The following is a 63,067-nucleotide window of genomic DNA, read 5'->3' as shown; positions in this document are numbered from 1 at the left end:
ATTAATGAAATACAAAGGTTCCATCTCACAAAACATAATGGAATGTAAAAACGTTGACGCTCAATATCTCTGAACTGCCCTAAACGGAGATAGAACCTTATCATTCTAAACGGAGATAGAACCTTATTATTCTAAACGGAGATAGTACCTTATCATTCTAAACGGAGATAGAACCTTATCATTCTAAGCTCACGACTAGACTACTACGTCACACAGTGAGGAATACTCTTTAAGAGTTTATATTTTCACTGATGATGTCTTTCCTCTAATATAAATGACTTATTCCCTGGTGGCTAATTGTATAATTAGCTTGTTGATGTCATGAGTTCAGTATATTCCCAGCTGCGCTTCTTAGGACATTATTAAGCTAGTGCAGCTGCTCCATCTCTCAACTCCAAGCATTATTATAACCCTGTGGCACAATGTCTAATTTCCCTTTTATTTTTCCACAATATTCCCTTCTGTTGTTGAGTCCGGGGATTAAGAGAGAGAAGAGGGGTGTGTGTGTGTGTGTGTGTGTGTGTGTGTGTGTGTGTGTGTGTGTGTGTGTGTGTGTGTGTGTGTGTGCGTGCGTGCGTGTGTGCGTGCGTGCGTGCTCACGCATGAGTACATCAAGTACTCCTGTGTACTCAAGGTTCTCCTTAAACTAAACCACATCTAACAAAGCAGGATTTGAGGGAGAAGACAGAGGTACTATCATAAGGCACCATAATATTGCACTCATGGTGAATACCGGTAGTATGTCTGTCTGAGAGTGTTACCAAAAATGTCAACAAATTAAAACTTTTCAGTTAGCTTGATTTATTTAGAAAAAGCCTGTGAGTTGCTATGGGAAATCTAGCCTATTCCAAAGGGGGCTAATGTAAGTATTTGCAAATAACTGTAAATAGTATCTAAAACGCCTAACATAAGGCTTGGCATCACAGACATGCTTGTCACCATTATATGCTCGCGGGGTGCGCAGTGAATCTCCTCTGGCAACTCAGGGCTGATTATCATGATATTGGGCTCAAAATAACTTGTTGCCTTTTATTGGGTTTCACAGAGACATGTACACAACAGGACATAACAACAACTAGTATCCGTGGGGGAGGTTATTGTCCCATGTCAGAGTAGAAAACTAGTTTTGCACTTTGTTATGCAGTACATTGTCCATAAACAATAACAGAGAATGTTCTTTCTCTTTTTTTCTTTCTTTTTTTTTAAACAAACTAACAAACAAAAAACTAAAACACAAAGAAAAAGCAAAGAAAAACTAAACAAAACAAAATTATGTCACATATCAGAAATAAACAGAAAAGAAAATGACACAACAAATGCCATAATACATGGGGGGATCACCCCCATCGGAGACAACATCCAAGTCTTACAGTCCTAAACACAGCGGCAGCACAAATACCAACACAATCCCAGTCTTGTGTACTTTCCTGAGTGTAATCCACCAAACCTTTTTGCCTTTTCTGATGGCCAGTAACATGGAACAAATTGGGAAACCTATTCTGTGTAGGGGTCGAACTAGAGCAAGCTATAATTACTATGCAAGTTATTGTAGAGTGGAGGGTCTCCAGTTGGTTTTTTGGCCTTCCCTGCTTTCCCTTTCCTTGTGGGTTGCAGGCCAGTGATTGTCTTGTTATGTTCATTGTGTTTTTCCTGAGTGTCCAATCCATCTCTGTTTCCTTCTCTTGATCAGACTGCTGATGCATTAAGCCTACAACAACCTCTTTTTTGTTTTTTCTTCTTCTACAGGTCAAGGTCGGTTATTTTATTTGGACAACATATCCTCAGTATGTAACATAGGCAGTGGTTGATGAATACCTGTAGTTTATTGATATGGGGTTGTGTGGTTTTCCAGGTTTCACAGCTATAGACTAGAGCATATGAAAGCTGGGATGAGAGCCATATACTATACGATATAGGCTGTGGCGCAGGAGGTAGAGTCGCTGTCTAATGATCGCAAGGTAGGCAGATCAGCGGTTTGAGCCCCGGGTGGCCACATGTCGAAGTGTCCTTGGGCAAGACACTGAACCCCAAAAAGGCCACATGTCGAAGTGTCCTTGGGCAAGACACTGAACCCCAAAATTGCTCCCAGTGAGCGAGCCAGCGTATGGGCAGAGATCTGTGCCACTAGAATCTGAATCTGAATTACTGACTTTGAATTTGAATTACTGACTTTGAATTTGAATTGCTCAATTTGAATGATTTTTTTTACTTTGAATCACATAATTTGAATTTGTATTCAATTCAGTTATTCAAGTTAAACAATACAAATTCAAATTATGTGATTCAAAGTCATTTTTTTTATTCAACGTCATTTTTTTTATTCAAATTGAGCAGTTCAAATTCAAAGTCAGTAATTCAGATTCAGATTCTAGTGGCACATATCTCTGGCCATAATCCGGGTCTTTAAGGAAGAGCAATCGAGCGCTGATTGATCTAACTCCTTTTCGGCCAATCAGCACCTTTCATTAACGTACCCAAGGCACTCCCGCCAGTAAAGCTGAGTGGATAGCTCTTTATCGTGGAGGGAAGTACACAGCAAAGTTAATGTGGATAGCTATCATGGAGGGAAGGACACCAAACACAGTAAATATCAACTGGTTACCATGTATTTTACCGGCCTTTTGACTGTTATAACGTTACACAAGTGGTAGTACCACCGTAGCTGTTGGCTAGATCTGATTAAAATCATGTTAGAACTGTAATGGCAGCTAGTTGGCTAATGCGTGAGCTTACTAGAGCTAGCGGCATGTATTGTGGATTTCACCACATTTAATGCTCTATTATGCACTATCCATTTTAACTTTTTAAATCATAATACTGTTTTTTACTATTTTGTAGAATGTATGTGACATATGTGTGTTTTTAATGTGGAAACTGTATTCATGAACTGCACAAAGCCTGTCAAAGGACAATGTCTGTCACTGTGTGACAGACAATAAAGCAATCTTGAATCTTGAATCTTGAATCTTATTGTTATAACGTTACTTTTGACAGGGAGAAAACCAGAGAGAAAGACAAATACTAGATTCGGCAAGGCACCTCCTTAATTTGATAACGGACATACCTTCCCCTGGCCCTGCGGGTCCCAGTGCCCAACAAGAAACTGCCCCAGAGACTCACAGGTTTTGGCTAGTTTCAGAACACAAACCCAATTAAACAAATTCATATGAATGTTGACTACTCGGCATCAAATGATAATTTTTTAACATGTTATTTTCGCAGACAGGGAAGGAGTCAGGACAGAGGCAGAGGTAGTCAGGAGAGAGGGAGAGATAATAATAATAATAATAATAATAATAATAATAATAATACATTTATTTTATAAGGCGCCTTTCATGGCACTCAAGGTCGCCGTACAACAACAAATTTAAAAACAGTTACAAAATTCAAAATACATAGAAATATACAGTATAAAACATAGCCAGCAGCAGAGCAGCACGGGAACAGTAAATCAACAGGGATACGCCTGCGTAAACAGGTGGGTTTTGAGGTGGGTTTTGAAAGAGGAGATTGAATCAATGTTCCTGATGTCGGGGGGGAGGGAGTTCCAGAGGCGAGGGGCGGAGCGGCTGAAGGCTCTAAACCCCATGGTGGACAGACGGGCTGGGGGGACGGTCAGGTTGATGGAGGAGGCAGACCTGAGGGACCGGGTGGGAATGTTGATGTGGAGGAGGTCGGACAGGTATGGAGGGTGACCCAGTGTATGGATGACCCAGTGTCCACACTGAAATGACCAGGTCCTTACTGTTTTGGTTGATTTGTCAGCCTGCAACTCGTTGTCTCTTACATTCACAGATGTCTGCTAATGAGACAAAACTGTACAAATATACAAATAAAACATTCTCATCACAGGTCTTTTCCAATTCCTGCCATGTTTGGAGTGAAAGGAAAGCGACGGTGCCTCAGAGGGCCTTCCAACCACTGCACACCAGTCAGAGAGTTGCAAATAACATTTTACCTTTTACCAAAAATTGTGGACAGAGGCAGCAGAGAGAGAAGGTGTGTGTGTGTGTGTGTGTGTGTGTGTGTGTGTGTGTGTGTGTGTGTGTGTGTGTGTGTGTGTGTGTGTGTGCGTGCGTACGTGTGTGTGTTTGCGTGCTTATATCATTTGTCTTTTGTTTGGATGGTATTTACATGTAGACGTCAGAGATACACGTATTGATGGACATTAATGGGCATGGGCTTAGCGCCCAGCAAAGTTAAGACATGATTGCAAACTAGCATTCAATTAAAGTCTCCCTTATACGTTCATTGTAGAAAAATAATTGTACCCCCCGGCCTGATAGAAGCAATAACAAAGACAGAAATGTTATGTGATTTCCATGGGCACTTGAAGGATTTATTTGGATAGTTTCTGTCTCTGCCCAGGTGGACTGCAGTGGGCAGGACTGGGTCATGTAGGGATGGGGGGTAATGGTGGGTAGATATGGTGTCAGACAGTAAGGATGCTGCTATTGGAGGTGGACAGTTTGAGCTCCTCCAGGGGGTTCTGCAGGGTATCTCGCGGGGCAGCATACTCCAGCACATTGGGCAGTCCGTGCACCACACAGCAGCTAACGGCACTGCGGAAGATGCCCATGTCATGGGCGTCACACCACTCATCTGTCTTCTCATCGTAGCACTCCGCATTGAAGGTGGTGGTGAAGCCATTGAAGCCGCCCACCACAAACAGAAGATCATCCACCACCTCGATGCCAAAGTTGCTCCGTGGGTTGAACATGGTGGGAACTGCGCGCCAGGTGTTGGTCTGGGGATTGTAGCACTCTGCGTTTCGCAGACGGTTGGCTCCATCAAAGCCGCCCACCTAAGAGAGGATAGGAGAAATGTGGGTCAATAACAGTATATCAGAACTTGAGCATAGATTTATTGTGTATTTTTATGTAGGTCTCACCGCATAGACCTGCTCCCCATAGGCGATGACCCCCACCCCACTGCGTCGGCTTGTCATGGGGGCGATCAGAGTCCATTGGTTGGTCTCAGGGTTGAAGCACTCTGCTGTGAACAGGCACTCATTCCCATTGAAACCACCACATATGTATACCTAGAATTAAGGCAACTCGTAAATTCATCCATCCTGGCTTTTTAATAGATTAATTGTACAATAGTTATCAAGTTGTGTTCCAGGTACAGTTAGTCTTACCTATTCCTCTGTTCCACTTACCTTTCCAAAAAGTGTGGTGGCACTGGCATCACTTCTCTGCTCATGCATGGGTGAGATGAGTGTCCACTGGTTGGTCTCAGGCTCATAGCGCTCAGCAGTGTTGACTCGCACATAGCCATCAAAGCCGCCCATGGCGTAGATGCAGCCACCCAGCACAGCCACACTGACGTAGCAGCGCCGTGAGTGCATGGGTGCCACTTGGTGCCAAGTGTGTGTGACTGGGTTGAACTTGCGCACACTGTTGAAGTAGTCAACGCTGTCAAAGCCTCCCACGCAGTACACAAAGCCATTGAGGTAGGCAGCACCGTGGTAGGCCCGTGCGCTCTCCTCCTCTCGAGTCACATTGACCCATCGGTCAGCCCGTGCATCATACGCCTCAATGCCATTGGTGGGGCTGCCACCACTCCAACCACCGATGGCCAGTAAGATGGCATAGGGCAGGCGAGGGCGGGTCAGAGGGTTGCCGAAGTCAGAGCTGGAGGGCCCATTCATGGTCAGGTCAAACATGGCCTTCAGTGCGTCGATGATGATGGGCCTGCAGTCAGCATTGGCTCTCACCAGTGGATTATTCTTCACATTGTCCATGAAGTAGTCCACTGTCATCAAGGCCATGCGTACCTAAGCAAACAGACACAGACAGATATGGACACAGAATGCAGTCGGCAGCCGCGATACTCCTTTATGAAATGCATCAAACATTTACGTGTTACGTGTGTTGTCCAACTCTCAGTCACCTTAGGCAACAGCACCGAGATCTGGGCTTCGCGGTCTTGAGGAGAATGGCCAATCCAGCGCAGGATGGCCTCAAACACTACATCTTCCTGCTTCACGTTCAGGTCGTCCTTCTCAATGATGTCACGAAACTGCCACGGCGAGAGTTCCAGGAACTCCTCGGAGCTACGCGCCATCTCCTTAAAGTGATGCAGGATGAAGTGAGAGGACATGCGCCTGAGCTCATGGCAGGAGTAGAAGTCTGCAAACGTACAGATCCCAATGCAGTTCTCCGGGCACAGCTGGGCCTCTAGGTAGTCACTGCAGGCTCGCACAACGCCCATGACAGAGAACTGGTCTGCAGCCACCAGAAGCTGCTGCGCATTCTCGTCAGTGACAGGCACAGAGCGTGTGTAGGCATACTCAATAATGAGACGCATCATGTCCGGTGACACACCAGGAATGTCGTACACCTGCTTTTCTAAGTTGTTCAGGCCACTTGTGAAGAGAGCTCTGTGGGTCAGGGTTTAGAGAGGAGGGATATGATGGTCAGGACTCATCCATATACTGTACCAACGTTTCTCAATACTCTTTTCAATATAGTACAGCAATATAATAAACACCCTCTGCAATTATATGACAATATAAAGAGGGGTACACAAATATTATGAATCAATAGTTGTATCTTTTATAGAATGTATCATTGCTGCCACAAAGAACAATGTGTAAGCTCTTGTAGGATCTGGCTATTTTCTTCTGATTATCCTTTGGATCCATGCCAAGTGAATCCCTGCCATCCATCATGGCTACCCCCCCAAGTTAAGACACTCACCGGAAATATGGACTGCAGCCGCAAAGGATATTCTTGTGTGCGTTGAATTCGATGCCATTGACTTTAATCACCACGTCACAGAATTTTCCTTCCAGTCGTAGCTCATTAAATATTGTACAGGCCATGGAACTCATTTTTCTCTCCATGTTGCATCTCTGAAATGTAGAGGTGGACCCCTCTTCCAGTTCATTCATTCTTGTGTTGAATATCTTTAATAGGCCTATCCACTTTTTGGGCAAGAGGTGGCACACTGCAACTATTCTTCTGAGCAATGAATGTGAACCTTCATTCCCCTTACAAGTGGTAACCATGTTCTAGAATTGTGCATTATTACATCACAGTGAGTGATACAAAATTAGAATGTCTCAGATACCATTTTCATAATAAGCTGACACCATCATTTTTTCTTGTTTTTGTTTTGTCTTTTGTTGTTATAACTATTTCTCTCTACACATGTTCGAAATAAATGCTTTCATTCATTCATTCATTCATTCATTCATTCATCCTCTATCAAATGATGTAAGTGTATTGTCCTTGTTTTTCAATGAAGGACTACAATACACGTTAAATGGGGTGGCCGACCAGAAACCACAAAGATCAAAATGTTCTGAGCCTTGACTGTCTTACACTAATGTTAGCTAGCCATATTCTAGCTGGACACATTATTATATTTAGACACATAGAAAGACAAACTAAAACACTAGAACAGTCACATGAACAACTACAGGACAGTCTTGTCAGATACGGTAGCTAATCAGTTTCGTGTTTGTAGATATGTCGTGTTGCCATCTGTCAGTGGGTATCGTCATAACAAGGCAGTCCTCACCCTGCAATTACTAATTATGTGCGTGCGTATAATGTGTGGGTGCGTGTGCGTACGTGTGTGTGTGTGAGAGACTTGAATAACTGAATTGAAAAACTAAATCAAGTTAAACAATACAAATTCAAATTATGAATGAATGAATGAATGAATGGACTTTATTGTCATTGCTACAGTACAGGTACCAAACAACGAAATTTAGGAGGGGTGGCTCCCCTGGTGTTAGGAAAGGGAAAAAAAAAGAAAGAAAAAAAAACTTTTAGAAAAAGAATAAAATCACAAGAAGGTAAGGAGCTGGTTTACATAAATAAAGGCTATGTACACAATCCACTGTACTATACTGCACAGATAGTCAACTAGGGTTGCCATATTGCACAAAAGTATTTTTTCACGTTATTTAAAGTGTCACAGTTTGCAGGCTTGAAATGTACATGTTTGTGCCTCAGCACTAGCTGCCATACAATCCGTCCAGACTGTCCTGGGCCCAGAACTTAGGCCTTTGCTGTGTTCAGGGCCTTGACGGCCCTGTGGTAGAAGCAGTTCTTCAGTCTGTTTGTCTTAGCGGCCGGGGTCCTGTACCTCCTTTTCGAGGGCAGCCTGATAAAGTGTACGTGCCCAGGGTGGGTCGGGTCCCTGGAGATCTTGGAGGCCTTCCTGAGACAGCGTGTGTTGTACAGCTCTTCCAGAGAGGGGAGGGGGGCGCCGGTGATCTTCTGTGCTGTTCTCACGACTCTCTGTAGCGCGTTTCTCTCCGCTGTTGTGCAGCTGTAGAACCAGTTGCAGATGCCGTAGGTGAGGATGCTCTCCACTGCGCCGCGGTAGAAGGCCACCAGTATCTCCTGCTTGTTGTGTTCTTTCCTGAGGCATCTCAGGGTGTATAGCCGCTGTTGTGCCCTCTTGATGGTGCCTTTTGTGTTGTCCTTCCAGGCCAGGTCCTCCCGCATGTGATGTCCCAGGAATCGGAGGGTTGAGACTCTCTCCACGCTCTCTCCGTCGATGAGCAGGGGCTGGATCTCTGACTTTTTCCTCCTGAAGTCTACGATGAATTCCTGGGTCTTTGACTTGTTTAGCAGCAGATTGTTAACCTTGCACAGCTTGCTCAGTTGCTCTACCTCATCCCTGTACGCCGCCTCGTCCCCCCCCGAGATACATCCCACCACGGTGGTGTCGTCTGCAAACTTTACGATGTAGTTGCTGGGGTGGACGGGGGTGAAGTCGTGGGTGTAGAGGTTGTAGAGGATGGGGCTTAGCACGCAGCCCTGGGGGGACCCAGTGCTGAGGCTGAGGGCTGTGGAGGTGTGGGGGCCCACCCGCACCCTCTGGGGGCGGTCGGTCAGGAAGTCCTTGATCCACGCACATATAGAGTGTGATAGACCCAGGTCTAGTAGTTTGGTCACTAGCCTGTCTGGAAGGATGGTGTTGAAGGCGGTGATTCAAAGTAAAAAAAAAAAAATCAACGTCATTTTTTAAATTCAAATTGAGCAATTCAAATTCAAAGTCAGTAATTCAGATTCAGATTCTAGTGGCACATATCTCTGCCCATACCAGCGCCTTGCATGTGTGTGTGTGAATGGGTGAATGAGAGGCCGTTGTAAAGCGCTTTGGAGCAGCAAAAAAGGTGCTATATACAGTATATCTCAAAAGTGAGTACACCCTTTTGGCACAATTTAGACATGTTCACTATGGGGTGTACTCACTTTTGTTGCCAGCTGTTTAGACATTAACAGCTGTGTACTGAGTAATTTTCAAAGGACAATAAATCTATACTGTTATTCAAGCAGCACACTGACTACTTTAAGTTATATCAACGTTTCAGTAGGATAATGTTGTCCCCTGAAAGGATATAACAGAATATTTGCAAAAATCTAAAGGGTGTACTCACTTTTGAGATATACTGTAAGTGCAGTCCATTTACCATATGGGGTGTTCTGAAGGCATGTGGCTTCCAAGGTAGTCAAAGTAAGTCAGGCCCGTTTTCAAGTTAGTTTGATTTCTATAGTTTCCATGATTTCATTTGAAGCCTTGAAGTTGTCTGCTGTATTATTGTAGTCATCTGTTTTCTGTTGCATTTGTCTGTGAGTTTCAGATTCAGCTGAAGAAGACGATAAATGACTTGGAAATCTGTAATTTTCCCGTATACTCATTTCTATTTCAACATGTTGGCTAAAGTTAAGGCAATTCATTGTGCATTGAACTCCACCGTGATTCCCTCTTTCCTCTTCTCTTATCTTATTTTGTCTAGTTAGCTTAGTTAAATGTCAATTTACAATGAGCCTCAGGGTAGATGTTCCTTGAACATAATGATGGTTTGAAATGGCATATTACTTCCTCCGTCTTTTTGAAAGCTAATTTACCTGCCATGCCATGCAGAGAGATTGGAAAAAACATTAGAAAAAGCGTTTTTATGTTTCAGCTTCAGTTTACTCAATTAGCATTTAGTGAAACCTTTTCCCCTCCATTGTCAGGCTGTTATTGAGTGTGAACACATCATTTCTTGCAGGTAAGGAGTCACATATCTCCACTGCACTGATACATTTTTCGTGGCATTGATTCCACAAGATGTTGGAAACATTCCTTTGAGATTCTGGTCAATGATGAAACAATTGCATCATGCAATTCCTGCACCAGATTCTTTCAGGTGCACTTTCAAGCTGTGAATCTCCCGTTCTACCACATCCCAAAGGTGTTCTATTGGGTTTATATCCCCATAATTTCTGAAATAAGGACAAATTACCCAACAGAAAGTATATACAATTTTGAAAAAAGAAATGTTGATCTTTAAAATATAAATATAAATAATTACATTTTCTATTGGACAACGCCAAATAGTTCCTTTACTTTATACCAACTGTATGTTGCCATGATGCACCTGATTGCTAGTTCAATAAAGATTCAATATTGGGTAAATCAGGAAGTTTAACCAAGAAACTATGTGCAATTCTTCTTCTAATATACCACCGCCCCTCCTGGTGCCCCCACGATTGAAAAACGTCCCGCTTAAGTGCCCTTTTGAGTGGCAAAAAAGGCCCTTTTGAGTGGTGAAAATGAGAGGATGTGCCCTATCGGTGCCCCTCCAATGGTCTAAACATGACCATGTGCACTGATGGGGTCCCATGTTGTGCAGTAGGTGCCCTTTTTTTCTTTTCGCCCCTGCCCTTCAAACAGTCTGAGTCCGCCACTGTGTAGCAGGCTATACATTCCAGTTTTGATTCACAGGAATGATCATTGTTATGATGAATTTACTTATTTTGTTACGTAGAGATGAGGGTGAAAAAGTGGAGTGCAAGGGGTGATGTCATAATATGGTGCAAAGCGAAGATCTAGGAGTGTAACCTATCCTTATGCATTTGGGAATTCTATTGAGAAATCAAATGCAAAGCTGTAATACCAACACAGACATTTTAGTGAGGTTGTAACAACCATATTTAACCTACTGGGTTATTGAATAGACCTGACATGGTGTAAATTGATCAGGGTGGATTAAAACCATGTTGAAACTGTAGGCTTGGCCCTGGATTACTCCCTGTCGATGTTGATTTAGAACTAGCAGCATGGACGCCAGGCCTTAATCCTCCGGCAGACACACATGTGGAGACCTATATAAAAGCCCTGGCCTGACCAATACTCAGACATCAGCCTCAGTGCCAAGGAACCTCTCCAAAGCATCTCCACAACCATCTAGAACCTTTTACTACCAGAGCCAAAGGAGCCACCCAGAGTAGCATCACTTCTCTCTCCACCATGAAGACAGCTGACCACAGCCCTCTCTCTCTCACCCTCCTCCTGCTGCTCCTACTGGGCCTCTCCCAGGCCAACCCTCTCCTGGAGGATCATGGAAGTGAAGAAGACGGAAGTGGAGAAGAGTACCAGATGGACGACGACCCTGAGGCCGAAGTTATCGACATCACCACCAGAATTCTGACCACTAACAATGGCTCCAGTGAGTTGCTATGGGAGGGAGACATGCTAGCGCCAAAGACCAGAAACGCTATGGTCTGCTATAACAGCAACTGCCTGTGGAGGAAAGCCAGAAGCGGCAAGGTTGAAGTGCCCTACACAGTGGGCAGCGAATTCTCTCAACGCCAAAGGCAGATGATCGAGAGAGCCATGAAGTCCTTCCATGGCAGAACCTGCGTTCGTTTCGTGCCCTACACAAACCAGCGCGACTACATCAGTGTCAAGAGCAGAAGCGGCTGCTACTCTTCTCTCGGCAGAGTCGGAGGCGGGCAGGTTCTCTCCATCAGCAAAGGCGGCTGCCTTCACCACGGTATCATCCAGCACGAGATCATCCACGCTCTGGGCTTCCAGCACGAGCAGACCAGGAGCGACCGCGACCAGTACGTCAGGATCAACTGGGAGTACATCCCCACCCACGTGGCCTATAACTTCCAGAAACAACGGAGCAACAACCTGAACACCCCCTACGACTACTCCTCCATCATGCACTATGGAAGAACAGCCTTCACTACGCAGCGGGGAAGGGACACCATCACCCCCATCCCCAACGCAAACGTGAGGATCGGCCAGAGGCAGGACATGTCAGAAATCGACGTCCAGAGGATCAACAAATTCTACAGCTGCTAAGTCAGAGGAAAATAGTCTGGAGAAGCTGAATACGAAGTATCCGGTTCAGCAGAATCACCAGCACACTAGTAGATGAAGATGTAGTGTTTAGGAATGTTGGGTTGTGGAATGTTGCTGACTGACTTACGTTAGGGAAATGTATTGAAACATAAAAATAAAAGCAGTGGAATTTTTCTTTTTTTAATATGATCTCCTTTTTTCTCTCTTCTGATTAATACCTTATATCATATTTCTTTTTTTTTCTTTTTTTAAATTGAGTTTTTTCTGCAGACATGGTAAAGCAAGTACATCAAATGCAGGACAAGACAAAGCATTTGTGACAGAAAGAAACAAAGAAAAAGAACCACCCACCCTCCCATAGCCCCATTATAGGTCAAGGTCACAAACAAATGAAGTAGAATAAAGGCAACGAGACACTGTATTGTAGTGGGTATATCCTGAGATGGGGATAGGCTGAACAAAGCAGGGGGTTAGGGTCCATATTCATGTTGAAGGCCTTAGATCAAAAGTAAGTCAGACCCGGGGATGTCCTGAACATAATGATGTATATAGTCAGCTGGAAATTGCTAAAAGGGTAATTCACATATCGATAATTCTACCGTTGGTATCACGGTACAGCGATTCTGCGATAATCGATACATTGTAAGACAATTCATCAACGATACATCACAATATCTGCGTTAACTGAATAAAAAAGACCACTATAAAGGCAAAAAGCAGGAATTATAATGTTTTTTATTCATTCACTTTGTTGTCGCTGGTTGTGAACAATGAAACAAACAATAAGTTAGACCTAGCCTACATCTTTCTTACTCTTAACGTATGTCTCTAACACACACACACACACACACACACACACACACGCACTCACACACACACACACACACACACACACACACACACACACATACAGACACACACACACACACACACACACACACACACACACACACACACACACACACTGACTGCAACTTGTCCATGTGTGCCTGCCATCATTCATACAAAATAAAGTGCCAAAAGGCTTAACTGCCCAGAAAGCAGGAGTTCAAATTGTTTAAATGAAGGACTATCAAACCATTGATAATAATATTATTATGGCTTGATAATACACGTGGTGATATGTCAGCCTGTCAGGTGAGCAAAGTCAAACTCTCGGAGCTGAACGTGAGTTGCCTTCGGGATTACGACGGTAGCAAAATAGGCTTGTTTGAGTTTAAGATTGAACCCGACTAGAATTAAGGCGAAAACAGGCAAGTGTGTCTCAAATTGGACAACAAAGTCAAATTCTGACAAAACATGGCAGTGAGAACATGATGGCTATTGAAATAATCCTCAATAAAACATAATATTAATTATCTATGAATAATCACCACCGTATTTTCTTTATTCAGGTGTCAATAAAAAAAAAAATCGGTGATGAAAAGTCAAGTGCCTCCCACAATTAGGTTGCTGGAGGGTATTCCATCAACGTCGCTAAAGGGAAAATCCTGGCTTATTTTTGATAACTTCTCGCGAGACTTATCAGAATATGCCTGGATATTTCTAAGAACTCTCGCGAGACTTATCAGACTAAACCTGGATTTTCCTTTAGCGATGTTGATGGAATACCCCCCTGCTCTCTGCAACCTGTCAGAAGTCACTGCGGAGCTGAACAGGAGCAACTCGCTCTAAAAATCTGCGTCAGACTCGATATCGCGAGAAATCCCATAAATCTCGCGATATCACGTTATCCCCATGTATTGAAAAGCGCTGATCGGAGACTCCTCAACATGTATTATTTCAAACATGGCCATACTATCTAAACGGTAGCTAGAGAAAAGAGTGTGCTACACTAACTCTCTCGGACTGTAGATACAAGGTAACCAAATGACATGTAATCATTTTTGAATTGACAGTTAGAAGTATGCACCATTATACATGTGCGTTGCATGACTGATTGTCTATTTAATTCAATTTGTTTATGTGACAGTCAACGACAATGAGACAGAGTGTCAGCTATCTAGTTAGCCCCATCTGACTATGATTATATGTGGATGTTAGCTATAGATACACAATTTACATATAGAAATATACGTAACGTAGTCACACGTGGGGATAGTTATGTTTGCCATCATGCATGTCAACATGACATTGACAGTGATTGCAGAATGAACTAGACGCATGTCCGTATGGTGGTAGCTAAGCTCGTCAAACTTGCACACTATATCTGTCCATTGCACATCAAACGTTATATGCTTAGCCCACATTTGTGACTAGACATACTCCTTTTTATTTAACATTTAAATGTTGTAGAAGTCTAGTCACATATTGGTAACTAATGCACAGCCAAGTTGTTGCAACATTGTGTCAAACGAGGCTTGTTCGCTTGGATGACACTAGCTCAGGGTTGCCAGATGGGATTGACAATTTCCAGCCTAACCACAATCAAAAACCCTCCCAAATTCACCCTCCCAAAAATGCCCAAAACCTAGATTGTCACAAAACAACGTTATACATCTCCGTTAATAAGTCTGAGAGCATCCTCTTTGTTCAACAATTCTATAAATGCAGTCTGCTATCACTAACCAATGGGTAGAGCTTGGACTAGCTCTCACTCTCTCTGCCCTAGCAATATTGTAACACTCCCCAAGTAGCTAGCGCCACCCTGTGGTTAACCTACACATTACTCTTAGGTTACTACACCCCCTCCCCTATCAATAACTCTTAAAAGTAAAGTAACAGTCATTCTAAACCTACAATGCCACGGCCAGTCAACCAAGGAACAAACAACAACAACAGAAAAAACTGTTCAGGAGCACCGTTTGATGCTAAAACCTTGCCATTTAACCCCGCTGCCTCCAATTTGGATGTCAATACCCTCAAATTAAAGCTGAAATGTTGATGTTTATAAATGACCCCTCCACTCCTGGATGTCTTGTCCTGTGTTCTGCTGCTGTATGTCAGTGTTGTTTCATGCTGACCAATGGCGTGAGGGGACAACGATGGCCGCCCGCATCCCCCTGGTTCTCTTGGCCTGCGGCTCCTTCAATCCCATCACTAACCAGCACATGCGACTGTTTGAGTTGGCCAGGGACCATCTACACTGCACAGGTCAGACGTCATCAGATTCTCTTAATACAGATACTGTAATTGTCAATCACTTTTAGCTTGCATTTGAGACAGTGGAAGCTATGCTTTTCAACACCACATGTTTCTATCTGTGCTAGCTAAATACTCAAGATTTGAGAAGCACATCTATAAAAGTATGGTGTCATGTTCACAGGGCTTAAAGTTCTCCGGCACGGTGCCGGATTTCCGGCGCGGGGGAATTTTGAGCAATAAAATCAAATCAAATCACATGCTATTTCTTTACATCGTAATTTAAAGAGTCATCTTCAGCAAAGAGACAGTTCCGCCTACCAATGGTGAATTGGTTCTGTAACACTATTTATCGTTGTTTTTGCATTAATTTCACATTTAGGCAAGATCGCCTTAGGCAAGATATCAGCTGACACCTGTTACAGGGTAAACGTTAGATTAGATTAAACTTTATTGTCATCGCAGAGTACAAGTACAATACAACGAAATGCAGTTTAGCATGAGCATATAAGCTGTATTATGGTGCGGTCACTCACCAGAGAGCTCTATTATCTTTGGCCCATGTTGTATAAAACAGTTCTCTTATTTCCCTATTGATACAGGTGTAACAACATTGCATTCAATGCCATGACTTGATCATGTAACCAGAGCCCATTCATGTTAATGAGGTGATGCAACATGGCAGGAAGTCCTCCTTGTACATTATTTCTCGTACACCAATCAAGTCTTCAGTCCCAGGTGACTAAAATGAAAGAAATAACAAACAAACTTCAAAGTCAATGAAGAAAGAAAAGATTAAGCCTGGGTGTTTCCCCAGATTGCAGTGAAGAGTTCTGTCATTCAATCATTTATCTGTATCAGGTAGTGGGCGATCAAGGGATCAAGACCCCCGCCAACCAGTTTTCTTCTTCTTTCAGGTCTGTACCAGGTGGTGGGCGGGATTGTGTCTCCAGTGAGTGACGGATATGGCAAGCAGGGCCTGGCGTTGGCCAAGCACCGTATCGCCATGGCAAAACTGGCACTTCAGAGCACAGACTGGGTCTCCGTTGACCAATGGGAGAGCCAACAGCCCGACTGGACCGAGACGGTGGTCACCATGAGGTGCGGCCCTACACTTCTCACTGCCATATTTTTGTTTTGTTTTGTTGTTATTTTTTCTGAGTGGGGCAGTCCCACTCATATTTTCATTTTTATTGTGACAGATACAGTAGAGATTATGACTGTAAGGATGGGTGAGAGAGCGACTTATTCCAAAGCGACTTACAATCAATACATTTGACTAAGCAAGTGATCATCAGTTCACCAGTTGCAGCAGGAAGAGTCATCTAGCTCAGGCCCGGGGGCCATTGGCAGTCTCTGTGATAGGGATAATAGATAATATATTTAGACACTGGAGAAACAGAGAAGCAGTAGAAGTCTTATGGGACACAGTATAGGGGAAAAGTAGAATGGTCTGGTGTTTCTGAAAGATACAAATCAAACAAAACACAAAACACAAAATCTTCTGCGTCTCCTGAAGACACCCACATTCCCTTCTACTGTGTCCCTAAAAACTTCTATTGCCCCCCTCGTACTGTTTCTCTGTTTCTCTTCTTCTAAAAAAAAGTTTAGAAGAAGGTGATAGGAGAAGGTTTTTCCTTCTATCAATGGCCCCGGGCCTGAGCTGGATTACTCTTCCTGCTACGACTGGTGGATTGATGATTCACTTGCTTAGTATTCAAATGTATTGATTGTAAGTCGCTTTGGAATAAGGCGTCTGCTAAATGCTAGAAATGTAAAAATGTAAATGATTGCATCACGCAATTCCTGTAGTAGATTTTTCTCTTCAGGTGCACTTTCAAGCTGTGGATCTTCTGTTCTATCACATCCCAAATGTGTTCGATTGGATTCAGATCCGGTGGCACTGGCAAGGCCACGGAAGAACACTGAACTCATTGTTATGTTTGTGAAACCAATTTGAGACAACCTTTGGTCTGTGATAGGGATGCACCCATAGACGGATTATGAAAAAAATGGGCGGTTAGTGTTAGGGATGTCCCGATCCGATACTGATATCGGATATCGACCCGATATTGGTCCTGAATGCTGGATCGGGGATCGCACCAGAAAAGAAAAGGCTCCGATCCGATCCTACTGTCATCCGCAGTCAAACTTATGTGTATAAGCGATGGGGGAATGAAAACAGTGAACAGAAACGCGTGTCGCAGAAATGCTTCACGCGAGTCGCAGAAATGCTTCACGCGAGTCCTATATGCGCTTAAAATGCGCATAGCGCTGTGTGCTTCCGGTTTCATTACAAAGAGGTTAACCCTATATGTGCCTGACGTCTAACAACATTCAAATGACTCTAACTTCATATTTTTTCGGATTTCAATGTATGACACATCATTTGAAAGCTTATGATCCGTAGTTCCAATCCACAACACGTCGCATTTGTTGCTTTAATAAAGGCTGGCAGTCTTTAATTTAACTGTTGTTGGTGTGGACTATATACTGGGGAGGTATTTGTTATTATTCAGGGGTCAAAAAATGTATACAAATATCGGATCGGTATCGGTATCGCCGATACCCGAAGCCCAGGTATCGGTATCGGTAGTGAAAAAGTGGGATCGGGACATCCCTAGTTAGTGTAGTAGACCACACTTGCATTTGCTGACACTCTCTGATAAAACATTTCTATACTTTAGGTACTGATCCCTCTTGTGTTACAACTCTGTCCTTGTTCCCCCTGCTCACATAAATCCACTGATAAGAGGCCGGCGCTCTGAGCTGCGTTTTGCACAAGAAGGGAGCTGATTAGAACCATGAAGTGGGCTCTTGTCTATGGAGCAGGGCCTGTGGGAACCTATGGGGATCACCTAACTTGAACACCCCCCGAATACATCTTCTAGAATATCTTTAAGAGGCTTTACTCAAACAGTGAATTCATTCATGGTTTTCCTTGCTTTTACTCGTGTTTTGTCTATTGCTCTCTCCCTTCGCTTCGGCTGGCGGGCAGGTACCATTATAGTCGGATCCTGAAGCAGTACCAACAGAGCACAGAGAAGGACTCACTTCCCTCCACATGTAAGAACCTGCCTTCACATCTTTGTTCACCGTGGCTCATTTCCATTCCAGCTGTTAGACCCTTGCCCTGACCCCTTCTCCTTCAGAGTTTACACACATATTGATGTCTAACCCCCCCCTTCATTGCCCAGCATTTCAAGTAATCAAAGAGTCTAACACGTGCATGTTTGCTTGTTCAAATCACAAACTCAAATCTTTTTTGCGCCCTTTTCCTCCTTGTCTTCAGGCTCGTCTCCTCCTCAGCTGAAGCTGTTATGTGGCGCTGACTTCCTGAACACTTTCAAGGTCCCGGGCCTGTGGCAAGACGCGGACGTGGAGGAGGTAGCAGGCCGCTTCGGCCTGGTCTGTGTGAGTCGGGGGGCGCTGCAGCCCGAAGACACCGTGCACGAGTCGGACACACTCTCGCGTCACCGCCGGAACATCTTCCTGGTGCGCGAGTGGGTCCGCAACGAGACTAGTGCCACGGAGGTGCGGCGGGCACTGAGACGGGGCCTCAGCGTCAAGTACCTCCTCCCGGACTCTGTGATCGAGTACATCCAGCAGCACGACCTCTATACCGAGGACAGTGAGGTTAGGAATAAGGATGTGGTGCTAAGGCCGCTAACCAAGCAGTTGGATACACCACCTGTAAAGACTAAGTGAAGATGATTGACTAACTCTTGTCTGTAGTTTGGACTCTCAAATGAATAGTTTGGGCTCTCGTTGATGGAAGGATGTAACATTTGAATGCCAACTGCCATTGTGTTCTGCATTCTGAGTGGTGTGATTTTCAAGTAGACTCATGTCATGCACATTCAGTGGTGTAGCTTTTGTGAACCTAATGTTATAGCAAATATTTCTGTGCAGCATTGAGGACAACCAATGAGAATTATGTGTTTGACGTGATGGATTGTAGACAATTTAGAGTTTTGTAGGATGTTACACCCCAGTTCTGACATTTAATCCTCTTGCCAATGGATTTCTTTTATCCATTATTTCTTTTATATTCGATTTATATTCGAAGTTCGAGTGTTGTGGACATGGTTAAGAATACATTTATGTTTGGAGACATTAATGGTGTTAATGTTTGTTTGTTTCATGTGTGTTGTTATTCTCACTGTATTTAGTGGCAAATCCCTATTTTCTTCTCTCAGTAAGAAAGCTACAGATGCATCCTGGCAGACCCCATTGAGATCTTCGTTGAGAGACGCTCCTACCCTCAGAGCTTTTCTCTCAGAATTGAAATAATCCTTTATTAATGTTACTTTATTACAAACACACTTGGCAAAGTGAACGGCTTGCTGTGCCAACAAGGGTTCCATGGTCCACTGACTCAATAGACAGCTAATCGTATTAACAGTTGTTTGGGCATGACAAATGATGTGCCAGTCGCATAGTAAAGTATTGTCTTACCGAGCCCGGTGTACATGATATTGCACTCCAAATGGATTTTTGAAAATGTCTCAATCGTAGCCTACTTTTTAAATTTTAAATTAATGTATTCGAAATATAACCTTGTTGGCACACATCTACATTTTCCACATTTAAATCCTTACAAGTAATAAAGGAAATCTTTGTAGCCTGACCTAAACTAACCTTATTAGTTAGCACTTTGAAACCTATACCACATGCGTTTAAAGCAGAGGTTCTAAACCTTTTTGGGGGCCAGCGCCCCCCTGTCCATTATCCAGGCCTCTTACCGCCCCCCCCATCAAAAAAAGTAGGCTTATTTTCTTCCCTGAATATTAATGTTGACTAATATTCTGTGTTATATCATTTTTGTCAACATTTAGTTTTTTACATAATCTGATCCATTAGGTGTTTATTAATGCCTGTGTGATGTTATTTTTAAAATGTTGAAATGTTTGAGTTAGTAATTCATAAAATACAAAGGTTCCACCTCACAGAACATAATGGAATGTAAAAACTTTGACGCTCAATATCTCGGAACTGCCCTAAACGGAGATAGAACCTTATCATTCTAAGCTCACGACCTCATCACAGTAGATATTACCTCTTTGATGGCAGGGAGTACCAACTTCTCTCCAATTGTGAACGGCTGCCCACATTTGGCTATCAGCAGGGAGATGTTATATGGCGCTGCTAGCCCGCTGTCAGTCTGGGTGGTCTTCCTCGCGAAGAGACTGCTGATGGTGCTCCTACCATGTTTTTCTTTGAGGGCCTGGAAGAATGGAGAACGCTCCTGATCTGCCTTATCCAGGTGGATCTTGATAAGGTGCTCCTTTAACATGAGGGGTTCATTCCCTCATTGGAAAAGACATGTTCGCACAGTAAACACATTGGGAGTTGTGCATTGGTAGGAGACGGTATGAAGCCATAGCTAAGATGCTTAATAGAGTACAGTCTGCATTTTATCTTTTTCCACGGCCATTTTGATGATAATACCAAAGTCTGGTGCAAATTTCACTTGAATAGGCTCATTGGAAATACATTTACTGGACAAAATATTTATTTTTTAATACATATTTCCCCCATTGTAGATCATGTCTTGGCCAGGGACCTGTACTGTAGCAGGGACCTCCCTGTCCAGTGGCCAGCAAACCCTCAGCTTCAGTGAGTAAGTATGGTCCAACTCCACCTCCTCAGTATTCGTATCATAGATGATTGCTTTTAGCATAATAGCAAGTCTGCATTCTGCAGATTCTGTTTTGCTAATTCGTGAGCTTTATAATTATAAGGTTCTATCTCCGTTTAGGGCAGTTCAGAGATATTGAGCGTCAAAGTTTTTACATTCCATTATGTTTTGTGAGATGGAACCTTTGTATTTTATTAATTACTAACTCAAAAATGTCAATATTTTTAAAATAACACCACACAGGCATTAATAAACACCTAATGAAGTTTGACAAAAATGGAGATAGAACCTTATAATTCTAACGTCACGAGGTGCAAGGTGCTCCACAGAGCTCATTTTACCAACACTACCGTACATTGGCAAAACTATTCCCTGATAGAAGCGATGCCTGTAATAGATTGTAAACAATTTCCAGCTGACTATATACATAATTATGTTCAGGATATACCCGGGTCTGACTTACTTTTGATCTAAGGCCTTCAACATGAATATGGACCCTAACCCCCTGCTTTGTTCAGCCTATCCCCATCTCAGGATATACCCTCTACAATACAGTGTCTCATTGCCTTTATTCTACCGGTACTTCATTTGTTTGTGACCTTGACCTATAATGGGGCTATGGGAGGGTGGGTGGTTCTTTTTCTTTGTTTCTTTCTGTCACAAATGCTTTGTCTTGTCCTGCATTTGATGTACTTGCTTTACCATGTCTGCAGAAAACTCAATTTAAAAGAAAGAAGAAATATGATATAAGGTATTAATCAGAAGAGAGAAAAAGGAGATCATATTTAAAAAGTTCCACAAAATTCCACTGCTTTTATTTTTATGTTTCAATACATTTCCCTAACGTACGTCAGTCAGCAACATTCCACAACCCAACATTCCTACACACTACATCTTCATCTACTAGTGTGCTGGTGATTCTGCTGAACCAGACACTTCGTATTCAGCTTCTCCAGACTATTTTCCTCTGACTTAGCAGCTGTAGAATTTGTTGATCCTCTGGACGTCGATGTCTGACATGTCCTGCCTCTGGCCGATCCTCACGTTTGCGTTGGGGATGGGGGTGATGGTGTCAATTCCCCGCTGCGTAGTGAAGGCTGTTCTTCCATAGTGCATGATGGAGGAGTAGTCGTAGGGGGTGTTCAGGTTGTTGGTCCGTTGTTTCTGGAAGTTATAGGCCACGTGGGTGGGGATGTACTCCCAGTTGATCCTGACGTACTGGTCGCGGTCGCTCCGGGTCTGCTCGTGCTGGAAGCCCAGAGCGTGGATGATCTCGTGCTGGATGATACCGTGGTGAAGGCAGCCTCCTTTGCTGATGGAGAGAACCTGCTCGCCTCCGACTCTCCCGAGAGAAGAGTAGCAGCCGGTTCTGCTCTTGACACTGATGTAGTCGCGCTGGTTTGTGTAGGGCACGAAACGAACGCAGGTTCTGCCGTGGAAGGACTTCATGGCTCTCTCGATCATCTGCCTTTGGCGTTGAGAGAATTCTGTGCCCACTGTGTAGGGCACTTCAACCTTGCCGCTTCTGGCTTTGCTCCACAGGCATTCGCTGTTATAGCAGACCATAGCGTTTCTGGTCTTTGGTGCTAGCATGTCTCCCTCCCATAGCAACTCACTGGAGCCATTGTTAGTGGTCAGAATTCTGGTGGTGATGTCGATAACTTCGGCCTCAGGGTCGTCGTCCATCTGGTACTCTTCTCCACTTCCGTCTTCTTCACTTCCATGATCCTCCAGGAGAGGGTTGGCCTGGGAGAGGCCCAGTAGGAGCAGCAGGAGGAGGGTGAGAGAGAGAGGGCTGTGGTCAGCTGTCTTCATGGTGGAGAGAAGTGATGCTACTCTGGGTGGCTCCTTTGGCTCTGGTAGTAGAAGGTTCTAGAGGGTTGTGTAGATGCTTTGGAGAGGTTCCTTGGCACTGAGGCTGATGTCTGAGTGTTGGTCAGGCCAGGGCTTTTATATAGGTCTCCACAGGTGTGTCTGCAGGAGGATTAAGGCCTGGCGTCCATGCTGCTGGTCCTAAATCAACATCGACAGGGAGTAATCCAGGGCCAAGCCTACAGTTTCAACATGGTTTTAATCCACCCTGATCAATTTACACCATGTCAGGTCTATTCAATAACCCATTAGGTTAAATATGGTTGTTTACAACATCACTAAAATGGCTGTGTTGGTGGTATTACAGCTTTGCATTTGATTTCTCAATAGAATTCCCAAATGCATAAGGATAGGTTTACACTCCTAGATCTTCACTTTGCACCATATTATGACATCACCCCTTGCACTCCACTTTTTCACCCTTATCTCTACGTAACAAAAGAAGTAAATTCATCATAGCAATGATCATTCCTGTGAATCAAAACTGGAATGTATAGCCTGCTACATATTCACATATCACTAAATAACAACTGGCTAATACACTGGATTTACTTAGACATTACCATTACCGTCTTATTTTTGTTGCCGGAAATAAAGTGCTATCGAATCAATCAAACAGTGCTCAACAATATTGTCTGACTATGAAACTTAAGCTTTGAAAGTGAAGCATATTTCACGTGTTGAACATTCACAATTCCACTATGCTGGCATTCCTTTGCTTTGGCCAAAATGATGATAAAGGATGATAAAAAATAAAAAAAAGATATGGTAATACACTCGCTGTCTCTGGGAGTTTATAGCTTTTGTCCAGCAAAAATTAACTTTGGTGGGTCTAGTAGATTCAGTATCGGACAATCATAACATTATCTCGTGTGAGCACTCAGATATACTGAGTTTGTACATTTTGAACTTTATCATTCTGCATGTTCAAAGTTCAGATAGTCTTTGAACTGACCCACTACTGACCCACCACTTGAACTAATATAAGAGACGGAAAAAAGGATCAAATGCAACATGCTGACTGACTCACATTCAATCCTCTACAGGAATTAATACAAATTATGTAGAAATGTTCTCACACAGAACATTCAGATTGAATTAATATTCAATATGTCAAACTGTGTGTGTGTGTGTGTGTGTGTGTGTGTGTGTGTGTGCGTCTTATCAATAGTACTCTGCCCCCAGTCCTGTCTTGTTATAAAGGCACTAGGACACTGTACACATTCCTCCATTTGACTCAAGTTGCCTAAAGGTCACACAGCTCAGAATCCACAGAACCACCATGACTGCAGACTACAATGGGAAATGGGAGTTGGAGACGAATGATCCTCTAAACTTTGAGGATTACTTAAAAGCATTGGGTAAGACTGATGATTCTCAGTATGGATACAATGTGTTTTCTATTGATCTACAGCCAGAGAGAGGTGGTGTCATGCCAGATAGTGTCCGGGTGCCAAAATGTGTCCGGATTTGTCATTAATCAGGTCTTTTGAACGCCATGACACGTTCGTTGCTATGCCGAAGTGAGCATTCCGGACATTCCTGAGTAAACTATAATACCCCTCACTGTTCTTCACGCTGTCGCTATGCTAATGTTACATACAGTAGTTGGCTAGTTAACTGATTTTGAGTTAACTCAAACAAACCCACATCACATCAGGCAAAGTAGTGATAAATATAATTCCATAACTGGATACTAATCTTGGCACCCAGGACAGTATTTGGCATGACAGTGGCAATATACACATCTCTTTCAACATGTGTTTAATGTACTATACTATTCCAGGTTGTATCTGTAAGAGATATATGGCAAATTAAATTGTCAACTTGACGGTATTATTTTGGGAATTGTATTGATACATTAGTTATTCTTCATCAATCGTGTCTAACATGTATTCCCCAAATAAAGATTTGATCATTATCTTTCCTCTAAGGCTTTTTGAAAAATTCTGTTTTTTTCATGACTTTGGCTAGACATTGACTTTGCCACACGAAAAATTGCCTTGCGCCTCTCCCAGACCAAAGTGTTTGTCCAGGATGGAGATACGTTTGACGCCAAGACGTTAAGTGCTTTCAGGAACTACGCGTTCAATTTCACTGTGGGGGTGGAGTTTGAAGAGTACACCAAAGGACTGGACAACAGGGTAGTCAAGGTGGGACGCCCAGATAAGCTGGTCTAATCATCATCATCTTTATTATTTGTTAACACACATCGCATTAAATGTAAAGGCCAAATAAAGAAGACAAAAATAAACATGGTAAGTTGGCAACTAACTAAAGTTAAGATAACAAAAACAGACAAACACAAATAGATTTTGTACAGTTTAGAGTTTAGAGTACACAACAAGTTCTGTAAACATCATCAGGCACACTTGTTATTGTTACATCACATTACACAAGTGTAAGGCTGTGTTCAAAATGGCATACTAGCATACTGCATACTAGCATACTCAATGAGTATATACTGTATACTGCATACTAAATTCATAATAAGTATGTCAATACCAACTGCATCTCAGTATCCTAGAGTGCCTTTCGCACCGGCCGGCAGCAAGGATTTTAAATCCCTTTTTTAATTTTTTATCTCCATAGGCTAAAAGCTGTTGGGCGAAGAAATGTGGGCGAAACTAGATTTCTCGCATACTCAAATTTCACATACTATACAGTGTGAACGCACTGCATACTCAAAATCTATGTCATATCTAGTATGAATAGTATGTTAGTATGCCACTCCGAACACAGCCTAAGAGCGTAAAAATCTTAGGCTTCAGTTCCTGACAATGCAGCACAAAGACAATAAGGCAATACGGCAAAATAAGTCCAGATAAATAAAGTGACAATAGTCAAGACATAAGTGAAACAATTGGACAAGTGACAAATTGTGGGAGACAAATAAGACAAATAAGACAGGATACAATTTAGCAGTACAAATAGTAAAAAATAGAATAATAATTGGACAATAAAATAGTACACCAATTGTTTAAAGGTGGGGACTAAAATGTCACTTCTGGCTAGCAGGTTCACATATTGCATGCAGTACAGTTTGATTGTGCCCTTCACATTAAATACCTCTAGCTAGTATGTCACAGCGCTCAGGATGAGTAACACAAGTCTCCTCCTGTTCAAAGACATTATCTTCTCCACCATTGGACAATTTCCTTGTTCATACTTTATGCCACATTTTTGCCATCAAAACCATTTAATTGTTCTATCCCTTTGTGGCATAGGGTATGATTCACAGATCACGGTAATAACCTGTGATATTGATGGATATTTGTCAACATCTCACTCTTGCAGAGTCTTGTATCCTGGGATGGGGGCAAACTGGTGTGTACACAACAGGGGGAGAAGGCCAACCGTGGGTGGAAGCACTGGATTGAAGGAGACAAACTGTACCTGGTGGGTAAACATTATTCACAAAAATATTGATATTGATCGTAAAAAAATGTTATAGAGGGGGCTTAGGTGCCGTAGCGGGTTAAGTGTGACCATGAAACCGCAGGGTCCCCGGTTCGATTCTGGCCGGGGACATATCCTGCATGTCATCCCTCCTCTCTCTCTCACCCATCTCTACTGTATCTGTCAATAAAATGAAAAATATGAGTGGGACTGCCCCACTTAGAAAAAAATACTTTAAAAAATAGGTTATAGAAACATAGTTGATGCGGATGAATATTTATAGTTTTGAATATACTGTACAGTAAATGCTAAACATACAAGCAACCTTATTGTAAGTAATGGAAGTAAGCAGGCTTATTAAGATGCTCAGTACAGTAACTATGTACTCCAAGTACATTATAATCACCGTCTAACGAGATAAAACAGTGCTTGTAAAATCACAAGAAAATCATATTAATTCCATCATCAACATGTGTACCTATTATTAGTCACTGCTGGTAAATGAAACATGTTCCTCTCTGGTAATTCGTAAGTTTGAAGAAAATAGTGAGTTAAAGCAGAACGTTACTCCAAAACAAATCTGCATATTTCTTGTCATCCTATCATTGATAGGATGATCCTAAAATATCATTACTTGCAAAAAAGAGACTCATATAGTATAATAGAAAGCTTAGAATAATTTCCTGGAATAGTCTCCTGATTATGCGTTTTGATCCCAAATTCTCATCAGGAGATAGGAAGTAAATCTAAGGCATAAATCCATTGGGCAGCATTTCCATTGTATAAAGTGGTTTCCTCTGCTTCTCTCCTTATCTCCTTGGTTACTTTGACTAATCTGAAAGCAGGTGAAAGCAAATGTCTATTTTGGGTAGGCAGAGGCATTTACCATTATTGCTTTAAACCTACGCTGTGTTTTTAATTTAAGGAAGGACACAATGAGAGGAAACCTTTTTAACCTATTGAGATGGCAGCCCACATTCCTAAATCAACCTTAATCTGACCTCAGACTTGTAATTAATTCACAGGAGTTGACATGTGAACATGTTGTCTGCCGACAAGTGTTCAAGAAGAAAGAATAAAGGAGAACATCTGGATCCATCAGCTACTGTTTTCATTCACTTTCAGCTTGTGTCAATACCTCTATTGTTACTACTCGATTGTAATGAGTTGCATTTCAACTTGATGAACAAAGATATTATATTATATTATAATAAATAATTGCTTTTCAGGAAAACATTTGCATTTGTTCAACAACTTCTCCTGTGACTACTTATCTAAAGACATCAGTCTTTGGCTACTAGAGATAGTGTTTTAAAAATGTATTGACCATGTAACCGTTTTTCTTTCTTTCTGATCTCCAATGGATGAGCTCATCTTTCAAAACTCCTGTCTGGAATACAAAATCCTCCAATGTGCACTGATTTTGATTGAGAGCTGTCAAATTTCTGTCAGGTCCTTGATCCGAAATGAAAATATTCTCATGCTTTAGTCTCATGCTTTAGTCATCAACACAGATAAATAAATCAAATATAGATTTACCATTTTAATAAACAGCTCAAATAGCATAAAGTAATACATTCTTCCCCCAAAAAATATATATAGTAGTAATATAACAATATAACACAAGGCAATTTTTGGTTGACAGTAAACAAAATGTTCATCTTTTGTAGCCTATGCAATTTGAGGGTGTGGCAGAGCTTATAAAGATATCAGTCTTCCAGTTATCCTTAGGCCTATGCATACCGTTTAAGAGATAATGTGTATATGAGCCATTTTTCATCACTGCCATATTTATCAAGGCCACCTATTGAAATATGTAACCAGTACCATGCCATCACATTTATATATCTGATGATGTTTCTGACAGTTGAAATGGGTAGTTTGAAGTAGTATTTTTTTTGTAGCCTTCTCTTTGATGGTGGAAGTGAACTATCTTGATTCTGACATCCTTGGACAACTGTTTAGAGGAACCCATGGTTTTTAACACCAGACACAACAGCCACCGCAGTTGGATACTTTAGAAGGCATGGAGTTACTTCAGAATATATAGTTCAACCCTGGAATTATATTCACCTGACTCATTGAAGCCCTAACGAGTAAATCACCTTGGTCTGGGCCTTAGTAATCATCTTCTCAAAAGGTAACAATAATAATCCAAAAGGGTTCCTAAACGTTTGTCTAAGGCCCTTTTCCTTTTTTATATAATTTAAAAACTCTGACAAATAAAAATAAACCTTGCTTTAAAATGTGCAGAAATATGTCATGTTTAACTTTATGGCATTTATTTAGTGTTCAGGTTTGCTCCAAGTCAATCACTTGGAGATGAATTGTAACAGACATTTAAACCAGGGGTGCCCACATTTTTTCCACACCCACTGTACTCAGCATCAATACATTCGATCATAACATCGATTCATTATGGTTAAACACTCCTATTATGATTAGTACTATTATATCAAAGTTGTAGTTAATTGTAATGGTATTTCCCCAAAAATATTTTTGACCCGAATTAACCTCGAAATGGGCCAATGGCACGTCATCATTTTCCCTGCGCACTCTGCGCGCGCAGCATCAGGAAGTTCCACGTCGCTCAGACAGTCCGTCTACAGAAACGCAGCACCGACCATTCAAGGACTATTCACACCTAAACAGAGACAACCGGGGAGAAAAGATGGTAAGACAATTGTGTAATTTGTTGTACGAGATGACGTATTACATCTAGGACACTCTATACATACCCTATATATGACATATAAGGATAGTAGTTTGATATAGAGGGCTCTCGACTCTGCAAGTCTTGAATATAATCACAGGCCCAGGCTCAGCTAGCCTGCGTCCACTGACCACCACACCACACCACATCACACCACACCATTAGCATGTCGTTATAGGCAATCTAGCTAACGTTAGTAGCTGTCGACCCTGATCATGTAGCTAACATAACATAGGATCTGTCGACAATGCTGCATAATAACCACGTCGTTCGTAGAAAGGAAGGATGCTGATTGACACACTGGTCTGGCTGGAGCATTTTACTAGCTAACATTTCTGGTACTAACATTTCTGCAAACGAATGTTACTCGTGTGTAAAGGATAGTGTGTATATAAGCTATATATAGTGTGTATATATATGCTAGTAACATGTACTAAATAGAAGTTATTGTACTGTGCCACTGTGACTGTCGTATTGTCAACGTAACTAGTTTAGGTGCCATCTAGATACACATACTTCCAACTAAAACTAGTTATAGCTCCATCTCCCATTTTCACAATGCTCACATGAGATCCCACCCGAAATGGTGCTTTTTTTACATATATATAGAGATAACTTTATAACCAGCTTTTGAAATAATATTCGTGATCTAAATGTTATAGCTAGAAGTGATGGCGAAGTGTGACGTCACTTCTAACGGGGTACGGAAGTACCAGTGGAGAACATTTGTATTTTAACTACAGTGCAGGTGATTGATGGCAGCTGACTATTTAGATAATGACACTACAAACCCATAGGCAATGAAAGTTTAACCTACAAAATAAAGACATTATTTTAGATTCAGTGTTCAACTAACCTCGTTGTGATAAGGCTCGGACTAGTTTGGTATATCCTTTGCTGAAAGTAGCTCCTTAAAGATTATATTTTTTTATATTGCAAGCTAGCATTGGAAACAACTCTGCAAATGAGTCCTGCCTGGTCTGAAAAGATGACACACTTTTTGAAGTGGGTCATGCTTTTTTACTTCCATAGGTTTTAGGCTGTACAGTATACAATGTTCAGCCAATCAGGTTTCCCAGAATAAGTCATAGGCCTAAATGTTCAAAATCAAAGTGATCACTGCTCCCTGTACAAGTTTGAATGTCACTTGTTTGAATTGTTGGTTCCTTATTCAGTAAGCATCACTTTAATTTTGAACATTTATAGGCTAACGTTTATACTTTTATTTTAGACAACCTGATTGACTAAATGCTGTGTGACTAAATGCTGTGTAGCCTAACACACTTATGGAAGTAACGCAAAAGAAGCATGATCCATGATCATATGAGTGAATACAACAAGATATAGCCTACAACAGATGGGGCTACTAAAACTAGTTTTCTCGGGCTACCAAATGGTTCAGATAGCAGATTGATGTAGTCATGTTAGCTGTCACTAGCATATGTATCCTCTACAGCCAGGGAAAGCACAAGCACTAGATAGGATGTCATTTGGCCCGACCTGACTGACTGACTGACTGACTGACTGACTGACTGAATGAATGAATGAATGAATGAATGAATCGTTTAATGACCACACGACCTAGGTCGGTGGGAATTTGTTTTCGGTACAGGTGGAAAAAGCTCAATACAGCAGTGTCAAAAACATACACACATTGCACATAACTATCACATGGACATGTGTACACACATAACCACAACAAGAACATTGTCAATATTTACAACTTATAAAGTGCAGTACGTCTGACAGCATCTCTCTCTGCCTTACAGCCTCTCAGGCTGGACATCAAGCGGAAGCTGACGGCCCGGTCGGACCGTGTGAAGAGTGTCGACCTTCACCCGACGGAGCCATGGATGCTGGCCAGCCTGTACAACGGCAGCGTCTGCGTCTGGAACCACGAAACACAGGTAGAAGAGAATAAATAAACTTCTAACCCTCATACGCACACACACAGCCCTGAACATTCTAGAATGGCATGCATTCTAGACCATGCAACCACCTATCAATGGCACCTCCACAAAATCAACAAAGTGCTCTCTCAAGCTAATATTCTGACATGTGATGACTCACCAATCTAAAGACCTTCTTTGACTGCTTATATCCTCAACTCTCCTTTTGTCGACTGCCTCCCCCATCCAATGCATGCACTACTTTCATACGTCATGTTTGTAGAAGAAGATGGAGAAGTATTGCGCATACACAACATTTCTCCAAGGAGGTGGTTGACAAAATGTGCACGTAAAAGTAAAAAAAAGAGTTAAAAAGAGTTACAGTTAAAGAGTTTCATTTTGGACAATAACATATCTCTAATATGGAGTAGTGATTTCATTGAGGCAACAAGGAATAGGGGGTTGCATAGCCTAGAATAGCCTACATCTTTTTCTAGGGCATGTTCAGGGCTAATGTACACAAACACACCAATCACCACCACACAGCATCAGTCATGCTGATGCGGAGGACTGCCATGCAGATGAAAAGCCCACTAATCAAAAGGTGTATCGAGGCATAACTGTTTTGTTTTGTTTTGTAGACCTTGGTGAAGACCTTTGAGGTGTGCGACCTTCCAGTGAGGGCATCAAAGTTTGTAGCCCGGAAGAATTGGGTCATAACAGGAGCGGTGAGTGACAGTACAAGATTGTGATATGATGAAATTAAAGGACAACTTGTGACACTATGGGGCAGGTTTCACAGACAATGTTCAAGACTAATCCTAGATTAAAACGCATCTTCAAAGGAGATTTTACATTGAAAGTGTGATTTTAGTCCAGGACTAGGCTTAAGCCTTGTCTGTGAAACTTAAGGTTATTTACATAACCCCGGTTCTCTGAGTAGTATTCGTGAGTATCTCACCGGACCACCCTCCTTGCTTTAGAAGCGAGGAAGAGGTTGCTTGTTTTGAATGACGACAGACGCCGTGTGTAGGCGGAGGGTCCCGTCCCTCCTGACACAAGCGTCACCTGGGCCAGCCAATGGGCTGGCGCAGTGTAATTCAGCTTCTGATGAGGTCACGCAGGGGGCGTTCCCATAGTGAGATACGAAACGAATACTATGAAAGAGAACCGTGAAAGTGTGATTTAGTCCAGGACTAGGCTTAAAGCTCTGTATGTGAAACTGACTTATTGTTTTTTACAGTAGGAAGTTCTTAACCAAGTTAAACCACTTCTTTGCAAACGGATGAATGGAGACCAGTACTATCCCCTTGCAGGGTCATATAATTGTTTTCTCCCCCTATCCCCCCTCTTTAGGATGACATGCAGATCCGTGTGTTCAACTACAACACCCTGGAGCGAGTTCACATGTTCGAGGCCCACTCAGACTACATCCGCTGCATCGCAGTGCATCCCACACAGCCCTACATCCTCACAAGCAGTGGTACATCATCAGCACTTTATTTATGTTATGTTATGAATGTCTTTACTACTCAAACATGCCACATCATTCTCTTACACTTTATATGTACTTGTGAAGGATAGGAAATACCTAATTTTGTGTGTGTGCGTGTATCTAGATGACATGCTTATCAAGCTGTGGGACTGGGAGAAGAAATGGTCCTGCAGTCAGGTGTTCGAGGGACACACTCACTACGTCATGCAGATCGTCATCAACCCCAAAGACAACAACCAGTTCGCTAGCGCCTCTCTGGACAGGACCATCAAGGTGAGAGACGGTTACACCGATTGGCCCAATTTTAATGAAACTGGTGAAAGATGTGTCTCCTCTAAGGTTAGCCACGCATTGATCATTTTCTTCGTTTTCACCTTTTTGGGCCATCACCAGTTTGCACCCCTGCAAGAAGAAAGCCCTCCCTGTGAGCAATGGGGGGACAGCACTCTAAAACAGATTATCAGGGTGTACACTTGTACACTTGTTATGTTTTGATGGGCTGTGTGTTTCTGGTAGTGTTGACACTCCCTCTGTCCTGTCTAAGGTGTGGCAGCTGGGCTCCTCGTCTCCCAACTTCACACTGGAGGGCCACGAGAAAGGGGTCAACTGCATCGACTACTACAGCGGAGGGGACAAGCCCTACCTCATCTCAGGGGCCGACGATCGCCTGGTCAAGATCTGGGATTACCAGGTGAGAGCAGTGGGGAAGATTCAACAAACACAACAAACAGACCACCACAAGCTGTTCACTATGCCTCCTGCTTCACTCTATATGACCTCTTAATGACCAGTTTTGTCAAAATAACATTTAATTTCAACAGTGAGTTCATATGCCTTCCATCTGCAACATAGTTACAGCTGGAAAAGTTTGCCCACACATAAGACCTTCTGCTGCAGAGATGTAAAATATTCTCTCTTTCTTTCTTTCCTGTTTGTAGAATAAGACATGTGTGCAGACGTTGGAGGGTCATGCCCAGAACGTGTCGTGTGTGAGTTTCCACCCGGAGCTGCCGATTATCATCACAGGCTCAGAGGATGGTGAGTCAACTTTACACCATGGACACCGGTAGTAGATTATATATAGGTAACATAGACACGGCTGTTCTAGTGTCAACTGTCACATAGATCCAACTGTCACTTTCAAATTAACCTCAACATTCCTGTATATACCCTGGTATCTCAAAGTGGTACTGATGGCCAGAATTGTAGGGTCTGTAGGGTCTATTGTTTTTGCATGTTTAAACGGGTACTCCTGATTCTAGCTGTATTCCCGTGACTCCTGGGAGTCTGAATTTGTATTTCCATTATTTTACATTTGGTAGATTTTCAGAATCTTTAGTTCTTGATATTTGCTTCTTTCTACCTTCCAAACTTGTGTATAGTTGCATATCGCGATTATTGCTTATACACAATACATACACCAATCTAATCAACACATATCTTTCTCTCTGGTTCCATAGGTACAGTGCGTATATGGCACTCGAGCACGTATCGTCTGGAGAGTACGCTGAACTACGGCATGGAGCGCGTGTGGTGTGTCTGTGGCCTGCGAGGCTCCAACAACGTGGCTCTGGGCTATGACGAAGGCAGCATCATCATCAAGGTGCAGGGAATATCAATGGCTGTGTTGTTGTTCCAATTCGGTTGTTAAGTCTGACGTCAAACATGATGTTTAGCAATTTCCGGGTCCAAACCAGAAATTCCCTGCACCAGAGTACCAGTGTACTACAGCGGTAGAATGACAGTTCAATCGTTTTTTAGACTCGGATCTATTCATACAACAAGGGACACAGCACTTTCCTGTTTTTCCCATATTTGTCAGCGTCTTTGAGCCTCAGAAAAGCTATATAAATATAATGAATTATTATTATTACTGAGGCATTTCGAAGACAGCGCCTCAGCCAACTTTGGACCCGGAAACACGTCACGACTTAACAACCGAATGGGTGTACAAAATGCTTATTAGTAAGTAAGTAAATAATAGTAAGTAAATAATAAATTAGAACTAGGGGTGGGACAAAATATAAATACGGCGATTATCGTGCCCTCTTGCGATACGTTATCGATTCACGTCGCCAAATATCGATATTTGAGAAAAAGAAAGAAAATCTAAATATATACAATTTTGAGGACTTCTTTGTTGAAAAATGTGGTTGTTTCTTTCTTGATTTGTGTTTTATACAAAATCTTTAAATGCTTTATGCACCAACTGTCATTTTTACTATTTTGTGACCGCTCTCTTCTCAACATCGTTGGTGATTCATGTGTTCTAGCTGGGCCGTGAGGAGCCAGCCATGTCCATGGACACCAACGGGAAGATCATCTGGGCCAAGCACTCAGAGGTGCAGCAGGCCAACCTGAAGGCCATGGGCGACGCGGAGATAAAGGATGGAGAGAGGCTGCCTCTGGCTGTCAAAGACATGGGCAGCTGTGAGATCTACCCCCAGACCATCCAGCACAACCCCAACGGAAGGTCAGTCTAGACTTGTGTCGTGGATTATTAACGAGACTCAAGATAGGAACTTGCTTTAAATCTAGGTATAATATTTATTGAAGAAAATGATATTTTACGGCTCTAGAGCGGACAGTCAACTTCTCAACGGGAAGCTTTCAAGGACCGACACCAAACTCTCACATAGTACATTTGATATACTGTCAACATAGTCATAACATTGATAACGAGTCTGCTGATGGAGTAAGTTCCCGTGGGACCGACAGCAGAGTCCTAAACGAACTGTTTACGAACACAAGGCCCAAACAGCTCTGTGCTCACAAACAGGACAGTCAGACACACAACAATCCCACGGGAACTCACCCCACGGAAACATACTGTCACATTCAGTGTGAAAATGAATACAACATTAATACATACAATACATATAATGTTAAAGCATTTATAAGATGAAAAAATCTGTTACACTTGACACACACCACCCAGATCACTGCAACGGTGTCTCACTCACTCACATGTGTAAGTCTGCTATCTGCCTCGTCTTCCTCATCTCAAGGAACTGTTTAATGGTTAATAAAATGGGAGGGGAACCCCTGTGCACTAACTTTGGAAACCCTGTGCACTAGAGAGCAACGTGTTGATTTATGACACTGATGAAGCCTCTGTGGGTCAAACTTTTTGTCCTGATGGAATATATTTATTTATTTATCATTTATTGTGCGAGTACAAACTATATTTTCTTTGTACTGCCTGGTTAAGGCCTATAATACACAAGAATATTTAGAAAATAGCAGGGGCACCTGGGTGGTGTAGGTCACTAAGGCGCATGCTACGTAATCGCAGGGTCCCTGGTTTGATTCTGGCCATCGTCCTATCCTGCGTGTCATCCCTCCTCACTTGTCCTTCCTGTCAATCTCTTCTGTCTCTATCCCAATGAAGCAGAAATGCCCTAAAAACATATTTTTAAAAGAAAAGTTTCTTGCTTCTTTTTGTTGGTGTTAATATGTGCTTGCTTTGTACCTGAGCTAGAGCCACTCTGTAACCCATATGAACATGTTTGTGTTGCCAGGTTTGTAGTGGTGTGTGGAGATGGAGAGTACATCATCTACACTGCCATGGCACTGAGAAACAAGAGCTTTGGATCCGCACAGGAGTTTGTCTGGGCCCACGACTCCTCTGAGTAAGTTAAACGCTCGTATACACACAGAGACACACACACACAGTCACACATTGAACAAATACTTCATTGTCCCATTATCTACGCAGGGCACTGTCTTTACTAACATGTCAGTTGTAAATATTGATTGTCTGGCTTTAAAGTGACATGCTTATAACGTAAATGTTATTGTCTGTTTTGTCACAGGTATGCCATCAGAGAAAGTAGTAGTGTGGTCAAAATATTCAAGAATTTCAAGGAGAAGAAGGCTTTCAAACCAGACTTTGGTGCTGAAGGTAAAGTGCATAGAACAAGTGGGAAGTAGATGAATGAACACAGAGTGCATAAACATTCTTATGATGGCTGTGATTGAACTTTCCCTCAAGTACCGTTACCCTTGGAACTCCTGGTATTACCCTGGTGAAAAATAAATGTACTTAAGTATATTAAATCTTAGTATACTTTTGTGTACTTGCAGTCAGACTAATCATCAGTATACTTGAAGTATGTTCATGATTAGTTAACTTAAAGCTTGACTTTTTGGGACTACTATTTTTGTAATAAGTATATTTTAGTTGTAATTAAATTGTAATAAAGCACAATTAGAAATATATTTAGTGTATTTTCACATACAAAAGTGGAACTTTAAAAATACACTGAAACTAAAGTACACTTTTTATAAGTATACTGAAATAGCACTAAGTATTGCACAATTAGTATATTTATTTTTAATACACTTAAGTTGAACTTAATTAAACTATTTTGAAGTACACTTTTTAAAAGTACATTTAAATTTAAGTATACTTTAAATTAAGCACAAAAAGCAAAAGTATACTTTTAATAACTTTGGTCAATATAACGTATAATTTTAACACACTTAAGTATACTACTTTTTCACCATAATATCACCATAATTTGTGAGTTTCTCTATTAATTCCTGCAGGTGTCTATGGAGGCTTCCTGCTTGGGGTCAGGTCAGTGAACGGTCTGGCTTTCTACGACTGGGAGAACACAGAGCTGATCCGCCGCATTGAGATCCAGCCCAAACATGTAAGTACAGTCTCAGAAAGAAAGCATCACAATGCGGGGCGGCTGTGGCGCTGGAGGTAGAGCCGCCGTCTAATGACCGCAAGGTTGGCAGATCGGCGGTTCGAGCCCCGGCTGGCCACATGCTGAAGTGTCCTTGGGCAAGACACTGAACCCCAAATTGCTCCCAGTGAGCGGGCCGGCGCCTTGCATGGTAGCTTGGCCTCCATTGGTGTGTGCGTGAATGGGTGAATGAGAGGCCGTTGTAAAGCGCTTTGGAGGACCAAAAAAGGCGCTAGATAAGTGCAGTCCATTTACCATTTACCATTTACAATGCTTCACAATATGGATACATAGTTCATAGATTCATTCTCTCTCTCTCTCTCTCTCTCTCTCTCTCTCTCTCTCTCTCTCTCTCTCTCTCTCCCCTCTGCAGATCTTCTGGTCAGACTCAGGTGAGCTGGTGTGCATCGCCACAGAGGAGTCCTTCTTCATCCTGAAATACCTGTCTGAGAAGGTGGCCGCGTCCCAGGAGTCCAACGAGGGGGTGACTGAGGACGGCATTGAGGACGCCTTTGAGGTACGTGTGTATCTGAAGTTCTCCAAGTTTGTGTACTGTAGGTAACATAGACACGGCTGTTCTAGTGTCAACTGTCACTTAGATCCAACTGTCACTTAGATCCAACTGTCACTTTCAAATTAACCTCAAGATTCCTGTATATACCCTGGTGTGTATATGAAGTTTTCCAAGTTTGTGTACTGAACTGATGGTGGCTAGAACCAACTACCCGACTACTAGGCTGATGGTTACCACTGGAAACTCGGGCTCAACAGAAGCATAAACCTTACGTTCACCTATGTTGATAATTAATTAATTCAAGGAAGGGAGTATTCCAAGTACACAACAGGTCCTCAGTGTTGGTTCATAGTCTTCCAGGCCAGCAGAGAGCGCTGGTCAACTGTGCAACCAGTAAACACAAACCGCAGCAGCACCTCCTTGATGCTAACCTGTTTGCCATGTTGTGGACATCACCTCAGGTCCAGGGCGAGATCCAGGAGATAGTGAAGACGGGGCTCTGGGTGGGAGACTGCTTCATCTACACCAGCTCTGTCAACAGGCTCAACTACTTTGTGGGGGGAGAGATCGTCACCATAGCTCACCTGGACAGGTATGACAAGCAAGGGAAAAGAGGATTGGAAAATGGACTGCAGAATAAGTGGAGATCAATAGCCAAAGCTATGAAAGTGGATCAGGGGGTTATTGGAGACATTTGATGTCGCTATTTCCAAAGGGTCTGGTAGCTAGCTTGCCTTTGTCTTTCATAGTGTATGCTAGGGGTGTAATGGTTCACTAGAGCTTGAAGTTCCTCCAGCATTCCTTCAATTTCCTGTTTGGGAACATAGTGTATGTGTCCTCCAATTGCCCCCCCAAACCTTAAGGGTCTGTTTCAGTCATTGATTGAACTGCCAGAATAAAATTGTGCAAGGATGGGGGGGATCCCCTACATGCACCCCTTACATATACATTTGGCCTGTATGAACCATATTCATTCCATCCACAGGACTATGTACCTGCTGGGCTACATCCCCAAGGATGACCGCCTGTACTTGGGGGACAAGGAGCTGAACATTGTGAGTTACTCCCTCCTGGTGTCGGTGCTGGAGTACCAGACAGCTGTCATGCGCCGGGACTTCAGCATGGCAGACAAGGTGCTGCCCACCATCCCCAAGGAGCAGAGGACCAGGGTGGCCCACTTCCTGGAGAAACAGGTCAGCACTTCCTTCCTATGCACGGAGGAAACGAGAGAGAGAGGGGAAGAGGGGAAGCTATAGAATTTGGGTCAGTTTCATCTTTCGTCACATTTCATCTAGTCTTGCTTTTAAGTACTTCAACTCTTCCCTAAATCTCGCTTTGATAGTGACATGGAGTTTTTGAATTATCAATCAAAGTGTGTGTGTGTGTGTGTGTGTGTGTGTGTGTGTGTGTGTGTGTGTGTGTGTGTATGTGTGTGTGTGTGTGTGTGTGTGTGTGTGCGTGTGTGTGTGCCTGTGTGTACACACACTGTGTGTGCATTGTATCAGTGCACTCACTGTGTGTGTACTGTTGTGTACTATGTTATTATGCTTACTTGTATTGTTTTGTTTTGTCCTCCAGGGTTTCAAGCAGCAGGCTCTGGCTGTGTCCTCAGACCCAGAGCACAGGTTTGAGTTGGCTCTGCAACTTGGAGAGCTGAAGATCGCCTACCAGCTGGCTGTGGAGGCAGAGGTGAGAGCTACTACAGTGCCCTGGCCTCCATAAGTGTTGGAAAGAGGAAGCCTTTTGCATTTTCATACATCTGATTTAAAGTAGCAAGGGAATATCACAATCACTGTTATAATATTTTTTTTTAATGTGATGAACAAGGGTATAACATGATTGACAATCATTACTGAAGTAGTATTTAATCATAATTGCAAAAGTAATATAACGTTAATATTCATGACGTCAATAACGGTAATTAGTCATCATGAAACTGCTTTGGAGGACCACGTGTCAGAAGTGTAAGCCTCTATCGTTGTTATTTTAAAATAGTTTTCATTAGATTACTCTTTGTATTTGGACTGTCAATTATTATCTGTCATCAGGGATGTCCCGATCCCACTTTTTCACTACCAATATCTGGGCTTCAGGTATCTGGGCTTCAGGTATCTGCGATACTGATATCTATCCGATATTTGTAACAAAAACAACCTTGAGTGCCTTGAAAGGCGCCTTATAAAATAAATGTATTATTATTATTATTATTATTATTTATTTATTTTTACTCCTGAATAATAACAAATACTTCCCCAGTATATAGTCCACAACAACAGTTGGCTATTAAAGACTGCCAGCCTTTATTCAAGCAACAAAAACAGTACTCTGCAGTACTCAGTGACCAACTGGTTTAAAGTTAAAACTATTTAAACAGCAGCATTCAGCATTGTAGAAAGAAAAAAAGAAAAAGAGAGTTACTGTCTGATTTCTAATGTTAGTGCCTTCAGGTTTTTATTCTATTAATCTTTTTTTTACAAATGGTAAATCAAATTGGGGTCGGTCTAAAGATGGTTGAGAACGTCTGGACAGGAGGGATGAATGGTCCCTATTTGCAGGGGTGCAAACTTGTCACCTTTCTGCTAAATTAGCCGTTTTTATCTCAAAATATGTCATCCGTGTGAATCGTGTAGATCTGCGGCAAAAATATTTTCATGATGTGCGAGCTAACTAATCTCCCTGTCTGCTAAACTCTGCTGCTGTTGAAATAACTTTTAGCTTCAGGCAGCTAGGTACAATTCCAGACAGCGTGGAGAACACAGTCACAGTAAACTGTTTTAGAAGTAATTCTGCAGGTGTTAAGGTCAGGGCTGCCGCTACTTACACACGCATCATTGTTAGACCACCGTTAGTGCTAGCGATATCTATTTAACACCATTAGTGCTAGCGCTATCCCCCCCCATAAGGTTAGCCACAAAAAAAAAAAGTGTCACCTTTTTGGGCCATCACCAGTTTGCACCCCTGAATAAACAAATCCATGTTCTCCTCTCCTGCCAGTCTGAGCAGAAGTGGAAGCAGCTGGCAGAGCTGGCCATCAGTAAGTGCCAGTTCACCCTGGCGCAGGAGTGTCTCCACCACGCCCAGGACTACGGCGGCCTGCTGCTCCTGGCCACCGCCTCGGGCAACGCCGCCATGGTGGGCAAACTGGCCGAGGGGGCGGAGAGAGACGGCAAGAACAACGTGGCCTTCATGACCTACTTCCTGCAGGGGAAGTAAGTGTGCCAGGAGAGGTTAACAGCTTTTAGATTTAAACAGTTTTTAGGTTTAAACAGCTTTTAGATTTAAACAGTTTTTAGGTTAACAGCTTTTAGATTTAAACAGTTTTTAGGTTAACAGCTTTTAGATTTAAACAGCTTTTAGGTTAACAGCTTTTAGATTTAAACAGCTTTTAGGTTAACAGCTTTTAGATTTAAACAGCTTTTGAGAGTTTTGCTAAATCAAGTACATACATAGCCATCTTTGCTAATTTATTGATTTGGTATTGAAATACGTTTTGATCTGTTTGTAGCAAACCTCACAGTACGCTGTTATAATGCTCATGCAAAACGTTTTTATTTATTTTTTTACATTTAAATGTAGATGGACCATGACCTAGTTATAATATATGATCAGAATGAGTGTTTTATCTTTCAACTTCACTCTACCCCCCTAACTCCTAGACTGGACCACTGTCTGGAGCTGCTGATCCGGACTAACCGTCTGCCTGAGGCGGCGTTCCTGGCCCGCACCTATCTGCCCAGCCAGGTGTCCCGGGTAGTGAAGCTGTGGAGGGAGAGCCTGGCCAAGGTCAACCAGAAGGCTGCCGAGTCGCTGGCCGACCCCACAGAGTACGAGAACCTGTTCCCCGGGCTGAAGGAGGCCTTCGTGGCTGAGCAGTTCCTCAGAGAGACCTGCCTGGGCAACTCCAGGCCGGCCACAGACTACCCTCTGGTCACTGTGAGTTCAGAGTGTAGCTCGCTCAGGCTCATCTTCCATCAGAGAGTTTGTGAGCTTAGAATGATAAGGTTCTATCTCCGTTTAGGGCAGTTCAGAGATATTGAGCGTCAAAGTTTTTACATTCCATTATGTTTTGTGAGATGGAACCTTTGTATTTTATGAATTACTAACTCAACACATTTAAAAAAATAACACCACACAGGCATTAATAAACACCTAATGGATCAGATTATGTAAAAAACTCAACTTTGACAAAAATGGAGATAGAACCTTATAATTCTAATGTCATGAGTTGGTGTGATAATGTTGTTGTTTTTTGTCAAAGTTCACATAGACTTTCTTTCAAACATTTGAAATAATAATTTTCACTCATCTGTGCATTTACCAACTAATAACTGTAACATTTGTTTCTTCTCCAGCCCAATGAAGAGAGGAATGTCCTGGAGGAGGCCAAGGGCTATGAGGCCACAGGAGTCTTCCCCTCCCCACCCGTCACACAGGTTAGTCTGTCATTCAAACTACAGTCAATCTGGCCATTTTCTTTCATCCTAGACATTTAAGATCCCTATAATACCATATAAGGCCGTAGGTAACATAGACACGGCTGTTCTAGTGTCAACTGCCACTTAGATCCAACTGTCACTTTCAAATGAACCTCAGGATTCCTGTATATACCCTGGTATAAGACCATCGCTCAATAGAGATGAATACAAGCCCGGAGCTCATGAATAAAGACCCACATTTGTGACACCAGCTAGTCAAATCATCATAAACCAGTTGCCTAAGTCATTTAATGCATGTTTACATCGTCTGAAACTACAGATTGTAAGCTTTTAAATGATGTCATACATTGAAATTGTAAAAAAAATGAAGTCAGAAAAGTCACCATACAGAAAAGGAACCATAATGCTGCATAGCTGTTTGTGTGTATATGTGCATTATTGCGTGTGTAGTAGTGCTCATGTCTCTCTCTTTCTCTTTCCAGCTGTCTGACGACAGCAAGGAGACGGCGTCGGCTGCAGGCGTGATGGAATCCCTGTTGGCAGCAGTGTCGGCTCACAGGGCTGCAGCAGTAGCAGTAGCAGCAGCCATGACTCCTTCCGAGCCACAGCCAGAACCTGAGCCCACAGCTGCACAGGAGGAGGAGGAGGAGGGTGAGGAGGAGGAGGAGCAGGAGCAGGACAGCCCCAGCTCATCAGAGGCGCAGAAGGACAAGGTATGCCACATTTGATGGAAAGAGAGAAATTACACACAGCAATGCAATCCAGGAGTTGGCAATCAAGTAGTACTGGTGGGAAAAAATAAATGTTGGTTCCCAAATATGATATCACTGAGCTAGCGATTAAGTTTTTTTTTTTTTTTGCATTTTTGGTCTTAACCAAGTTACCAAAACAAAGGCATACATATTGATGTAGTGAAGTCTTTGAAAGGTTGTGACGTTAGAATTATAAGGTTCTATCTCCATTTTTGTCAACATTTAGTTTTTTACATAATCTGATCCATTAGGTGTTTATTAATGCCTGTGTGGTGTTATTTTTAAAATGTAGATTTTTTTGGGGTTAGTAATTCATAAAATACAAAGGTTCCATCTCACAAAACATAATGGAATGTAAAAACCTTTGACGCTCAATATCTCTGAACTGCGGAGATACTGCGGATATTCTAGAACCTTATCATTCTAAGCTCACAAGGTGAAGTCGAGCACGCTTTGATGCTGCAGTTTCAAAGCATGAGACGTTGATCACCATGTCGCTTTATAAGGCCTATATTAGCATCTTTTTGATGAATCACTCTGTACCCATTATAACAGCTGACATAAAGTTGTGGGTCTCTTGAGAGATATGCCAACCCCTGGTAGCTCGTTCCTCAATAAGTTGCACATTTTTATAACTATTTGAAAAAGAGTAGCCGTATGTATCCTTGGTTGGGTTATCTGATGGTGTTAATTGTCTATTTTCTCCTATAGGCCCTTGATGAACTTGACGATGATTTGGATAACTTGGAGCTGGACGACATAGACACCACTGACGTCAATCTGGACGACGACTTCTTAGACGACTGAAGACCCAGCATACCCACTTGGAATTTATTTAAGAGACCAAACCCCCTTTTGTATTTGTACTTATATTGTGTCCTGTTAGTCAAGACAGCAGTTGGATGACTTGGTAGATGATGAGGATGAGATCCTCCTAAGGACAGACTGAGATGAGATGAGATATTATAAACTGTACGTCTTTTGCAGACTCTGAATTTTGTACTTCATCCAGGAGTTGTGCTTTACTTACTGTCTGTGCATTGATCTATATATACTTAATTTTGTCCATGTGTACAATGGCAAATCACTTCATTTATGCCAATAAAGTTCAATTGCTGTACATTTGATAAACACTTGTGACTTCAATCACATCTTTCTTGTCCCCTGAGAGACACCATATTGAAAGTTGGATTTAATATCATGTTCTTTGTCCATTTGTAGTGAGTTTGGATAGTACTGCATAGTGACTCCTATGGGCAGTTAATGGATTTGATTACTTGAGATTTGATTACCACCAAACTTTATTTAGCATTATTTGTTACTTGTGTAAAGCCCAATATCCTTGACCTGTATGGGTGGGTGTAGACCCAGCAGCAAATCATCTATTTATTTGACATTTATTTATTTCTAACACTGGATTGTTTTGTTTTGCTGCTGTTTGCCTACACACACTAATAGGTAGTACATACACACTAACTAGTAATAGGTAGTACATACACACTAACTAGTAATAGGTAGTACATACACTAACTAGTAGGTATGGGTGTGAGCTGAACTACGCAGCATGATATGGGAGTTAAAGCCAACCAGCTTTGTAAACTCACTTGATTTGTTTACTAGGGAGTCTGCTCATGAAGCAGATATACAGGTATATAGCACTGTAGTGTCCAATGTGTACATGGCTAGCCATGCATACATGACTGGGGAGAGACAGCTTTCATTCTTTATCTTAAGTAATACCAATACCCCCGAATAAAAATCAGGTAGGCAGGTGGAGTTCCTGGAACACAGATCTGATTGGCGCAGGTCGGAAACTGCTCAAAATGTATCCTTTCAAACACGCTCAGTAAATTAACTTCACTCCTTTGAGGCTACTTTCTTCCTGGGATTTGCCCAGGCTTTATAAATTACAAAACAGCCAGACATGATAACCTAGATGACCAGTAGGTTCTATTCTAGCACAGTAGTTGTGTTGCCTGTTATATACTGCTAGGACACTCTTCTGCAATGCTATACCTTATGAAATACATCATCTTGTGGAGCTGGACCCGCCTTAGAGCAGACTGCACCACTAAGTATGTGGGGTCTGGGGATCCCTTATTATGGCTGCTGAGGGGAGTGACTTCTACAGCAGTTATCCCCATAGGCGGCCTTAACATCAGTAGATTCCTGATTGCAATAATACCTCATTGTGAGGTCACAATTAATACAAAATTCTTTCAAATTCAGTCAGGAATGGAATAACATTAAGACCTAGTAGGGCGGCATTGTGCCATAGGAGTCGATCTCCTCAGTACCCCACATACATACACTTCTGATACACCCAGGTTAGGGTTAGTAATTCCCCCCTTTTTTTCAGATACAAGCCATAATTGTTCTCCTTGTAAATATCTTGTTTAAATAATTGTCATTTATGTATTTGTGATGTGAACCGTGTCAATGTATAACTGTATGTAGTCATGGCCACAAAAGACATTGGCACACCTGCACTTCTCACAGAAAATTGTTGCAATTACAAATGCTTTGGTATTCACATGTTTATTTCTTTAGTCGTGTTTGCCCGTGAGGTGCAAACGATATATCAGATCACCGCCGTTTCAGCCAAATCCGGCGCCATGTAGCCTAGGCCTAACACACCCGTTTCAAATTATCAAATGGTCTTAAGTCTGTGTAATGACTTATTTAATCAGGGGTGTTAGTGCTGGGCTGGAACAGATGCCTGCACACGCAGTAGCACTCCAGGACCAGAGCGTCCAAAGAGTCCCATAGATGGGCAGCATGTTCTTTAGGTCATCTCCTTGAAGGCTCTCTTCTCTACATACCGTATTTTCCAGACTATAAGTCGCTCCGGAGTATAAGTCGCACCAGCAAAAAAATGCGCCATGAAGAAAAAACACATAAGTCGCACTTGACTGTCACATTTATTTAGAAATGTATTTCACAAAATCCAAGACCAAGAACAGACATTTAATCTGGAAAAGCAAGTTATTCAACTACACAATAGGACACAGAACAGGTTGAATAGGTGTCCGGTATGTTAACATAACACATTAACAGTTATTCAGCTACACAATAGCAGAAAGAACATCAGGGTTGCCACGCTACCTGGAAAACAGGGGAAACATGGAAATTATTGAGCCCTGTTCCATACCTGGAAAAGGTATGGAAACTGAGCAAAATTGAAAATTAACATGGAAATCTTGTGTTGTCCTGAAAAATGTGATGGGCTTTCTAAAACATTTAATAATTTAAGTAGTTGGCTTGGAACTGTCTGTGGCTTTATCAATGTTGGTTGGCAAGCACATGGTTCATTGTTGCAAACAAACATTGATGTGCTTGCTAGCTAGCTAGCGCTTGGAATGTGTTGCTAACGGTAATGGCCAATAGCGCTAATACTTCCTGATATAGTATTAGTATATAGTGGGGGGCGCAAGTTAAAACGGTCGTATCTCACCGTAGGAACGTTGGATTTACTCAGGAAGTGGTAGAAGTTTGACTGGCGGTCAATGCAAATGTGTGATCTTTGCTACTTTAATAGATGATTCATTTGCCAAGTGATCAGTATTTAGCCTGTATGGTAGTATATGTATGTGTGTGTGTGCATATATATATATGAAGATGTTATAACCTTGCCAATCAAAACCACCTGCATATCAATTATGTCTCTTCCTTCCTGACATAGCCATCCACTTTTTTCCCTCATTGTGTTACTAATGCCAAATCAGTGATTGCACTGTCCTCAAGGGGAGTCATGCAAACGGCCAGTTATCGAAGGAGGGGATTGCGCAGGTATTTAATTTTGATCATCATTATCCCTGCGTTAAAATAACTGACCATTAATAATACCACTAAAGATGAATTCACATACATAAACGGAGACGAGCTAAATGCTGCAGCTCGCATTTTGACTGGGTCCAAGAAATACGACCATATCTCACCAGTGCTGGCCTCCCTTCATTGGCTCCCTGTCCATGCTAGAGCGGATTTCAAGTTGCTCCTGTTAACATACAAAGCTATAAATGGCACTGCTCCTTCTTATTTGAAGGACCGTCTCGTCCCATATGTGCCCTTAATAAAGGGCTTTGCGCTCACAAGGCTCTGCCCTGCTCATTATTCCTAGGGTTAGAAGAAAGACAATCGGTGAGCGTGCGTTCTCTTTCCGGGCACCAACTCTCTGGAACCGTCTTCCACTGGATATTAGACAGGCAGAATCAGTAGAAGTGTTTAAAAATAAGCTGAAGACTAGGGCTGCAACAACGAATCGATGAAATCGATAAAAATCGATAATGAAATTCGTTGGCGACGAATTCCATTATCGATTCGTCGGGTCTTGTTCCATAACAAACCTACTTCCTGTGTCTTGCGGAGCTGTCTCGTGAGTAACGTGCAGTACCGGAGTCCAACAGAGACATTAGCCTGCGTACTGCGTAGCCTGCCCTGAAGAAGAAGTGATCTCATACTTGGCCAGGTGTGCCGCGGCGGCTCCATTTAAATCATGGCGGAGAAAACTACTCGAACGAAGACGTCCAAGGTGTGGGAGCACTTCACTTTAAAAGCTCCAGAAAAATGTATTTGCTGCAACCTATGCAAAACCAACCTTTCATGGCACGGGAGCACAACGGTGATGCGAGAATACCTCAAAAGAAAGCACGTGACAGTGATGGATGAAGACGGCTCAGCAGGGTAAGTTATACGTTGCGTTTTGAAGTGAGGATCGTTCGTTTCACTGGCACAGCTGTAGGCTGTTAGTTCTTCTCGTTTATCTAATAGATTCTCCCTCTTAATGACCTATTGTATTTTTAGCTTGCTATTCGCATTCTATGCCTTCAGCACCGGAGTATGCTCATAGTCACTTGTATTAGTAAGGAGATGCACTTGTGAGGTCTGGCTCCCCGCTGGTGGAATGAGCTCCCCCCGGCTGTCAGAACGGCAGAGTCACTACCCATCTTCCGTCGTAGACTGAAGACCCATCTCTTCAGGTTACACCTTAACTGCTCCTCCTGAGACATCTTCCGACCCTCACCACTACGTCTCCTAAAGACACCCGCTTTCCCCTCTACTGTGTCCCTAAGAACTTCTATTGCCCCCGTTGTACTGTTTCTCAGTTTCTCCAGTAATAATAAAAAATAAAAAAAATAAAAAAAAGTTTTAGTAGAAGGCGATAATAGGGAGAAGGTTTTTCCTCCTATCAGTGGCCCCGGGCCCGAGCTAGAGTACTCTTCCTGCAACGAATGGTGGACTGCTGATTCACATGCTTAGTATTCAAATGTATTGATTGTAAGTCGCTTTGGAATAAGGCATCTGCTAAATGCCAAAAATGTAAATGTAAATGGCGAAGCGTCAGCTAAATGACTTTTTATTATTATTAAGGACCCATTTTACCAAGCTGATGGAGAAGAAATATGAAGAGACATCCCAGGAAGTGAAGATTGCAATAAAGGCCAACAAAAGCAAAATTGCTCTCACCACTGATGTGTGGACAAGTGTAGCCACTGAAGCATACCTCGGCATCACATGTCATTACATCAAAGCTGATTGGAAGATGGAGTCAATTTGCCTCACCACCATGCCACTGCATGACAGACACACTGCATCCAACATTGCAGAGTGGTTGGAGGAGGCAGTAACCACCAGGTTTGAAATTCCTCCTAGCAAAATCATCGCCATTGTGCATGACAATGGAGCCAATGTTGTGGCGGCGGCTAACATACTGGAGGAGAAGCATGGGTGGATGTCCGTACGGTGCACTGGCCATACCTTGCAACTCGTGATCAATTCTGCATTGAAGCACCCAAGCATTGACAAAGCTATTGGGGCTGCAAGGTGTCTGGTGGAGCATTTTAAAAGAAGCGAGCTAGCCTGCACTAAGCTAAGAGAGAAACAGCAACAAATGGCCGCACCTGAGCACAGGCTTGTCCAGGACATAAGCACAAGATGGAACAGCACGTTCTACATGATAAGCCGACTGCTTGAGCAAAGGTGGCCTGTCACAGCAACGCTGTCGGACTCATCTGTCACTCAGAGGGGCAAAAGGTACCTGGATTTGAAACCAGAACAGTGGAACCTGCTGGGAGAGCTTTCCACAGCCCTTGAGCCTTTTGAATGCGCCACAGTTTTCATGAGTGGGGAGAAGTACATCACCATCTCTGCAGTACCTCCACTTGTGAAGGGGTTCCACTCTGGGTGGACCTTCCTACCCCCCTCCCCCTCCCTACACACCCAATCAACACCCACCTCCAAAAGGAAAAACCCAACCCCCCCCCCTCCCCCTAATGAACATCACTCTCCCCCTAGGTCCCCCTCCTACCCCAACACCCCGTAAGACACATAACCCCAGCACCAGCACGAATAAGGACACCCCCACCCCACCTGCCAACCTTAATCTTACGGCACTCCACACCCTACATGACCATCATGGTGATAAAACCTCCTGGACCCTCCACCCCACACATGACCATTATCATGGGTGATTCTAATCTTAGGAGACTCCCCCAAATCCAGGACAATAACATCCAGGTGGACACCTACCCAGGCGCCAGGCTTGACCATGCAACCGCAATTCTCTCAGGGATTCCCCGACCCTTCCCGGAGGTCAAAAGAGTAATCCTATCTTTTGGCCTCAACAACAGGGATAGGAACTCGAGTGAGTTACTGAATAAAATCCTTAAGAACATGGTTGACATAGCAAAATCCAAATTCCCAATGGCCACCATCTTTGTCCCCAAAATTAATTTCTCAATTGACTTACCTGAGGACCAGAAAATTAGACTAACTAACCTCAATAACTCCATTGAGGTCCTCAACCACATCCCCAGACTCTCTCCACAGGACTTCCACACCTCCCCAGAACTGATCCACTGGACACCCCCCACAGGGACCAATATTTGGGCTCTCTGGCAAGGCTTCCTATACTAGGGCCCCCCCCCAGTATAGACCCGGTTAATAACATCTCTAACCCCCATCACCCGGTTATGGGTTTTTGAAAGCCGGTCCACCGACAAAGCCTTTAGACCTACCTTAGCACCAATCCCTACATTATAACCCCCCTAATCCCCCTGTTACCACTACCTTCCAAACAGAAACAAAAAAAATACCCCCCCAAAAATCAGGAAGTCCACCCAGAGTGCAACCATCGAGTCAGCTCCGGTGCAGGCTTTCCAACGCACTGCTACAGAGCAGCTCCAACAGCGATGGCAGAGGGAGACTTCTTCCTCAGGCACGGCACCAAACACAGTGATCCTCTCCACTGCCCCTGGACCCGAGGTTCAAGAGACTTACGTTTTTAACACCTGAAGAAGTCCTGAATGTGCAAAGCAAAGTCCAAACACTGGCACTCTTAGTGAGAAGGGAGATGATGGATGAGAAGCTGCAGCAGCAGGAGCAGCATAACAGTCTCAGCGACCAAACCCTTGCCCCCTCCACCACCAGTTCTACTACAGCTGCTGAACCTAAAAATGTCTCTTTACTTGACTCACTCCTCGATTCTGAAAACAGCAGTGAAGAAGAGAGTAGAGAGCGGGAAAATGAAGATCTCACCAGCCAAGTGGGGAATTAAGTCCTCGCATACTTTGGAGAGAAATCCCTTGCCAAGGAACAAAGTCCATTACATTGGTGGAAGGCTAACCAGGATAGATATCCCACTTTGGCTATGCTAGCAAAGTCCTACTTATGCATCCCTGGCACCTCAACACCATCTGAGCGGCTTTTCTCCGCAGCAGGCAACATAGCTTCCAAGAAGAGAGCTAGTCTTAGCCAGGAGCATGTGGACATGCTAACCTTTCTGCATTGCAATGCAAAGTTCCTGTAGAAAGAGGAGAGTGGAACAGACTTGAGGTTCAAGTTGTGCAGTTGAGACTGTTGAAATTGTTCGTTGAAAGCACTTTGAAAACCACTGAGACACAAGAACACTTTATTTTTAAACTAGCATTTTCTTGTTCTAGCTAGAGTTCAACTATTTCTATTAGATGATTAGGAGTGTCTCATCTTCATCATCATCCTCCTCCTCCTCATCAATGTTGGTTCCACAGGGAGGGAGGGGCCGAGCAGGTTGTGTGAAGTAGTGAGCTTCAGGTTTAATACCTCTTTTCTACTGACAAATCTTCACTAAGTTAGTTTTGAGAAATTGGTTATTTGTTGTAACATTTCACAGTTGTCTTGTTTTAGTTCTCCATTGCTTACACCATTTGTATGAGACTGCCCACAACAATAACATTTTCAGCAAAACTGTCATTTCTGTGGCCTGGGGTGGTCCAGTGGTCTAGCACCATGGCCTGGGGTGGTCCAGTGGTCTAGCACTGCGGTCTACAGTGCACACATATGCCCATGTTGGCATGGGTTCAAATGTCTTAGCCTGGATATTAGACAGGCAGAAGTAGAAGTGTTTAAAAATAAGCTAAAGACCCACCTGTTTTGCGTTGTCTACATGTCATAGGCTGTTGTTTTTTTGTACTGTTGTAATTTATGTGTGTTTTTAAATTGAAATAGTTGTTTTTAAATTTGTTTAAAATTTTTGTTTTTACCTATTGTAAATGAAATTATATTATGGTGCGAAATTGTGTGTTTTTTAAATTGAAATAGCTGTTTTTATATTGTTTAAAATGTGTTGTTTTTTACCTATTTTACTTGTAAAGCACTTTGACGTAAAGTGCTATATATATATATACAGTATATAAATAAAGTTATTATTAATTGAAGTGTCGTAGACAATTCCTCAATCAAATCAGGTGATATCTGTCCATCAGCGGCACACGTCACTTCTCTTCCGTCACCGAAGACAAACTAGCACGTTTTTAGATTTGTTTCTAATCAATCCAAACCTTATTTTTGACCAGCCATCGACTGTCCTATCGATGTATTAGGCAACTTTGCAAAAAGGTTAGTACAGTAGGCCTACAACAAATGACCATAGCCACTGCTAAGTAGATAATGATAATGTGATGGTGAGCCCAGCTCACTCCAATATGATTAGCTAGATGAGGACTAGCATGCTCGTTAACGTGCTAGCAGCATGTTCATTAAACTGTCACTACCAGCTAGCGGTAGCCTAGCATGTTGAGTGATTCCCGAAGGTCCACGTGTCCCGTGGGATTTTGTGACAATGTATTTTGCAATAATCACAAAAAATCCCCACCACAAATCCATTACCCTCAAACATAACCTTAATTTTAACTCCATTGATTTCCTAGACACAACCTTCAAAGGAAATAATTTCCCCCTAACAGGCAAATTGGATATCAAAGTGTTTTTTAAGGACACTGATACCCATTCCCTCCTCCACCGAACTAGTTTCCATCCTCCCCACACCTTCAGAGGCCTAGTAAAGTCCCAATTACTTAGATTCCACCGCATCTGTACCCAGCCCAGGGACTTTGAGATGGCCACCCATACCCTATTTCAGGTCCTCCGGACCAGGGGCTACACTCGTTCCCTCCTCCACAAAGCCAAGGATTCTTTCCTAAAAACCCGCCCCCGCCAGGAGGGTACAATCCTACCCCTAGTCACTACTTATAACAGTAGCACAGTCTTAATAAACAACTCCCTTAAAAATAACTTTGTATCAATTTTGTCCAACCTAGACCCCTTCGATAAACACAGGGTGGTTTCGGCCTACAAGAGGAACCCTAACCTCCGCAATCTCTTGGTCCGCAGTAAACTCAAACCACTCAATACCCAGCCCGAAAAACACCACCACCACTTCAAACAATCTAGCTCTATTAAAACCAGATTAACACATTTGACATTTGCCACCCCCTCATCCCTGTCCCTACGGAGCCACAACTGCATTTATGCCATCAAATGCAGACTCTGTGGCATGACCTATGTGGGGGAGACGGGTAACTCCCTGGGCACCCGACTGACTCAACACTTATATAATATAACAAACCACCTAAAATCAAATACATTACTGGTACAACACTTTGGTTTTCATGACATTGGCTTCCTCACCCTGACGGGTTTGGACCACAACCCTACATGGACCCGCCCCCAGAGACAAAGTAGGGAGAGAGTCTGGATCGGTCGCCTCCAGACACTCTCTCCATTGGGCCTCAATGAGCATTGAACCAGTGCTGAACCCTACTCTCCCACTGGTTCCATTTATTTACTAGCTCTTCCCTCTCCAATTTCTTCTCTCCACAGACCTACCACCACCATGGCCTGGAAGAACAGGAATGTTAGACCTTCCCCTGACTACTGGCCCCAAACCCCAAAACCTCCTTCCAAAGGTCCATATGACCGCACCTTTCGGGGATTCCAAAAGGCGTTGGGGTATCCCCAATACCTTAACGCCTTATCCCGTCCCTTTCCACAAACAAGACCCCTTTACCCCCCTCCCCCTCCCCATACACACGACCAACACCTACCTCCCAACAGAACAAAACCCCCCCTCCCCCTGATGGATATCACCTTCCCCCCAGGTCCCCCACCTACCCTAATACCCTGTTGACCCCACAGGGATACTCCGCCACATGGCACTACTGGCCCGCCCCGTCCCACCATACCAGCAGCCCCGACCCCATTGAATGACAGGTATGACAAGCCCTCTCCAAGACCCCCTTACCCCCCTCCCCCTCCCCATACACACGACCAACACCTACCTCCCAACAGAACAAAACCCCCCCTCCCCCTGATGGACATCACCTTCCCCCCAGGTCCCCCACCTACCCTAATACCCCGTTGGCCCCACAGGGATACTCCGCCACATGGCACTACTGGCCCGCCCCGTCCCACCATACCAGTAGCCCCCGACCCCATTGAATGACAGGCATGACAAGCCCTCTCCTTACCACCGGCCCCAAACTCTACAACCTCATTCCAAACGACCATATGACCGCACCCTCCGGGGATTCCAAGCCGGGAACCCCTTATTCCATTGCCACCTCCCTACCCGTTCTCAATACCCCAAGGTCCCACTCCTACCCATCCCACTAACAAAACCTCTTTACCCCCCTCCCCACACACCCAATCAACACCTACCTCCAAAAGGGAAACCCCCCCCCCTCCCCCTAATGAACATCACTCTCCCCCTAGGTCCCCCTCCCACCCTAACACCCCGTAGGACACACAACCCCAGCACCAGTACGGATAAGGACATCCCCACCCCACCTTCCAACCCTAGTCTTACGGCACTCCACACCCTACATGACCATTACGGGGACAAAACCTCCTGGACCCTCCACCCCACACAAGAGACCATTATCCTGGGTGATTCCAACCTCAGGAGACTCCCCCAAATCCAGGATAATAAAATTCAGGTGGACACCTACCCAGGCGCCAGACTCGACCATGCGACCGCAATACTCTCAGGGATTCCCCGACCTTACCCGGAGGTCAAAAGAGTAATCTTATCTTTTGGCCTAAACAACAGGGGTAGGAACTCTAGTGAGTTCCTTAAAAAAATCCTTAAGGACATGGTCGTTATAGCAAAGTCAAAATTTCCAATGGCCACCATCCTGGTCCCCAAAATTAATTACTCAAATGACTTACCTAAGGACCACAAAATTAGACTGTTTGGCCTCAACAACTCCATTGAGGATCTCAGCCACATCCCCAAAATCCCTCCACAGGACTTTCACACATCCCAAGACCTGATCCATTGGACACCCCTCACAGGGGCTAATATTTGGGCTCTCTGGCGAGGCTTCCTAAACTAGGGGCCCCTTCTAGCATAGACCTGGAGAATAACATTCACTAACCCCCATCACCCAGTTATGTGGTTTGAAAGCCGGTCCACCTCTAAGCCTTTCAGACCTACCCTAGCACTAATTCCTAAACTATAACTCCCCTGATTCCCCAGACACCACCACCTCCCATAAAAAAAATAAAAAAAATAAAAAAAGTTTTTTCCCCCCCTACTTTTCACACACTTACCCCCTAACCCGGGGGTCGGCAACCTGCGGCTCTTTAGCGCCGCCCTAGTGGCTCCCTGGAGCTTTTTCAAAAATGTATGATTATATATTTAAGTAGGAGGACAAACATGACACAAACATTCTTAACGTTTTCCAATGCTGTAAAAATGTGCAGAATAAATATTACATTTCAACATTTCTGTCAACGAAGATTTGCGTCATAGCTGTGGTGCTATTGTTATTGTGTACAGGCCACCGTAGTCACGGTGCCAGGCAGGTGGCTGTTGCGAACGAACCGGCGGGTGTGTGATGGGCCATGGATCCCAAAGGGAAAAAGAGAAAGATCGCTGAGGAGAACAGAGGATTCAACAGTTCTTGGACCGAATCATTTGCTTTCATTGCCAATGCGGAAGGATTGCCTGCATGTTTGCTCTGTAATGAGAAGTTGTCAAATAACAAAAAAAGTAATTTGGAAAGACATTTCCAGGGAAGGCATGCTACATTTGCAGCCGAGTACCCAGTTGGGAGTCAAATAAAAAGTGCGATTGCATTACTTCTGGAGAAATTAGAAGAGCACAAAGATCGATTTAAGAAGTGGATTGCATCTCCAAACTCCACTACTGCTGCTAGTTTTGTTGCAACCCGGGAGATAATAAAGCGTGGAAAACCGTTCACAGATGGTGACTACATGAAGGATTCATTCATTAAAATAGCAGAGCACCTATTTTCAGACTTCAAAAACAAAACCGAGATAATACAGAAAATTAAAGACATGCCTCTCTCCGCAAAGACAGTGAAGGAAAGGGCCATTCAAATGGCAGGCAACATCACCAATCAGCAAATCAAGGACATGAATTCAGCTCCAGCATACTCAATTGCCTGTGATGAGTCGTGTGATGTGATCGATATTGAACAGACAGCGCTGTTATGCAGGTATGTGAACTCTGATGGGCCGCAAGAAGAAATGATCGAATTAATACCACTGAAAGGCCAAACACGGGGGGAGGACATATGTGAGGCTGTGCTGAAGTGTTTAAATGACAATGGAATAAACACCAACCACCTGATTTCAGTGTCTACAGATGGGGCGCCCAGTATGAGAGGATCACAAAAGGGGTTTGTGACTTTACTACAGAAAGCGTTGGGTCGAAATCTGCTTGCATTTCACTGCATCTTGCACCAAGAAGCACTGTGTGCACAAACATTCCCGCCGGAGTGTATGGAGGTGATGACCATCTCGAGAGGTGACGCAATGTATGTTTGGAGTACAGAATGTCAACAGGCCTTTGTTAATGTTAGAGCTCTTCTTTGTGCTGCTCCAGTGTTGGCTGCTCCTCTTATGGATGAACCCTTCAAGTTACAGGTCGATGCCAGTCACGTGGGAGCAGGGGCGGTGCTTCTACAGACCGATGAATTTGGCATTGACAGACCTGTTAGTTTTTTTTCAAAAAAGTTCAACTCTTGTCAGCTCAATTATTCAGTAATTGAAAAGGAAGCCCTTGCCTTGGTCTGGGCTCTCCATCATTTTGATGTGTACATTATGTCCGGTCTCGCTCCATTGGTAGTCTTCACGGATCACAATCCATTGATCTTTCTAAATTCTTTAAAGTGCCCTAACCAGAGACTGATTCGCTGGTCTTTATTTTTACAATCATATACTCTGGACATACGTCACATAAAAGGGAAGGACAATGTAGTGGCAGATGCATTGTCCAGGGCCCCTTGTTAAGATAATTGTTTTTGTGTTAACTAATTTCCTGTTTTTACCCTTCTACTGTTCCTGCTCCTCTTAATTATGGCTTCATTGGTACCTGTTGCCGAGGTTGGAGTAATGGTGGTTGGTCCTGAATACAGAGAGGCCTCCTGCTGGACAGGGTTACTAATCAGTAGAATGCAGGTCAGCTGGTGGACAGCTGATTGTGCCCCACCTGGTTCCAGGATCCAGGGCATAAGAGACCCATGCAGGCCTCAGTGGAAAGAGTGCCATTCTCACTGCCCTTATAGTTGCCCTGGGTGGAAAAGCACAGACCACAAACACAGCATCCTCCCTGAAATGTTTTGTGAAAGAAGGAGAAAGCTCTGCCGGTGTTTCCATCACACTGCGGAACAGGGGGAAAGACGCCCACAAACCCGAGTTGTTTGGCTCGGCCATCATTGTGGACCTCAAGATAACCCGCAAGGGTCTGAGGACTTACAAAATCAAGAACAAAAGTGGTCAGGTGGTCTCCACGAAAAAGGAGGAGCTCATGAACATTCTGCATACCTTCAACATCTAACTATCTTAACTCAAGAGATGAGCAAGCATTTTCTGCTTTCCAAATGTGAAGGGGACAAGTACAAGTTCTTTATGAAAGTCACACAGCTGGAACAGACGAAGGAGAATCTGAACTACATCATGATGACAAAGGATGTCATCTTGACCACAATAGCAAAAAAAGAGGAGAACTTGGACGACCTCAGAAAGACGTGTTTGGAAAAACAGGATAGGTGCAAAAGCCTGCCGTCGCTGGAAGACTTGCACCCTAAACTGAACGAGCTGATGAACCAAATGGCCTGGGCTCTGGTGACAGAGATGGAGAAGGAGGTGACGCCCCTGAAGGACAGGCTTGAATCAGAGGAGAAGTCCACTGCCAAATACGATCAAAAAGTGGACGAATGGAAGGCCAAGGTGGTGGAGGCGGAGAGGGAGCTCAAGGAGATCAACGACCAGCTGGAGTCCAACACTGTGAGGGTGCAGGAGATGCAGCCCCAGCTGACTGAGCTGGGGAAGGAGGGCCAGAAGAGCAGAAAGCTCTCCAACATCGCTGGGACCAGTGTGCGCAGATCCAAGACCAACCTAAGAGACCTGGAGAAGGACAAGGATCAGCTCTCCAGGAGAATTGACGAGCTCAAATTGAGTATCAGCCAGGCTTCGGAGACCCAGGTGCGTGCTGAGCGGATGGAGCGGCTACAGACGGAGCTGGACGCTCTCAGCTTCCAGGACTCCACCTTGGGACAGCAGATAGACCAGTTTCAGCTGGCTGTGGCCCGCGCCAAGGAGGAGCAAACCCGCATGTTGACGGAGGAGCAGAACCTGAAGCAGTCTGCGGATGCCAACGTCAGGAACCTACCGGGACACACCATGGTCCATCGCTCGGACCGGCTGCGGCGCTTCGGGGAGAAAATGCCCGCCTTACTGGCTGCCATAAATGATGCCCACAGGAGGGGCCAGTTCAGGAAGAAGCCACTGGGACCGCTGGGTTACCTTTTCCGTCTGAAGGACCCAGAGCTGGCCCTGGCAGTGGAGGCGTGTCTGAAGGCCCTGATGTTGGCTTTCACCTGTGACAACCATGAGGACGAGAGGGTGCTGCAGGGCCTGATGAGCAGATACTACCCCGCAGACACGAGGCCTAACATCATCACCAGCCAGTTCTTCCCCAACCAACACGACACCAGCAGGAGGGAAGTCTACCACCCAGACTACCCTTCAGTACTGCAGGCCCTGGAGATAGAGGACCCAGTAGTGGCCAACTGCCTCATCGACCAGAGGAGCATAGAGACCGTCCTGCTGATCAAGCACAATAGCGCAGAGGCTCGCAAGGTGATGCAGAGACAGCCTCCTAGGAACTGCAGTCATGCCTTCTCGAAGGACGGAGATCAGATTCTCGGAGATCAGACGGAGAACAACCCCTTCTATCCCTCTGATCAGAAGAGGGCCTCCTACCTCAGCAGTGACGTCGAGGAAGAAATCAGTGCCAGGCACCTGTGGGGGGAAATAGCGAACCATGTTGCCCACATAGATCGCTTAAAGCAGCAGATGAAGCGGGTGGATGAGGACGTCAGGCAGAACCAGGGACTCCTAAAGAGGGCCTATGATGACAGGAAGAAAGCTAAGGATAAGTGGTTCCTCGTGGAGATGGAGATGAGTGACTTGCGTGACTTGCAGAACGTGGAGGAGCCGCAGTCGGAGGACCTCAACCCACTGGAGGAAGAGCTGCAGGAGATCATTGTGAAGATCTCTGTGTCGCGTGCTGAGAAGGATGCCGCTTGCGTCCAGATGGCCCAGCTGAAGGCCTCCAGCGAGGAGGCGGAGCAGAGGTACAGACAGCACAAAGACACCATCACCGCTGTGATGGAGGAGGCCGAACCCATCAAGGGGGAGCTGGCTAGGACAGACCAGGAGGTGGAGAAGAGCAAGCACCATAGGAAGCACCACGAGGAGAGACGCAAGGCCCCCTTCTAGGCACCATTATTTGTCTTATTTGTTTGTTCCTTGTTTCACACCATGCAACACTCACCTCACCACTTTCCACTACACTCACATTACACCACTGATTTACTGACTACCACACCTCATCTTATTATTGTTATTAGCCTCATTTAGTTTATAATAAAACATTTATTTTCATTACTTTAAAGATCGTGTGTGTGTCTCCCGTCTTTTGTCATGGTCATGAGCCTGGTGAACAAGATAATTGCAAAAGCATTAAACCACCGTCAGTTCCGTGCATTGCTAGATGAAGTTGACAGCGAATATTCCGATCTCCTGCTACACAACAAAGTCCGATGGCTGTCCAGGGGTGAGGTTTTGCGTCGCTTTGTTGCTTGTTTAGAACACGTGAAAACATTCCTGAAAAGCAAAGACCTGAACTACCCGCAACTGGAAGATACCGAGTGGCTGGAAAAACTGCACTTTATGGTGGATATGACAAGTCACCTAAACATGCTGAATAAAAGTCTCCAGGGGCGGGGAAACACTGCACTGCAAATGCTGGAAGCTGTTTTGTCATTCGAGCGCAAGCTGACTGTATTCGCCAGAGATGGACAGCGAGGCACGCTCTCTCACTTCCCCTCCCTGAGAGAGTTCAAAGAAGCCCATCACGATCACACACTCAACGGTGATTATTTACAAGGTGCTATCGTTGATATGCAAACTGCATTTGGGAGCAGATTTAGCGAGTTCCGAAAGGAAAAAATGTCACTATCTTTCCCTGTCACACCCCTGGAGATTGACCCGTCCTTATTGAACACATTCCCAGGAGTAAATCAAGCTGACCTTGAAATGGAAATGGCCGATATAGCTGACAAAGATTTATGGGTGTTCAAGTTCAAAAGTCTGACAGCCGAGCTTGAAGACGTCACTCGCCAGAAAGCCCAGCTTGCCCAAAGCCACAAATGGAGCGAAATTGAAAGCCTCCCAACACCCGAGAAACTTGTGTTTGAAACATGGAATGCTCTTCCTGACAGTTATAGGAACATGAAGAAATATGCATTTGGAGTATTATCCATATTTGGATCAACATACCTGTGCGAGCAGATATTCTCAAACATGAACTACATCAAATCCAAATACCGCACCCGCCTCACAGATGAGAGCTTGCAGTCCTGCGTGAAGATTAAAGTTACATCTTACATGCCCGATGTTGAGAAGCTGTCCAGTGAGGTCCGAAAACAGAAGTCACATTAAACGGGTAAGAACACACTCCTGTCATAGGCACATATTTAGTAACAAAGTGGCTGTTTTTATAAAGTGATTTTTTTTACCACCGACCCCAAACCAGACAACCCCATCCCAAACGACCTTATGACCGCACCCCCCGGGTATCCCTAGCAAGGAACCCCTTATTCCATCTCTACCTCCCTACCCGTTCCCAATACCCCAAGGTCCCACTCCTACCCATCCCACTAACAAAACCTTCCTACCCCCCTCCCCCTCCCTACACACCCAATCAACACCCACCTCCAAAAGGAAAAACCCAAACCCCCCCCCTCCCCCTAATGAACATCACTCTCCCCCTAGGTCCCCCTCCTACCCTAACACCCCGTACGACACATAACCCCAGCACCAGCACGAATAAGGACAACCCCACCCCACCTACCAACCTTAATCTTACGGCACTCCACACCCTACATGACCATCATGGTGATAAAACCTCTTGGACCCTCCACCCCACACATGAGACCATTATCATGGGTGATTCTAACCTTAGGAGACTCCCCCAAATCCAGGACAATAACATCCAGGTGGACACCTACCCAGGCGCCAGGCTTGACCATGCAACCTCAATTCTCTCAGGGATTCCCCGACCCTTCCCGGAGGTCAAAAGAGTAATCCTCTCTTTTGGCCTCAACAACAGGGGTAGGAACTCGAGTGAGTTACTGAATAAAATCCTTAAGAACATGGTTGACATAGCAAAATCCAAATTCCCAATGGCCACCATCTTTGTCCCCATAATCAATTTCTCAATTGACTTACCTGAGGACCAGAAAATTAGACTAACCAACCTCAATAACTCCATTGAGGTCCTCAACCACATCCCCAGACTCTCTCCACAGGACTTCCACACCTCCCCAGACCTGATCCACTGGACACCCCCCACACGGACCAATATTTGGGCTCTCTGGCAAGGCTTCCTACACTAGGGGCCCCCCTATGTGTGGAATGACACATAGGGATATTATTGTGTTTTGTTGCTCAGGTCCGAGGATGGCTGCGTTGTATTGTGCGTGTCAAAAGAGAAGAGGATGCTGCTGTGTTTTACCCTTGACTAGCAGTTCTGTTCAGTTCACTTCACTTCAGTTCTAGCACTGACTTACTTGGCATTGGCAGAAAACTAAAGAGAAGAGGATAATGCAGAGAAATCGAACTTAAACTGTATTATTTAAATGTAATATACTTTACCTTTTCAAAAGGCTGCTGTTTTATTGTTTATAATTGCAGGCTGCGTTTTATTGCACTGTTTGCCCAGATAAGGGGGAAAAGAGAAGAGGATTGTATTGTATTCGACTTATATGTTGTATTCGTATTGTATTATTGAGGGTTGAAGAGGACTGCATTTTATTACATGGGGAGGTCTGAAATTACAGGAGGCCTATTATGCACGTTCCATTTTGTTGTTGTTTTTTCGAATCCTCAAAATAAAAATCACATCGAAAATGTGATTTCTTTATTGTAATTCTATAATTTCATCAATGCAACGAAACATAATACATTAATATTGTAATGGAAGTTAAACTTAAAGCACCGTCGTACAGCAGAGTAGTCACGTGGTGCGTCATTCTCTCCAGGGTGCGCTGCAGCGAAAATAAACATTTAATCATGAATGCTCATTATGTATTTGTAGCCTACCTAGTCATTTTTTTTTATAGTAGGCTAATATAGCTAATATAGACACTTACAGCATGTGTTGCCTTCATTATAAGGCTTATATAAGGCTTTAATTTTTTTGCGGCTCCAGACAGATTCGTTTTTTGTTTTTTTGGTCCAATATGGCTCTTTCAACATTTCGGGTTGCCGACCCCTGCCCTAACATATCACTTATTACTATTCACCTTTCACTTACTACCTATCACCTGGTACCCATTACTTATCACCTATTACCTTTCAATACTTGTAACCCTTACTTACCACTTGTTTCTTTTTACCCTTTACTTACCACCCCTTACTAATTACTTAACACATATTACTTATTATATCTTTATCACTATTAGGACTATTATTACTATTAGGATTATCAGCATTATTATTATGATTATTATAATAATTATTATTATTTTCATTACTATTACTATTATTAGCAGGGGTGCACATAACTTTTTGGGGCCAGTGCTCAGAGGAGCACCTAGGGATGCTGCTTGGTGCTCCCCGAGCTCGCGAGTCACGACCCGTCCCATGGGATGGATAAAAAAGGGATACATGGATAACTTATATTAGCAAAACGACATTTATTCATAAATAAAGATGAACGAACTAATTATTGTGTGCAAAACAAAAGAAACAAATGCAAAATCAAATGACTGCTCTTTAAGCATGAAAGTCTGTCAGACTCCTTTAAACACAATGAAATCAACTGACATCTCTTTAAGCACTAACTGAATGTCTGTTCTTTAAACACAATGAAATCAACTGACATCTCTTTAAGCACTGCTCTGTTCTGTAAACACTGAAATCAACTTTTCAACAAAAAGTTACAGCCTAAGCATTTATTTATGCTACAAGCTTAATCATCATCATCACTGCTCTCTTGACTGCTGTTATTACTGTCCTCAATTTCAACCATGGTAGAGGATGTTGTAGGCTATCACTTTAAATAGCTCATTATTTTGATTGTGCAACAAAGTCTTTTTTTTTTTCTTCTAATAGAATTCCCAACCATATTCCCTGGGTCAGGGGTCTAGGTGCGATAATGAAGCTGTAAAACAAACGTCTGAACGTTTGAAAGCTTCAGAGAAAAGAAACGTGAAGTCCCTTGGTGTTGTTTTTCCTTTTAGCGACGAGTCGTTCGGGACAGAATTTTCACGTGTCGGCGTGATAACCGTGATAACCGTGCGATACGCGATACGCGGAATGAAAGTACGAGTTACGATACTTTCCGAATGTTTTCGTGAGGGGAGTCGCCGTGGTCGTCGTCGGTCGACTGTTGTGATGGATTACTCGTCGGGCCTTCGGCTGAGGGGACGGCAAATAGTTACTTAGTGGGGCTTGCAGTGATGCAGCAGTCAGCAGTCAGCAGTTGGATTTTGAGGAAGTAAATTCCTCTCCCAGCGCTTCCAGCTGTTGGTGCGCAAGAGCGCGTTCATGCGGCTGATCTGCCGCGCAGAATGCATTTTGGCGACGCATGCGCACTGGCGCACCAGTTATGTGC

The 63,067-nt window shown here is 43.5% G+C and overlaps 6 protein-coding genes and 1 pseudogene across 7 annotated transcripts; 5 read left to right on the top strand and 2 right to left on the bottom strand.

Annotated features, from left to right (window-relative positions):
• Positions 1-4,432: 4,432 nt before the first annotated feature.
• On the bottom strand, positions 4,433-6,850 carry LOC308168579 (kelch-like protein 10; the record flags this gene model as incomplete). The annotated part of the gene is made up of 5 exons (XM_080543178.1): positions 4,433-4,804; positions 4,892-5,041; positions 5,162-5,779; positions 5,896-6,385; positions 6,705-6,850. 5 exons carry the CDS (start codon positions 6,848-6,850, stop codon positions 4,433-4,435), a joined length of 1,776 nt encoding a protein of 591 aa, XP_080399304.1.
• Positions 6,851-11,265: 4,415 nt separating this feature from the next.
• LOC308168578 (hatching enzyme 1.2-like) lies at positions 11,266-12,108 on the top strand (the record flags this gene model as incomplete). The annotated part of the gene is made up of 1 exon (XM_080543177.1): positions 11,266-12,108. The coding sequence occupies one exon, from the start codon at positions 11,266-11,268 to the stop codon at positions 12,106-12,108; it is 843 nt and encodes a 280-aa protein (XP_080399303.1).
• A 1,800-nt stretch (positions 12,109-13,908) lies between these two features.
• Positions 13,909-19,296, top strand: nmnat3 (nicotinamide nucleotide adenylyltransferase 3). The gene is made up of 5 exons (XM_080543059.1): positions 13,909-13,969; positions 15,055-15,201; positions 16,107-16,290; positions 18,188-18,255; positions 18,482-19,296. Exons 2-5 carry the CDS (start codon positions 15,093-15,095, stop codon positions 18,895-18,897), a joined length of 777 nt encoding a protein of 258 aa, XP_080399185.1. The 5' UTR covers positions 13,909-13,969; positions 15,055-15,092; the 3' UTR covers positions 18,898-19,296.
• A 2,506-nt stretch (positions 19,297-21,802) lies between these two features.
• LOC308168577 (hatching enzyme 1.2-like) lies at positions 21,803-22,645 on the bottom strand (the record flags this gene model as incomplete). Its single annotated transcript, XM_080543176.1, has 1 exon — positions 21,803-22,645. The coding sequence occupies one exon, from the start codon at positions 22,643-22,645 to the stop codon at positions 21,803-21,805; it is 843 nt and encodes a 280-aa protein (XP_080399302.1).
• A 1,339-nt stretch (positions 22,646-23,984) lies between these two features.
• On the top strand, positions 23,985-27,180 carry LOC308168576 (retinol-binding protein 2-like; the record flags this gene model as incomplete). The annotated part of the gene is made up of 4 exons (XM_080543175.1): positions 23,985-24,063; positions 24,677-24,855; positions 26,000-26,101; positions 27,127-27,180. 4 exons carry the CDS (start codon positions 23,985-23,987, stop codon positions 27,178-27,180), a joined length of 414 nt encoding a protein of 137 aa, XP_080399301.1.
• A 1,505-nt stretch (positions 27,181-28,685) lies between these two features.
• Positions 28,686-43,722, top strand: copb2 (COPI coat complex subunit beta 2). The gene is made up of 21 exons (XM_080542935.1): positions 28,686-28,775; positions 30,584-30,721; positions 31,345-31,431; positions 32,060-32,186; positions 32,323-32,471; positions 32,743-32,889; positions 33,137-33,236; positions 33,659-33,801; positions 34,472-34,671; positions 35,720-35,830; positions 36,014-36,102; positions 36,750-36,856; positions 37,269-37,412; positions 37,871-38,001; positions 38,395-38,602; positions 38,988-39,098; positions 40,404-40,618; positions 41,066-41,342; positions 41,762-41,842; positions 42,328-42,558; positions 43,309-43,722. Exons 1-21 carry the CDS (start codon positions 28,773-28,775, stop codon positions 43,402-43,404), a joined length of 2,895 nt encoding a protein of 964 aa, XP_080399061.1. The 5' UTR covers positions 28,686-28,772; the 3' UTR covers positions 43,405-43,722.
• An 8,847-nt stretch (positions 43,723-52,569) lies between these two features.
• LOC308168574 (structural maintenance of chromosomes protein 6-like) lies at positions 52,570-58,665 on the top strand (annotated as a pseudogene). The gene is made up of 6 exons: positions 52,570-52,592; positions 52,735-52,863; positions 53,050-53,124; positions 53,654-53,933; positions 55,234-55,376; positions 56,416-58,665. The product of its transcript is annotated as a structural maintenance of chromosomes protein 6-like (transcript).
• The last annotated feature ends 4,402 nt before the right edge of the window (positions 58,666-63,067 follow it).

This window comes from Nansenia antarctica (genome assembly GCF_963989245.1).
Source record: "Nansenia antarctica genome assembly, chromosome: 12".
Taxonomy (NCBI): Eukaryota; Metazoa; Chordata; class Actinopteri; order Argentiniformes; family Microstomatidae; genus Nansenia; species Nansenia antarctica.
Note: the sequence above shows the minus strand (reverse complement) of the source record. Positions and strands in the feature narration are given on the sequence as shown.

Bases quoted from the DNA above. Each gene is read 5' to 3' on its own strand.
- nmnat3 (XM_080543059.1), top strand. From the start codon at position 15,093: ATGGCCGCCCGCATCCCCCTGGTTCTCTTGGCCTGCGGCTCCTTCAAT. The intron at 16,291-18,187 runs GTGCGGCCCTAC...GCTGGCGGGCAG, and splicing joins GAGACGGTGGTCACCATGAG to GTACCATTATAGTCGGATCC. The intron at 18,256-18,481 runs GTAAGAACCTGC...CCTTGTCTTCAG, and splicing joins GGACTCACTTCCCTCCACAT to GCTCGTCTCCTCCTCAGCTG.
- copb2 (XM_080542935.1), top strand. The intron at 33,802-34,471 runs GTGCAGGGAATA...CATGTGTTCTAG, and splicing joins AAGGCAGCATCATCATCAAG to CTGGGCCGTGAGGAGCCAGC. The intron at 41,343-41,761 runs GTGAGTTCAGAG...TTTCTTCTCCAG, and splicing joins CAGACTACCCTCTGGTCACT to CCCAATGAAGAGAGGAATGT.